Genomic DNA, 72,089 nt, shown 5'->3' on the forward strand with positions numbered 1-72,089 from the left:
GATCCAATCCGAATTAGGCTTCCAGCCTCTTAAGCGTGCGACCCTATGGGTTCACGCACACATAGACATGGCCCGAGTACTCCTACTCGGCCATTAGTTAATAGCGGCCTCTAGCAAGGCATGTCAACTTCTATGTGTACGCAAAGATCATATCAGACGAACCACCACAAAACCACATACTTGTTATTCCCTTGCCTCACGATATTTGGTCCAACTCATAGGTTAACACTTAACCCAAGCACGGCCATGCATTTCTTGATCTGATCATTAGAGTGATCCAGTGATATCTCTCTCATATAGAGAGGGGCAAATTTCATCTTGATTGTCTATGTCTCATAGCATGCTTTCCGACAAACCCGAAAACCACATTTATAACTACCCTGTTATGGAGTAGCGTTTGATAGTCCCTGAGTAGGTCATTTCATATCTTGAATATATACAACAATCTCAGGTCTAAGGACATAACGTACATGATGTGAATAGAGATAATAACGACATCTCACGTTGGGTCAGTCCAGCCCCATGTCATACATGTGCCCATATTATTAGTTTGACATCTCCGTGTCTATGACTTGTGAAACATAGTCATCAACTAATAATGTGCTGATCCATTATTCATGTGTGTCCTCACACGAGCTCTGACCAGGGACAATATTAGAATAACCATTCAAGTAAAAGAGTTTCACAAACAATTCACATAATTGCTAATTGATATAGGTTGTCTTTAATGGAAATTCAATGAACTCATAATATATCATGGATACAAGGCAATATAATCATCTCTATGATTATCTCTAGGGCATACTCCCAACAGAAATAATTACTCCCCCCCCCTATTAGAAATTAAAGTCATGTTAGACAGGGCTTAGTCAAATATCATGAATAACTTTTAAGTTGTTGAGTTTAGAAATATGAAAACCATATGAATAGATTTGTCTTGAAAAATACTTTCATAAAAATATGCATATATTACTTTTCAATAAATATTTTTATAAAAATAAGAAGTCGAAGTTATGCTTCGGAGACCGTATCGTTGTCAAAACAACTTCTTTAAGCAACTTGGAGGAAGTATATTTTTTTGGACTAAGGGACGAAAAGTGTTCTGCCCAAGCTCACGAGTGAATGGGTATAGCCCAACAAATAGACAAAGGTCCTTGTGACCAAGCACCGCATATTCAAGCTCACGCCCACATTACATCAAAAGCATGGAACACTCAAATATAGAGAAAGGCACCCCATCTAGTTCTCTAGGCTCATCTGATCGCTCCAACCCCATCTTCCAAAGATTTCTAGCACCATGACTTCTAACTGCTTGCAACCGCTTTCCTCTTTAGAAACCACATTACCCGCGTCTCCAAATTCCAAACTAACATGTCTTCCAAAGATTTCTAGCACCACCATGGTTTTAAAAGTTTAGGAAGGTGATTTATCCGGTTTTGGAGTTTAGGGAGTAAAAACAGACTTTTGCAAAAATTAAGAGAGGTAATATGTGAAAAGGCGTGGCAACCCATTAGCCCACCCTGACGGTAATACAGCCCAGAAACATTGAACCCTAGCCCTGGCCGGAGGAAGCCCGCAGCCCAACTCGGCTCTCTGCCTCTGTGCTCCCTGCCCCCACCTCCCCGACTCCAACTCGTGACTCTAGCCTCCACGCCTCTGCCCCCGCTTCTCCCCACCGGCCGCCACGGTCCCGCCTACCGGTCGTGCCGCTACACCTATCGGCCGCCGCCCCGCCTGCCACCACTGGTGACCCCATTCCCCCACTCGACCACTCTAGGCTCCACTCTGCAACTGTGCGGCAGCCTAGCAAGCAGCAGCTAGCTGGTGAGAAGTTAGCCCAGGGCAGAGCCTGTTTCTAGATCCGCCACTGCCTGCGAGTGCTGGCGTGACCACACCGATGACCTCCGGCAGGTCTGCTCCTGCTTCTTCCTTCGTTCCCCAATTATTAACCGCTATAAGCGTTCCGCTCGTTCTCACCATTTTCTTGACCGACAGCGACCCCCCATTTGTTCATAGGAATGCCTCCGCGGAAAAGGGGAATGGTGGATGGTGCGGCGTCGCTGGATCCTGGTGGCGATTGCATCAGCGCGCTCCCAGATGACATCCTCCATCATGTCCTCTCATTCTTGCCTGCGAAAGACGCCATGCGGACATGCGTGCTCGCCCGGTGCTGGTGCCATCTCTAGAAGTCCGCCACAGGTCTGCGCATCTGGTTTGGCCATGGGAATGAACCGCCGTCCATGGAGAAGTTCCGATAGTTCGTCATCTATCTGCTGCTAATCCGCAAACGTGATTCTTCTCTCCACACTGTTGGAAAACTAGGGGTTTCCAGCAGGTAGGATACGAAAGGCCTTCGCCCAGTAGGGTGCTCTGGGCGAAGGTATATGAAGTGGAAGGTGGGCCCAAGCTCAATTAGGGTTTCATTAATGTATTCACCCACCACCCTTTACATAGCATCCAGCTCCCCTTTTATAGGGCACTGTTCGCACTACTTCATGGTACAAATTTGCCCCTTGATAGCTAAGGTACATTCCTAGAATATCCTAACACTAGTACAAATCTTTAGGGGCATCCCTGGTCTTGTCCACCTGCATTGCCTTTGCCTCTTGGGCTTTAGCCTCAGGCCCATGGGAGGCTCGTCTCTGATCTTGGGCCATGGTGCTGTGAGGGCCCTTTTTTCTTGGGAGAAGACAACATAGCCTTCGCTCGAGCCACTGGAGTATCCGCCTTTGCTCCTGAGTATCCACCTGTGGACTCCTCTAGACATCTTCAGGGTCATGCTCGGGCCTCTGTCCTACCGACGGCCAGTGGCGGAGGCCTTCTTGCTGCTGGCGGAGGCCTCCTAGTTTTCTTCCCGAAATGTGTGCAGCCTCCACTTGAATCGCTGGGGTCTTCACTCCATCGCAGGGCCCCACACAAAGGTTTCGCCTAGCATCCCTGCAAAACACTTACACAAATATTCCAATGGTATTAGCTTATGTTTGCACTAGCCTCCGCTACTTGTGTATTGGTGTTCCAACATTTCCCCCCTTGAGGGTGCGGTCGGATGCGAGCGGGCCATGAGTCTCAAGCGTGACACTAATACCGAGTGGTGGAGGCTTGCCCCTTTCCCCCCTGGGTTGCCCGTATCGGACCGTTGGAAGGGCGACGTGTCACCGTTTGACTCATTGTGGTGGCCTGGTGCCTGATGCGCTCACAAACAGTCATGATCGTTGGTGTTTGGAATTCGAAGCATCCCCTCGTGGCCTATATAAAGGGAAAGTTGGTGGGAAGGCCCTCCCGTGCCGCCCGAGACACCACTTTCTCTCCTATAGCTTTCCAAGCTCCGCCTGTGCTGCTCTACTGTCCTGTCTTGGTGCCTTAGAATTTTCCTTGCACTGCTGCTCCTTTTAGTTCTGTGCTGACTTCGGAAGTGGCTTCGCCTACTAGCTCTAATCTTTGCTGGCCTAGCTTTAGCGGTCCTTATTCCCGCTTGCTTGGTGTGAGGTTAGAGGGTTAGTCAAAGAGGTACGAAGAGTGTATGTCTGCGTCTGCGGAGGCTCAAGATGATTTAGAGAATATTAAAGCTTCTATCGGAGACCTGATTCCTGTTTCCCTGGTTAAGAATGCGAAGGTTCAAATGGCCAAATCTTGGGATTTTGGGCCTTCGCTCATGACGGAAGAGGCGATAAAGGCTCTAGAGGATCAGGGTTGCTTCCTAGTAGGGAAGGGTCATCCTCTGTGCGGTGAGACTGTGCCTCAGCCAGAGGTTCATGAAGCTATTGTCTTCAAGGATTTTTTTGCTTGTGGCCTTCGCATACCTCCGGTATATTTCCTCCGCTTGGTTCTCGAGACTTTTAAGGTATAGCTCCATCATCTTACTCCCACCGACGTTCTTATGATGAGTAAGTGTCGATAGAATATTGTCGACAGTCCTCCGAGGGGTATCCCACGAAGGTGGATTGATCGGTAGAGGAGCGTGAGATCAAGAACAAGAAGGCAACAGAGACACACGAGTTAGACAGGTTCAGGCCATCAGTATGACGTAATACCCTACTCCTGTGGTCTGTTGGTTTGTATTAGCTATCGTATGATATTGCGTGAGTTTGGAGGGGGTCCCTGCCCGCCTTATATAGTCCGAGGAGCAGGGTTACAAGTCGGTTAGATCTGAGAGATAACCGAAAAGTAATAACTAATTATAGGAATCTTGGGATCATACATATCCTTATAGATCTTGTAGTATCTTCAGGATATCCTCTAGATATCTTGCGAAAGGTGCCGACCAGAGTTGTGCCCTACAAGGCTTTGTCTTGTAGGCTGGGCCGCCCCTAAGGGCACAGCCCATGTGGTCTACTGTGGGTATTCGGGGTCATACCCCCATAGCTAGTCCCCGAGCGCCTTGTACCCATAGTGCAACGCCGTCTTGAGCTTGTCCGGGCAGGTGCGAATGAAGTCGAGGAGTCGAACTCATGGTTCGATCACCATGATGAGTTGCCAAGCAGTTGTGAGCAGTTGCTGAGCAGCGTGTACTGTCACCAAGCAGCTCGAACCATAGTTGAGTAGCATAACCCAAACATAGCTTGCCATAAGGGTGTAAGGAGCTCAAGTTCAGAATCAAAAATTTCTTCGCAGTGAAACAAGTGTGCCCATTTAGAGTCTGACCACGAGAAAAGGAGATAGTCTTCTTCAACTTCAAGAGGCGTGGAGTCTTCCGAAAAATAAAGCAAGCACATTCACCGTGAGGTGAAGTGTGCCCACTTAGTCCCTGAGCCTGACAGTAAATGACATAGTCATGTGGTGCCAGGGTCCAAAGTAGAAGAATAGTAAAAGACCAGCCGATCAGACAGCTAGTCCTCGAGCAAAACCCTAAAATGATAGAGAGCACATTCACCGCAAGGTGAAGTGTGCCCACTTAGTCCTTGAGCCTAACAGTAGGTGACGTAGTCACGTGGTGCCAGGGTCAGAAACATGGAAATAATAAAAGACTAGCTGAGTAGGCAGCCAGTCCCTGAGCCATTTACAGAGATATCTAAAAGACCCAACCGTGGAGAGAAAACCAGAGTAACGGCTGTACAGTAACTATTACCGAGCCTCAATAAATGGCGGAGAAGTCAGCGATTATTTGGCGAGTGATAACCAATGGTAGCGATAAATAAGCGACGTGAGCTGTGGTTGCGTGAAAGCCCAGGTTATGGCCCATTAAGCCATGTCGGAGACTTTAGAGCGGCATAAATCATGAGAACGGTTCCCCAAAAACCCTTGAATGCAAAAGGGTGGGGAAAGTGCTTTATAACTGTGCCACCGCATCCTTCGCTCCCACCTTTGCCACTTTGCCATTCCGTTTACATCCTCAATCCTCGCATTTCTAGATTCGCATCCACATTTGCTTCCGCCGCCAAACCCCAATCACATCTGAGAGATGGCACCGAGGAAGGGAGCTGCCAAATCAAAGAAAACAAGCCCCAAGAAGGCGAGCGCCGGCGCCCGGCGTGACAAAGAGTGGGTGCCGTCGTGAACGGGAGAGGCGGAGCTTAACAGATTGGTGGAGGCTAGCGTTCTTCCTGACCGTGCTACCGCTGGATGGCGGCCGGCCCTCGGTGAGTCCTTCCCAATGCCTCATACCGATGAAGTGGTGGTATTCGAGGATTATTTCTAGCGCAGGTTAGGATTTCCTGTTCATCCGTTCTTGAGGGATCTGTTGGAGCTCTGGGTGGTTAGTCTATGCAACCTCCATCCCAATACCATTCTACACATCTCAATCTTCATCCATTTCTGTGAGGCATATCTCAGAATCCTCCCCCACTTCAACCTCTTCCATCACCTGTTCTGGCTAAAGAAGAGAGGCGACGGTGGTTCCAAGGTGGTCGGCGGGGTGTACCTTTAGCTGTGCGATGGGATGGCGGGTGAGTACCTTACTGTGTCGCTGAACACATCATTGAAGGGGTGGAACGCTAGGTGGTTCTACATGAAATAGAGCCACCCAGCCATCCACTGCGACGCCGACCACATCCCAGAGAGCCAGAGGAGCTGGTCGGAGACGCCGAACAACGCTGACATGGAGCAAGTGAGGGAGCTTCTTGCCATAATAAAAGGCATGAGGACCATCAGCGGATTGGCAGTGGTGAGCTTTATAGTATGCCACATGCAGCCCTATAAGGAGAGGGTGACCTAGCCTTCAAGTTCAAGGGGGAGATCGACGGTACCCGAGAGAGGCCAGAGATGCTATCGACGAACATTGTTGAAGAGCAGACTATAGAGCTATTCACTCCGTTTGCCTCATTCAACATGTCAGGGTATACAAAGCCCTTCAACTACAAAAATCTGCCTCCTTAGGTAAACATCTCAGTTGTGCATTCCTAATACTTTTTATCCTTTGTCATTGTCGACCAGTGGACTGATTCACTTATGCGAAGATCCACTCGTAGGATAGGGCGGTGTACTTTTCTGGTGTGCCAAAAGGCGATTGGCTGCCAGCGGTGGATGCATGACCATTGGCTCAACCTGAAGAAATATCTATCAGCATTTCTTCAGAGTCTAGAGGTATGGATGCTGGTCGGACAGAGAGTCCTCCCCCGTTGTCGGAGAAAGCTTAGGGGAAGAGGGTAGCAGCAGATGAGCTAGCCCAGAAGAAGAGGAAGACGATGGCTGCTGCTCCCTTCAAACCAGGTGGCATCTCGCTTGGCGATGATTAGACCACTCGAACGCGAAGGACCATGGTGTTTGATTGGTCTGATGACGACGAAGTTCCAATGGCTCCTCCATCAAGCATGAAGGAGCCTCTGCGCAGCATGCGCGTGGAGGATCAATCAAGGGGAGGCGAAGAAGTCCCTGAGCAGCAAATGAGGGAAGTCCCTGCACAACAGACGACAGGAGTCCCTACGGGGCGAGCGACGGGAGTCCTCGAGCAACAGGTAGAGGTTAACCCAACACGGTAGGCGGAGAGGGTCCTAGAGTGGTAGGCAAAATAGAGGTTGACTATGGAGGAAGCAGGACCTCCCCCCCAAAGCACGGGAGTCAACCCCACGGCTACGCCTAGTGGCTCAGGCAGGCACCACCGGTTCAAGAACTTGAACCGGCAGACCAAACTATAAGTACCCTTGTCTTGGAGTTACTTTGCTATAGTTTCTTAAATTTTCTAGTGACTGACGAGCTGATCTGATGTAGTGCAAAGCGTACGGAGGATCTAACCCTTCCAGTCCAGACTGTCGAACAGCCGGGGGCTAAACCTAGGGTGGAAGCAATGCCGGTAGAGGAGTCAACCGCCGCCACTGGTGGACTTGGCAGCGGCAAACAATTGACGCCAGCAGTAAACGAGTCAGCGACAATACCTAAGGCAGCGGTGGGAACCATCGGGTCTTTGGGAGCAGAAGCTAGAGCTATCGGCGATGCACCAGAGTCTAGGGCAACGAAGCTGGTGGTGACCGAGGAGCAAACGGTGCCCCCTGAGGCATCACCGGGGATGGTTGGACCCGCTGTCCAACCAAAGAGCCCCCAATGGTGCCTCAAGCTATGGCGGAAGAGGATGAGGTGGAAGAGATCGAGCGCGCTGAACCTTGACTCCAATCCATCCGAATCCTCTACAAGCGTGGCAATGAGATGGTGGTTGTCAAGGAGGAAGACACCACCAAGGAGATGAAGAGACTGAAATCCACCGTCGCCAAAGTAATGAAATAAATCGAGGTTAGTACTACTTTTGGAATGCTCGACTATGATGTTGGAGATCAGACTTTGTCATTAGCATTGTACATTTATAGGGGATAACTCGGACTATCGAGTAGCGGCACTGTAACAGAACCGACCAATTATATGAAATTAAGTAAGAAAATCATCCACTAGAGCAGACGATTTAGCAAACTTAAGCCCGTATAACCCGGTAGTTCGTGAAATCACGAAGGATTTCAAACCAACTCACATCCCAGCCAAGATCATAATAAGTTTAGCGGTCACCATCACATATTACATAAAAGTTCGCATCTTAGATACATCAGAGTTTAAGCATAGTTATTACAAAACGAGTTCGAATAAAAGTAGCGGAAGCCATTTGTTCAAAACCACACACACTCACACGGAGTTCAAATACAGTGCCAGCTAATGATCATCTCCAACAAAAGCATCAGACGAGACATAAGGAATGACCATGCCCATGGTCCTAAGCATCACCCATCGTAGGATAAAGACAGTTGATACAGTAGCCGTAATACATTTGCCCATCTACAACAAGTGGGAATAAAACCCCGAGTACGAGAAGGTACTCAGCTAGACTTACCCGACATAACCAAAAATAAGTGACACCAAGGATTATGAAGGGCTTTATAGTAGGGTAGCTAACTCATTTGCAAAAAGAAGTGTTTTTAGCATTTCCAGAACCTTTCTAAAAACATTATTGCCAAGTTAATTACTTATAACCTGTCGACTAGATTTGCACCTATACTAGAGCGAACATGTGATTAAGCAGGTAATGATAACCAATGATCATTAATCAACTTCCATAATGTCATATTCATTATAACTGTCCCAATGTTCCATCAACCTTACTATGATGAAGTCACTCAAGTCAAGTGCTCACTATCCAGGAGCGATGGCGATTCGAATCGATTCCTAACCAGCTGGTGATTTATTCCTTACACAAACCTCACTCACCCGCTAAAGTGAGATATTGATCACCGAGTCAACTATCCAGGAATCTCGAGTTTGCTAGGAACCACATGTACCCGGGGGCCGACCGACTGCACTTTGGTCTTATCATCTCGCCCCCGTGTCCTACCACACCTGCTCCAGCATAGTGCGCTGTGGGCATTCTACTCGGCCCGAATAATCTCCTAGCTTCGCGGTCGGAAGGTACTTTATCCGGCCAGCTAAATGTAAGGCATGCGTTCAACATGACTCGAGGCCCAACAACGGTCGGTCCTTAATCGACACAGACGGAAAGCACTACAGTTCAAAACTCTGTAAGTCTCCGTCTGGTCTCAACTTCATTTAACACTTAGTTATACCATGACTTCATAGTCATCCAAGTAGATCTAGGTAACCACCTATAGCTCGCAGGTGACAGGAAATCACCCGACTTCTACCGGTCTAAGCCAGTTAAGCATTGACTCGACTACAGATACCAGGGTAACAAGGATATAGTATAACAAAGGTAGACAAGGTATAATGCAGCAACGGTTGCAAACAACTCCTGAACGTAATGCATCAATTAAAGTAAAGCATTGAATTAATAATTGCAAACCGGGAGAAAATGCTCCGGGGCTTGCCTCTCTCGAAGGAGCTCGGGCGGTGATCGGGGCACTCTGGAAGTTCCTCAACGTCCTCCTCGTCGGCTTCGGGCACTTCCTATGGCTGCACCTCGAGCTGCTCCTCGGGCTCCTCGGGTATGACAACTGGGTTCTCGGTTTGCGATCCTGTATGATGCAATGTGCGTAAGTGCTTATGCCATCGGTGCATTGGATGAGATGAATACAATGGATATGCTTGAATGCAAGGTAGTCAACATCATCCAAGAACATATACTACAAGCACATGTCATCTACTGCATTCTCTTCTACTACTAATATGCTAAGTCAACACATCTCATTAAATGCTTCAAAGATACACCAAAGCTTCACAAATTTCTTAATCACACATAAAGCAACACTTGATTAAACCCTAATTAATAATAGGTTTGAATAGTAACATCTATTTTTATTGCTTATAAAAATCTTAGAAAATTACCATAGCACAGTACTACCCTAAGTAGTCTACCATCAGATTTTCATGGTATTTGAATGAGTGGATTAGCCTACACAAAAATAACAAGCTATGACATGATTATGAACATGAAAATACTTTGTACTGTGAAAAGTGTCAAACAATAGAGGAAATATTTTTCTTATGTTCTACCCAGCAAATAATCACTGTACAAAAATAATCACATGCATGTTTTATACAAATTTTGCTCTCTAGCAAAAATAACAAAAATCAGCCATTAAAGGCACTTGAACTACACCTCATAATTTTTCTATAGCACATGCATTACACATATTTTTCCTAGGAAGTACATTACATAAGAAGATTAACAAACTTGGAATCATATTTTTCTGAAGCCTATAGGTTTTTCTACACATTTTTCAAGTTATCAGCAATATCAAGGATTAAATAAAGCTCTACAGAAAAGTATCTCAAAAATGTCATGCAATATTTTTATCATGTAGATCTGGTGACAAGGAACCTAGCAAAATTTTTTCAATAGATTTGGAGCAAATTTGAATATACAAACATTTTCCAATTCATTTAAATAGAAATATGAAAAATCATTTCTGAAATCCTTTTAAACTTCATGCTCAAATCTGCTAGATCCACCCAGTTCTTCACCCAAATCCCGCTCCAGATAGACAGACAGGCGGGACCTAGCGGTTCAACCGGCCCCACTGGCCAGTCACCCGAAGGCAGGGGATGGCCTTGACCGGCCGGATCTCACCGGCAATGAGGTTTCCGGCGGCGTGGTTGGCACCGTCGGACTCCACACAGCGACGCGCACCTGTTGGTACAACTTGCAAGGCCAAAGGACCACCGGAGCAAGGGGGCCGGCGGTCATGGCACGCGGTGGTGCTGCAGAGCGGCGGCACGGGCTCGTTCTGGCGCAAGGGTGGCCAGAGCGGCGTCGTTGACTCGCAACCGAGCTCCGCCATTGCGAGGCGAGCATGGTGCACGCGAAAAGAGGAAGAGAGGGAGGCGGAGCAGGGCTAGCCACGGCGGCGTGAGCTGCGGTCGAGCTCCGATGAGCGACAGCGCAGAGGAAAAACGCGCGATTGGGCCTCACCTCCGGTCGAATCGCGTGGCGAGCTGGTCGGCAGCGTGGTGCGCGAGGTGGCGGTGCTGCGGGCGAGGTGGAGGGTTCAACGGTGAGTCGTGGTGGCCGGGCGAGCTGGTCGGCAAGGCGTAGCATGCGGTGGCGATGGCGGGCACGCGCGTTGCTGTCGCTGCTGCTGAGTGAGTGAGTGAGGGAGTGGAGAGCGCAGCGCTGCTCGGCTGGTGTAGGCGCGCGCGTGGAGGGCGAGGTAGACCGGCTGTGACGAGCGGCGGGCGTCACTGGCGCATGGCCACCACGCGGCGGTCGTGCTCTGGCGCTAGTCGGAACGGCGAGCGGGAACGGGCGTGGTGCAGTGCGGAGCAGGCCGGACGCGGCGCTGGGCTGGGCCGAGGCGAGCGCAACACAGGAGGCAGGCGCTGATGCAGGCCGGGCCGGCTTCGGCCGTGGGCCGAGAAGCGAGGCGACAGCCCATGAAATGAGAAAACCCTTTTTTTCAAATTATATTTTCTAGAAATTTTCAATTACTAGTTTTCAATTATCATTTTGAGCAAGAAAATGACATCTTTTGAAAATGTCCCAAAACTGAAAGTTGCTTAGAATTTAATCCTCTACATCTTTTCTTTTATGACCAAAGTCCAATTCTATCTAGATTTTGAATTATAAAATTAAAGTCAATTTTAACTCAAAACCCTAATTTTGGAGAATTATTTTTAAAGCAAAATTTGGCACTAATTTGAATACAAACTTTGCTCCAAAAATTGTGCTAAATAATTCTAGATGATTTACAATCATTGCCAAACAAGTTCTACTAACCTAGCAAGCATAATTAGGGCAAAAACAACTCTAAACAAGTGTATGCAATATTTACGTTTCACGAGCATGTTTCGTATGTTTCAAAGCAGGGTTTCAGTTATTATTTACATGATTAGGCATGTATGATTAGGATGCTTGATGATGCATGATATGCATGATTTGCAGTGCCTAAATGCTGGCATAACACCAGGGTGTTACAGCCCTCCCCCCTTATAAAAATCTCATCCCGAGATTTAGGTTACGAACCATTTGTTATAAAAATCTTCATAAGCTTTTTGTAGATATTCTCCCGTTTCCCAAGTTGCATCTCCCTCATCATGATGATCCCACTGCATCTTGTATGTTTTCACCACACTATTCCGAGTAGCACGTTCTTTAGTGTCTAACACACAGACCGGTTGTTCATGGTACACCAAATCTAATTTGAGTTGGATGCCTCGAGGTTCTATTCTTTCCTCCGGAACACGCAAACACTTCTTGAGATGTGATACATGGAAAACTGGGAAGACGGTACTCATTGTCTCAGGTAACTCTAACTTATAAGCTACTGGACCTTCTTTTTTCCAAGATCTTGTATGGTCCTACGAATCTCGCGGCAAGCTTTCTTCGGACTCCAAACCTTTCCTTCTTCATTGGCGTGACCTTCAGATAAACATAGTCACCAACTTCAAACACAAGGGGTCTCCTTCTTCTGTCTGCATAACTTTTCTGACGCGATTGAGCCGCCTTCATATTTTACTGAATAATATGAACTTTCTTCTCGGCTTCTTCTACAAAGTCAATGCCATAATACTTTCTATCTCCAGGCTCGACCCAATTCAATGGTGTTCTACATTTTCTGCCATACAAAGCTTCGAATGGAGCCATCTTGATGCTTTCTTGATAACTATTATTATAAGAAAACTTAGCTAATGGTAACCATGACTCCCATGATCCCTTAGAAGACAATACACAGGATCTTAACATATCCTCCAAAACAGCATTCACTCGTTCAGTCTGACCATCTGTCTGAGGATGATAAGCGGTACTACGAATCAAACTAGTTCCTAAGCCTTTGTGTAAAATGTTCCCAAAAGTGAGCCGTGAACTGTGACCCTCTATCAGATACTATAGTCCTTGGTATACCATGCAACCTCACAATTTCTGCAATATACTTCTTGGCATATTGAGGTGGTCGATAAGTTGTCTTGACAGGTAGGAAATGAGCGGTCTTAGTAAGACGATCCACAATCACCCAAATCGAATCATGTCCCTTTTGAGTAGTGGGCAAACCCGAGATAAAATCCATACTTATATCATCCCACTTCCAACTAGGGACTGACAAGGGTTGCAACATATCGGCAGGTTTCATATGAATGGCTTTCACTCTACAACATGTGTCACATCTAGCAACATATGCTGTAATTTCTTTCTTCATTTTGGTCCACCAATAACGAGGTCTTAGTTCTTGATACATCTTACTACTTCCCGAATGGATAGATAGCTTAGAAAGGTGAGCTTCATCTATGAGTTTATTCCTAAGCTCTCGATCCTTGGGAACCACAAGACGATCGTCAAACCACAACACGCCCTGTTCATCCACTTTAAAATGCTGAGACGGCTTTTCTTTGATTTTCTCTTTGATGTGGAATATTCCCTTGTCGGTTTTCTGGCCTTCTATTATCTTACTCTCTAAAGAGCAACTAATCTGAATACTATGTAGCATAGCAGGATGCATCAGATCAAACCCATCTTCAAGTAATGGCTGCACATTCAAGTAATGCGACTTTCTGCTCAAAGCATCTGTCACTACATTGGCTTTTCTAGGATGATATTGCACATTCAAGTTGTAATCTTTGATCAATTCCAACCATCTACGCTGTCTCATGTTTAGCTCGGGTTGGGTGATGATGTACTTGAGACTCTTGTGATCCATGAAAATGTTGCACACATTACCAAGTAGATAATGTCTCCAAATTTTTAGGGCATGCACAACTGCAGCAAGTTCAAGATCATGTGTTGGATAGTTGACCTCGTGCTTTCTCAATTGACATGAGGCATAAGCAATGACTCTCCTTTCGCATAAGAACACAGCCCAATCCAGTTTTTGATGTGTCACAAAACACATCAAATAGTTTCTCGATATCTGGTTGTGCTAGAACAGGAGTAGTGGTCAACAGTTTCCGCAAAGTGTGGAAAGCTGCTTCACACTCCTCTGTCCACACAAACTTGTGATCCTTCTGTAGCAGACTTGTCATTGGTTTGACAATCTTTGAGAAGTCTGGTATAAAGCGACGGTAATAACCGGCTAGTCCTAAGAAACTTCTAATCTCAGAAACTGTGGTCGGTGCTTTCCAATCCATAACCTCTTCACTTTACTTGGATCGACTGAAACTCCATTTTCTGACAGAATGTGACCAAGGAAAGGAACTTTCTTCAACCAGAATTCGCATTTGCTAAACTTAGCATACAGTTGATGATCTCTAAGTCTGGTCAAGATAATTCTCAGATGCTCTTCATGATCCTTCTCATTCTCGGAGTACACTAGAATGTCATCAATGAACACGACCACGAACTTATCCAATTCTAGCATGAAAACTATATTCATCAAAAACATAAAGTATGCAGGAGCATTTGTCAAGCCGAAGGACATGACAAGATACTCATGCAACCCATATTTGGTGGAAAATGCAGTTTTTGGTATATCTTATGGCCTAATCTTGATCTGATGATAACTGAATCTTAAATCTATTTTTGAGAACACCTTAGCCTTGGCTAACTGGTCAAACAAAACATCAATATGAGGTAAGGGATACTTCTTCTTGATGTTTATAGCGTTAAGTGGCCTATAATCTACGCACATTCTCAATGTGCCCTCTTTCTTCTTTCTCACAAACAAGGCAGGACATCCCCATTCAGACTTGCTTAGCCGGATAAACCCCTTTTTCGATAACTCTTCTAGTTGCTTCTTCAGCTCAACTAATTCATCTGGAGGCATCTGATAGGGTCGCCTTGAAATCAGAGCTGTTCCAGGGATTAACTCAATTCCAAACTCAATATCCCTATCCGGCGGAAGACCAGGTAGCTCATACGGGAATACATCCGGAAATTTACACACTACCAGAATCTGATGAATAGGAATGACTGCCGTAGAACATGTCACACTTATAAGGTCTGTTCTCCAAGGCAATGGTACTTGGAAAGTACCCTCACCCAGGGGATCCTTAAGGGTAAGTACTCGACTTCCAGTATCTATGACTACTCCCCAATCCTTCATCCAATTCATCCCTATAATGACATCCAAAACTAGTCCAGGCATAACTATCAAGTTCACTCGAAACTTCCTGCTACCTAATTCAAGGGTTGCCCCTTGAACCATCCGGTTGGTCAAAACATCAGCCCCTACTAAACTTATACGGTAACCATAACCCAATTCTATGCATAGTTGTTCATGTTTCTGTGCAAATGCTTGACTCATAAAAGAACGCGATGATCCAGAATCAAATAGAACAACTGCAGGGTTTTCGTTGATAGGAAACTTACCAGCGGTTACGGGCTCTCCCTCAGGAATTTCATCCATAGTCGTACTATGCACCCTAGCATTATAAGTCTGCTACTTCTTCTTGGGCGGATAAGGACAAAACCTCGAGAAGTGGTCGGGTTGATCATAGTTATAGCAGGGTCCCCGAACTGTCCTAGCAGATCCCACAGCTCCCTTGGAACTGCCTTGTACTGTGGTTGCGGCTGCCTTGTTAGACTGTACTACCATCTTGTAAGGCTTCTAGGGTCCACAGAAATTCTGACTTCTCTGCTGAGGTGGCTTGAACCTCATGCTAGGTGCTGATGGACGATAGGGAGGACAACCTCCCGCAGGTGCTCTTGCTTGGGAAGGACCACCCTCTAGTGCTCTCTTGCGAGTCTTGGCTGCGGTGCTGGCGTTGTTGTTCTTTTCCTGCTTCAGACAGTCACTGATGAAGTCATTGAATCTGACGTGGTTGTTGGTACCCACATGCTTCATCATTTTTGGATTGATTCCCCTCTTGAAACTGGCTATTCTCTTAGCATCGGTGTCAACCATGTCGGGAGCATAACGACACAAGTTGTTGAAGGCATGCAAATGTTGTGTCACGGTCTTGGTGCCCTGATTCAACGCCAAGAACTCTCCCAACTTCATCTCGGTCAGCCCAGGTGGAATATAAACTCCACGGAAGGCCTCAGCGAACTCTCTTCACGAAATCTGAGCATTTGGAGGGAAGGTGGTGCGATGGTGCTTCCACCACATTCCCGCTAGTCCTTGCAACTGATGTGCAGCATACTCCGTTTTCAATACCTCAGTCATCCTCAACACACGGAATTTGTCTTCCATAGTGTTGATCCATTCCTCAGCACCGAGTGGCTCTATTGCTTCCTTGAATATTGGCGGCCTGGTGTCCATAAAATCTTTGAAGCTGCTATATTGGTTCACTCCAATGCCACCACCCTGATTGTTACCGCGTTGAACGTTGTTGGCGATGGTGCGCAGAAAATTCTCCATGTTCTTCTGGGATTGTTCCGCGTTGCGCTGACTCCCGAGCAACTGTGCGAGGAACCTTTCTGGGGTAAATGGGGGAGGAGGTGGCAAATGCGGTTCATGGGAGGCTCATTGTTGTTGCCGTGGTTTCCACCACCACCGGTCCCCGCACCGTTAGCACCGGTCTCAGCGGCCTCATACGTGGTTCGGTGAGTGTTTGTCATCTGTATATTTTAGCAACAAGTAATGATTGAGTGAAGCTGTAATAATTGTGAGTGAAGGAAAAATTATGCCATACTGAATTTACTGGAGAGAATAAATTCATACAATAAAATAGAGGCACAACAATCGCATCCCAATTAAAACAACATCACTTAATCAAATTACTTCAACAGCAAACATCGCGTCCATACAACCAAATTGCCAGCATACATACACTGGACTTTTATGTGTTCAGATATCGCATTCTTAATCAAGTTCCAACCACATGCCAAGTCTCATAAGTTCGAAGCAAAATACATTAGGTTACATGCCAACAAAAGAAAGGTCATCGCGACAGGACCTAGATACTAGCGCAAGGCAACTAGCCTACTCCTCGGGGCCATCGTCGGGATCGGAGACGTCACCATCGCACCTAGGTGAAACTACAGGCTCATCCTCATTGTCGTCGATGTCCAAGCCAGCGGCGTCTGGTGGAGCATATGGGCCAACCCCATTGTAGAGCGCGTGAAACTCCTCGTGCAGGTTTCCATTGTACTCCTCTAGCTCATTGACCCTCTGCAGCAGAAGGTCCCTCTCGTCCTAGGCTTCATTTCTTTCCTAAACCAACTGTCCAATCATGCGGTCTGCATTGTTATTGGCTTGAGTCAACGTATGCACCCGCTGCATAGCTCTATCACCTCTCTCAACCGCCTGGTCTCGCTATAAGTTCATATCAGCCAACTGCTCCTGCAAACTAGCTATAGCACGTGCCTATCTCTTCTTCTGCTTTCTCCCCTTGAGCTTATCCTGACCACATAAGCCAGTCAAAGTCCAGTAGGTACTCTCAAGACCCTCATACGCTCTGATGGCGGTGAACATAGCACTCATAGCCTGATTATCGCTAGCCTGTCCCTCAGCTAGACCTCTGACCAAGGCACTTCCCTAAGGCTGAACCCAAATAGCATCACGAGGATCATCCCTAGGAAAAGTTCCAGCTAGAGCTGCTGCAAGCTCACTGGGAAATCTGCTCACGATATCCCCGATGACACGGAAAGCTACTCCCTCTGCACCCTCAGTAGGAGTGCGACCCTCAAACTCCAAGTGCTAACCATCCCAATCTAGAGCATCACCGAGAGCAGGAACCGTGATCTCTACCACTGTAAGTCCATCCTCTGCTAACTGGCTCCCATTCCAAGAGTACACCGACTCTTGACCCTCTGGGTACCCCACATCATGGAGCACTCTCCAAAGCAAGGTCGGCATGACAAACTCGCTCAAGAAGGTGTCCGTGGTGCAGTGCTCCCTCAGGGCCAACGGACATCGAGGTGCTCTTCCTCTGGTGGACTTACGGGCGGTCTGCTTTGTGCGGGCCATCTGTAGCAAAAGTTCTTTTATTACCCCATGGAAACATTTTTTTAGGTGATACAACTTTTATCAAAATGAGATAATCAATTTATAAGGGAAGGAATGCATGACAAGAATGAAAGGCACAAGTAATATGATGTATGTACGTGCCGTACGTTCTCACAAACTTATGAAATAATTAATTTCTAGCGACGAATTCGGTGGCATACAAACAATCTCTCAAATATGTAGCTAATATGTTCTACACTATAGCATTGTTATGTACCTACAGAAGATTCATTTCAGCCCAATTCCCAATGAATGCATAAAAGTAGTAAAATTTTATCTACACACTCTACACGAATCCCTAGATACGTGTACAACGGTAGTAACTACCCGAATCATCGCCCTATTGACGGCATCGCCTCAACAGACGGAAGACCCACACATGAGGTACCTTTGTAAAACATGCGTAGAACATGTAATTACTCCAGCATCATATAAACATTCACCCTAGATCGGCGGTGTATCCGATCATGCTCTCACAACTCACACTTACCGAGGCGTTGAGGCAATTGATCCATACATTACCACTCAAACAAGTGGCACTCATACAATAGCACGCCATATGAGCAACGAAAGAGAAATATGATGCAAGAACCTCAAGTCAGTACTTAATTAAGCCACCTAAAGTCCTTAACTGGGCATAAAGGATATGACCACTGGCACACTTTATAGTTTGGAAATCATATTTTTCAAATGCCTTTTTGTTTTAAATACACTTGTGAACAGTAACACGCTAAACCATGCTCTGATGCTAGCTGTAACAGAACCGACCAATTATACGAAATTAAGTAAGAAAATCATCCACCAGAGCAGACGATTTAGCAAACTTAAGCCCGTATAACCCAGTAGTCCGTGAAATCACGAAGGATTTCAAACCAACTCACATCCCAGCCAAGATCGTAATAAGTTTAGTGGTCACCATCACATATTACAGAAAAGTTCGCATCTCAGATACATCAGAGTTTAAGCATAGTTATTACAAAACGAGTTCGAATAAAAGTAGCGGAAGCCATTTGTTCAAAACCACACACACTCACACGGAGTTCAAATACAGTGCCAGCTAATGATCATCTCCAACAAAAGCATCAGACGAGACATAAGGAATGACCATGCCCATGGTCCTAAGCATCACCCATCACAGGATAAAGGCAGTTGATACAGTAGCCGTAATACATCTGCCCATCTGCAACAAGTGGGAATAAAACCCTGAGTACGAGAAGGTACTCAGCTAGACTTACCCGACATAACCAAAAATAAGTGACACCAAGGATTATGAAGGGCTTTATAGTAGGGTAGCTGACTCATTTGCAAAAAGAAGTGTTTTTAGCATTTCCAGAACCTTTCTAAAAACATTATTGCCAAGTTAATTACTTATAACCTGTCGACTAGATTTGCACCTATACTAGAGCGAACATGTGATTAAGCAGGTAATGATAACCAATGATCATTAATAAACTTCCATAATGTTATATTCATTATAACTATCCCAGTGTTCCATCAACCTTACTACGATGAAGTCACTCAAGTCAAGTGCTCACTATCCAGGAGTGATGGCAATTCGAATCGATTCCTAACTAGCTAGTGATTTATTCCTTACACAAACCTCACTCACCCGCTAAAGTGAGATATTGATCACCGAGTCAACTATCTAGCAATCTTGAGTTTGCTAGGAACCACATGTACCCAGGGGCCGATCGACTACACTTTGGTCTTATCATCTCGCCCCCGTGTCCTACCACACCTGCTCCAGCACAGTGCGCTGCAGGCATTCTACTCGGCCCGAATAATCTCCCAGCTTCGCGGTCGGAAGGTACTTTATCCGGCCAGCTAAATGTAAGGCATGCGTTCAACATGACTCGAGGCCCAACAATGGTCGGTCCTTAATCGACACAGACGGAAAGCACTATAGTTCAAAACTCTATAAGTCTTCGTCTGGTCTCAACTTCATTTAACACTTAGTTATACCATGACTTCATAGTCATCCAAGCAGATCCAGGTAACCACCTATAGCTCGCAGGTGACAGGAAATCACCCGACTTCTACCGGTCTAAGCCAACTAAGCATTGACTCGACTACGGATACCAGGGTAACAAGGATATAGTATAACAAAGGTAGACAAGGTATAACGCAGCAACGGTTGCAAACAACTCCTGAACGTAATGCATCAATTAAAGTAAAGCATTGAATTAATAATTGCAAATTGGGAGAAAATGCTCCGGGGCTTGCCTCTCTCGAAGGAGCTCGGGCGGTGATCGGGGCACTCTGGAAGTTCCTCAACGTCCTCCTCGTCGGCTTTGGGCACTTCCTGCGGCTGCACCTCGAGCTGCTCCTCGGGCTCCTCGGGTATGACGACTGGGTTCTCGGTTTGTGATCTTGTATGATGCAATGTGCGTAAGTGCTTATGCCATCGATGCATTGGATGAGATGAATACAATGGATATGCTTGAATCCAAGGTAGTCAACATCATCCAAGAACATATACTACAAGCACATGTCATCTACTGCATTCTCTTCTACTACTAATATGCTAAGTCAACACATCTCATTAAATGCTTCAAAGATACACCAAAGCTTCACAAATTTCTTAATCACACATAAGGCAACACTTGATTAAACCCTAATTAATAATAGGTTTGAATAGTAACATCTATTTTTATTGCTTAGAAAAATCTTAGAAAATTACCATAGCACAGTACTACCCTAAGTAGTCTACCATCAGATTTTCATGGTATTTGAATGAGTGGATTAGCCTACACAAAAATAACAAGCTATGGCATGATTATGAACATGAAAATACTTTGTACTGTGAAAAGTGTCAAACAACAGAAGAAATATTTTTCCTATGTTCTACCCAGCAAATAATCACTGTACAAAAATTATCACATGCATGTTTTATACAAATTTTGCTCTCTAGCAAAAATAACAAAAATCAGCCATTAAAGGCACTTGAACTACACCTCATAATTTTTCTATAGCACATGCATGACACATATTTTTCCTAGGAAGTATATTACATAAGAAGATTAACAAACTTGGAATCATATTTTTCTGAAGCCTATAGGATTTTCTACACATTTTTCAAGTTATTAGCAATATCAAGGATTAAATAAAGCTCAACAGAAAAGTATCTCAAAAATGTCATGCAATTTTTTTATCATGTAGATCTGGTGACAAGGAACCTAGCAAAATTTGTTTCAACAGATTTGGAGCAAATTTGAGTATACAAACATTTTCCAATTCATTTAAATAGAAATACAAAAAATCATTTCCGAAATCCTTTTAAACTTCATGCTCAAATCTGCTAGATCCACCCGGTTCTTCACCCAAAACCCGCTCCAGATAGACAGACAGGCGGGACCCAGTGGTTCAATTGGCCCCACTGGCCAGTCACCCGAAGGCAGGGGATGGCCTTGACCGGCCGGATCTCACCGGCGGTGAAGTTGCCGATGGCGTGGTTGGCACCGTCGGACTCCACACAGCGACATGCACCCATTGGTACAACTTGCAAGGCCAGAGGACCACCGGAGCAAGGTGGCCAGCGGTCATGGCACGCGGCAGCGCTGCAGAGCGGCGGCACGGGCTCGTTCCGGTGCAAGGGTGGCCGGAGCGGCATCGTTGACTCGCAACCGGGCTCCACCATTGCGAGGTGGGCACGGTGCGCGTGAAAAGAGGAAGAGAGGGAGGCGGAGCAGGGCTAGCCATGGTGGCGTGAGCTGCGGCTGAGCTCCGATGAGCGACAGCGTGGAGGAAAAACGCGCGATTGGGCCTTACCTCCGGTCGAATCACGTGGCGAGCTAGTCGGTAGCGTGGTGCACGAGGTGGTGGTGCTGCGGGCGAGGTGGAGGGTTCAACGGCGAGTCGTGGTGGCCGGGCGAGCTGGTCAGCAAGGCGCGGCGTGCGGTGGCGATGGCGGGCACGCGCGCTGCTGTCGCTGCTGCTGAGTGAGTGAGTGAGGGAGTGGAGAGCGCAGCGCTGCTCGGCAGGTGTAGGCGCGCGCGTGGAGGGCGAGGCAGACTGGCTGCGACACGCGGTGGGCATCGCCGGCGCATGGCCGCCACACGGCGGTCGTGCTCTGCCGCTGGTTGGAACGGCGAGCGGGAACGGGCACGGCGCAGCGCGAAGCAGGCCGGATGTGGCGCTGGGCTGGGCCGAGGCGAGCGCAGCGCGGGAGGCAGGCGCTGATGCAGGCCGGGCCGGCTTCGGCCATGGGCCGAGAAGTGAGGCGACGGCCCGCAAAATGAGAAAACCCTTTTTTCAAATTATATTTTCAAGAAATTTTCAATTACCAGTTTTCAATTATCATTTTGAGCAAGAAAATGACATCTTTTGAAAATGTCCCAAAAATGAAAGTTGCTTAGAATTTAATACTCTACATCTTTTCTTTTATGACCAAAGTCCAATTCTGTCTAGATTTTGAATTATAAAATTAAAGTCAATTTTAACTCAAAACCCTAATTTTGGAGAATTATTTTTAAAGCAAAATTTGGCAATAATTTGAATACAAACTTTGCTCCAAAAATTGTGCTAAATAATTCTAGATGATTTACAATCATTGCCAAACAAGTTCTACTAACCTAGCAAGCATAATTAGGGCAAAAACAACTCTAAACAAGTGTATGCAACATTTATGTTTCACGAGCATGTTTCGTATGTTTTGAAGCAGGGTTTCAGTTATTATTTACATGATTAGGCATGTATGATTAGGATGCTTGATGATGCATGATATGCATGATTTGCAGTGCCTAAATGCTGGCATAACACCGGGGTGTTACAGGCACCAACTGATAAAAGGATAGAACCCCTCACCGAGGAAAACAAGAAACTCAGGGAGGCGATGAACCTCTCGGAGAGAAACATCCAGATGGCCCGGTGCGAGCGAGACCTTACAGAGTCCAACGCGCGGGACCTAGAATATCATAGTGGGGTCCTATCTAGGCAGCTGGTGGCTGCATCTAAGCAGCTACGGAGCAAGTCTAAATAGCTGACCACTATCTTCGAACAACTGAGGGATGCCTCTGAACAGTTGGAACAGAAATCTGAACAGCTCAGAAGTGTATTTGAGCAGAAAATAGGTACGGTATATTGGCGAATGTACTTTGTATTGCTGAACAACCATATTTTTGGTGATAACTGTTGTGCTTATAGAGCAAGACATGGAGCTTAGCCAACTACGTCAAGCCATCGAACAACTCCGATAGGAGAAGGTGAAGGAGTCAGACCTAGCAGATAAACTGGCCGAGGAGCTAAAAGGTGAATACCTCCTGGTCAGAGTTACTATTGAAGTAATTTCCTTGTATGATGGAACATTATAATGCTTGCAGGCTATTGTCAAAAAGCCAAGGCATAGTTTGATGTGCTGGTGCAAGAGGCCAGGACCCAAACGGATAACTTCAACGCTGTAGTCGTCGCAATTAAACCGGTGCTCGACTGCGTCGACCTAGAACCGGCTCCTTCACCCATCGATAGGCGGCAACGTTTGGACACCATCATCTAGAGGTGCAAAGCAGCATGGGAGAACTTCAAGATCTTCAACCGCGATGCCATTATGACCATTGCTACTCATGCCCTTGCGGTGATTCGGTCCCACTACCTAGCCATCGACCTTCAAGCAATAGGAGGTGGGTTTGCCGAAGGGCTGAGCGAGGTAGAAACCCAGCAGCTGGAGGATGAGGTGGAGGACGCAGCAAAGAAGCTTGCCGATGATATAGACTTCTTTGGTGAGATAGACGGTGATGGCGGAGCACAATGATCTGCTCAGAGGGTATTGTCTGTAATTTCTAGACAGTGTAGTTAGAACATGTGAAAGCGCAAAAAACACTTATGTATATGATAAATGTTATAAGGTGCATGTGTATGTAGTTAGCTTGTATTTCGGCAAAAAAAATCTTCGTAGTTTTAACCATAATGCAATTATACGTAGTACAAGTAGCGTTCAAGCAGTTGGTTTGCTACTAAACCTCATGGCCTCGGCTAGCCCATAGTCCATAATGTCAAGCGCGGAGCTCGTGCACATGTAGGAGGAACATGCATGACCAAGGAACCACAGTCGATCACCCATAACGCAGAGCGCGAAGCCCGTGGCACGTGTAGGGAGAGATCGAAGACTGGGTCTTCTCCATAGAGAACAGAGCAGAACATGTGCTGCTCGGCAGTTATCGAAATAACTTGGAGATATAGGTAGTATAAGCGGTGTTTGAGCAATTAGTTCTGTGTTGAGCTCTCGACCTTGGCTAGCCCATAGTCCATAACGTCGAGCGCGGAGCCCATGGATGTGTAGGAGGAACAGGTGTGACCAAGGAACCACAGCCGACCACCCATAACGCAGAGCACGGAGCCCATGCCACGTGTAGGGAGAGATCGGGGACTGGGTCTTCTTCAAAGAGAATAGAAAAGAAAGTATGCTGCTCGCTGATCGGCGAAATATCTTGGAGATTTGGAGCAAAGTGTTCGGCGATTTGGAGAAAACTTATTCGGCGATTTTTGGAGAAGACGTGTTCGGCGATTTGGAGAAATCATTCGGCGATTTTGGCGAAAACGTGTTCGGCGATAACGTTGGAGATTTGGAGAAACATGGTCGGTGCAGTTATGGCAATTTCGAATTGGAGTTCGCTATGGAGTAGCATAGAGCTCGGCGACCGTAAGTGGGGGTTAAACCAAAATGGAGAAAAAGTGGAGACAAGTTATGGAGACGAAAACTTTATTCAAGATAAAGTGGATAGTACATATCTGGCGCGTTTCAAGGATAGAAACATATAAGGTGCTTGATGTGCCATGAGTTGGGAACATCGATTCCGTCTAAGTCACATAGGCAATAAGACCCTGGTCAGGTGACCTCTTTGACGATGTAAGGCCCTTCCCAAGGGGAGAAGAGCTTGAGCATCCCTTCGGTTTTTTGTTTTCTACGGAGAACAAGGTTGCCGACAGCAAATGAATGACCTTTGACGTTGTGATTGTAGTACCTCCGCAAGCCTTCTAGATATTTAGCTATGCGGACGCAGGTGATTAGGAGTTCTTCCTTGGCCCTATCGACATCCTCTGTCTGAATAGATGTGGCCTGCTCTTCATCATAATTTTCCACCCTAGGTACTCAGAAGGCAATATCCGTTGGTAGTATGGCTTCTGAGCCATAGACCAAGAAGTTTGGAGACACACTGGTGCCGTGACTAGCTTGAGTACGTAGTCCCCAGACTACAGCTGGTAGCTCCTTGAGCCATGTACCCGGGTGCTTTTCTTCTTTCTAATATAGTCTCTTTTTGAGGGCATCAAGGATCATGTCGTTCGCCCGTTCGACCTAGTCGTTGGCTCTAGGATGAGCAACAGAGACGTATTTGAGAGATGCAATGGTCTTTGCAGAAGTCCCAAAAGTGATGGCCAGTAAATGTAGTTCCGAGGTCGGTGATGATGCTGTTCGGGAGACCGAATCTGTGGATGATGTCTTTGAAGAGCTCAACTGCTTTCTTTGTAGTAGCCAAGACGAGCGGTTTATACTCAATCCACTTGGAGAACTTATTAATGGCAATGTATACATACTAGAAGCCACCTGGCGCTGGCTTAAAAGGGGCAATCATGTCTAGTCCCCAGCATGTAAAGGGCTAGGAAGCTAGAATGGTCTATAGTTCTTGTGTCGGCACGTGTATTTGCTTGGCAAAAAATTGGCATCCTTTACAATGTTGGATGAGGTCTTCTACATCGGAGATGGCCGTGGGCCAGTAAAAACTAGCTCAGAAAGCTTTGCCGACCAGTGTTCTCGAAGCCGCGTGGCTGCGGTAGGAACCAGACTGAATTTCGAGAAGTAACTTCACTCTGTCTTCTTGGATGATGCATTTTTGCTGAATCCCTTCCTTGGCACTTTTCCTCATCAAGTTGCCATCCACCAACACATAATGTTTGCTTCAATGTATTAGGCATTCGGTTTTAGTCTTATCGGTGGGTACTTTGGCGCTGGTAAGGTACTTGATGAATTGTTCCCTCCAATCGGTGGCCAGCGAAGGTACCGCCAGTACCAGCTGCTCGGCGGGGGAAACTTCCTAAACTTCCTTATCTTCTTTAATGGATGGCGCCAGGAGATCTTGAACGAAGACCCCTGGTGGAATCGCGGTGCGAGAAGAGCCCAACTTGGATAAATGGTCGGCGAGCTGATTCTGGTCGCGTACCACGTGGTGGTACTTGATGCCATAGAATTTTCCTTCAAGCTTCCTAATTTCAGCGCAATATGCATCCATCTTCTTGCTAGAGCAAGACCAGTCTTTGTTAAGCTGGTTGATGACTAGCGTGGAGTCCCCGTATACCATGAGGCATTTGATGCCGAGCTCAACGGCTATATGAAGTCCGTGGAGACATGCTTCATATTCGGCGGCGTTGTTGGAGGCCGGAAAGTGTATCTAGAGAACGTATCGGAGTTTATCCTTGGTCAGTGTAATGAACAGAATGCTCGCACCAGCACCATTGATGTTAAGGGCGTTGTCGAAGTACATCACCTAGTGCTCAGGGTAGGTGGCGGTGATGGGCTCTTGGATCTCGGTCCACTCAGCGACGAAATCAGCAAACACCTGAGACTTGATCATAGGCCTGCTTCTAAATTCAATGGAGTAAGTGTCGAGCTCAATAGCCCATTTGATGATACGACCGTTGGCCTCTTTGTTACGGAGGATGTCTCCCAGAGGGAACTCGGTGACCATGGCGATCTTGTAATACTCAAAGTAGTGACGGAGCTTACGCAACGTGATCAGGACGGCGTACAGCAGCTTCTGGACCTGAGGATAACGAGTCTTGGGCTCATTAAGAACCTCACTGATGAAATATACTGGACGTTGCACCTTATAGGTGTGCCTAGCCTCCTCATGTTTGACCACAATTGTTGTGCTGACGACATGAGAAGTAGCGGTGATATAGATCAGCGGAGTTTCATCTAGCCATGGCGCCGTCATGATTGAAGTCTTTGTTAGGAACAACTCAAGCTGCTTGAAAGCTGTGTCTGCCTCTTCTGACCAGGAAAAGTGCTTGGAGGCCATGAGGAGTTTGAAGAAAGGTAGCCCTTTTTTGCCGAGGCATGATATGAAGTGACTTAAAGCAACCATGCAGCCTATAAGTTTCTGTATATCCTTGACACATGTTGGCTGTTTCATGTTGGTGATGGCAGAGACCTTGTCAGGGTTGGGTTCGATGCCACGAGCGCTGACGATGCAACCCAGCAGTATACCGGATGGAACTCCAAAGATGCACTTTGAAGGGTTCAACTTCCATCGATACTTTTTTAGGTTGGCGAATGTTTCTTCAAGGTCGGCAATAAGATTGTCGGTGGTCCTAGACTTGACAACCACATCATCGATGTAAGCATCGACATTGCAGTTGATCTGTTGATCGAGGCACATCTGGATGGCCCTTTGATAGGTCACCCCAGCATTCTTGAGTCTGAAGGACATGGTGGTGCAGCAGTATGCACCAAAGGGCGTGATGAACGACGTATTGATCTGGTCTTCTTCCTTGAGGGATATCTGGTGATAGCCGAAGTAATAGTCAAGGAAGGAGAGCAGTTCGCAGCCAGCGGTGGAGTCTACAACCTTGTCTATCTAAGGCAAACCGAAGGGGTCCTTAGGGCAGTGTTTGTTAAGATCAGTGTAATCAACGCACATTCTCTGTTCTTTATTCTTTTTTTCAAACAAGAACAGGGTTTGCCAACCACTTAGGATGATACACTTCTTTTATAAATCCGACAGCTAAGAGCCATTTTATTTCTAGCCTAATAGCCTCCTTCTTGTCTGGCGTGAATCGATGGAGTTTCTGCTTGATCAGTTTGGCGGTCGGCGAGACATTCAAGGAGTGCTCGATCTTCTCCCATGGTACCCCTAGCATGTCTGCAGGTTTCCAAGCAAACATGTCAGCGTTGGCACATAGGAAGGAGATGAGTGCGCTTTCCTATTTGGGATCAAGGTGAGCCCCAATCTTCATGGTCTTGGAGGGGTCGTCGAGGCCGAGGCTGACCTCCTTTATTTCCTTCGACTTGGCAGAGGCACGGGGAGGCTCTAGCTCTAGGATCTCCATGTTGCCGATGGGCAATGTCTTGGCTTCGGTGACCACGCTGGCCATCTGGATGGAGAGGTCGGTGGCTTCAGCGAGAGCGAGACTCTCTGTCTCGCAAGCATAGGCGATGGAGAGGTTGGCCCGCAGGGCCAGAACTCCTATAGGTGAAGGCATCTTCAGCACCAGATACACGTAATGCGGTATAGCCATGAACTTAGCCAGAGCTAGCCGACCAAGTATGGCGTGGTAGGCGGTGTTGAAGTCAGCGACGTAGAAGTTGATGTGTTCGACGTAGTAGTTGCTTGTCGTGCCAAACTGTACTGGTAGGGTGATCTCTCCTAGTGGTTTAGAGGCCCTACCAGGTACCACACCCCAAAAGGAGTTAGAGGGTGTGAGATCTGATGACCCGAGGCCTAGCTCCTTTAGGGCTCCAGCGAAGAGGAGATTCAGAGCGCTCCCACCATCAATGAGCACCTTTCTGAAAAGCACCTTCTGGACGGTTGCGTCAAGGACAAGGAGGAAATGCCCTGTGTAGGGGATGTCTACCCACTGGTTGGCCCTATTGAAGGTGATGGGTACCTCAGACCATGGGCGATAACTGGGGTTGGCGGTGGCGTCTTTCGTAGTGACGGAGAGCACCTGCCGTGTGGCGAGCTTATGTTCTCTTTTGCTTTTGATGGAGGCAAGGCCCCCGAAGATGGTGGTGACCACCTTGTCATGGTCCTAGAAGGCATTGTTGTTGCCCCCAGGTGGTCGGCGGCCTCTGACTTCATCGTTGGCGTTGTCTTCTAGCTTTTTGTCCTGAAACTCCTTATCCAAGCCGAGGCAGTTCTTCATCTTGTGTTTGGTGTTCTTGTGAAGAGGGCACAGGCCATCGAGGATCTTTTGGTACTGCTTGTCATAGTTACACTTGGTGCGAGGTTGACTGACGGTGGTGATGATGTGGTATGGCCAACGGTGGTGATTTTGGCTAGACTTGGGTCCTTCTATTCAATCACAGTTGTTGTCACAATGGTAACTGCGGTTGTCAAAGCGGTGATCATTGTGGCGTCAGTCGTTGGGGCGGTCGTCGTAGCAGTGAGGTGGGCGATGAGTGCCCGCATCCTCGTTGAAGCACACCTCAGCTTCCTCGACGTTGGCATACTGGTTGGCAATAGTGATCATCTCCCCAATGCCTATGGGTGCCTTATGGTTGAACTTGGAGTGAAGCTCGCGATGGTGGAGTCCTCAGATGAAGGTGGTGATAACTTCAGCTTCCATGATGTTGGGAATAGAATTCCTCATCTTGGAAAAGCATCGGATGTAACTACAGAGGAGCTCGGATGGCTTCTGATTGATATGGTTGAGATCATGCTTGGTGCCCGGCCGAGTACACGTAGCCATATAATTGTCAGTGAAGACTTTTTTTAGCTCTTCCTAGGATCCGATGGAGTCCAGGGCTAGGCTGGTAAACCAGCTTACGGCGGCTGGCATGAGCATGATGGGGAGATAGTTCACCATAACACTGGTGTCTCTTCCGGCGACGTGGACAATAGTGGTGTAAGCCTGTAGCCACTATGTTGGATTCATCCTTCCCTCATAGGGCTCGACCCCAGTGATTTTGAAACCACGGGGCCAATGAAGTGTTTAGAGCGCCCTCATAAATGCTGGGGCCCTTCGGGGTTGTGGTCGGCGTCAGCCGCAGTGTTGCCGGCGTCGATCGGCTCGAGAGCTGAGTCTAGGTCTCTATACTCCTGCTCGTACTCCTGGTGGCGGCATACTTTGTCTTCATGGCGACCGAAGCGGCATTGCTCGATATGCTGTCGTGCATCCTAAAGGTTGCTGAGGTGCACTCGAGCGTCCTGTTCGACCTCCTGGTCATGTTGGCGATGGTGTTCAACATGGTGGCCCCCGGCTCCCCCCTAGAGAGGCAGTGACTAGTTAGTGAAACAGCTTTGATTAGGGCAGTGATTGGATCTCGGCATAGCTGATCAACGAATCGTGCTCATAGAGCATGAAGGTCTCTGATCCTCGTGGATTTCATTAACCTAACAGTGTGCTGTTTTAAGCAAGGAGGCAACCTTGGCAAGCTTAGGTGTCTGCGGGAGGCGGGCGAGCTCATTGGCGGCCACTGCCAAATTGGCGCTTGGAGTCTTGAAGATGTCATGGCCGTCAACGCGGAGAAACTCTTCGTTGAGGTCGCGGTGGAGCGGGAGTGACCTTCCTTGTGAGTCGAGCCGATTATTTTGAGCAGTCTTGGCCCTCACAATGGCTGCCTCATTTTCTCGGCGCTGCATGCGGTTGACGTCCCAGTTCTCATGAGTGACATGTTCCTCCTTGGTTTTGCCATTTCAAGGAGGGATGTCGACGCTGACATTGAAGATCGCGCCATCTCGGAAGGGTGGGAGGAGTTGCTCGGTGAAGGTTTCGGCTAGGGTCTCCGTAGAGCCCTAAGACTCAGAGGCTGGATTTTCCTCCGAGATGGTCTGGAGGGACACTCTAGGGCACCGGCCTATGTGTAGCATGTTGATGGCTGGCGGAGGCTAGATGGCAAGCTGGTCGGCGAGTGGGTGGGCGTCTCCCACCTAGTTGGCAAATTTTCCCCTCAGGGCATCTTGGTAAGTAGTGGAGACGTTGGTGAGACCGAAGGGTAGAGCCGCAACTCCTAGAGTTTTTCGAGCAGCCTCCGATAGATTTGGATCAGAGGGTGGTCGGCGCTGAACCAAAGTGTCTAGGGTTGATTCAGTGATGGAGAGGCAATCAACAAGCTTCAGACCAACCTGATCGATGGACTCAATTAGATCATCGTTGTTGATCTGCCTCCTCTGGTAGCGAGGAAGCGGGTAGTGAGTTGCTGATGAAGGCAACATTGGAGGTGGTTCCATGATCGGATCTACAGTTGCAGGTGTGAGGATGATCGGTGAAGAAACGATCTGCGCTGGCTCGAGGAGCTCTCTGACTCCATCAGCGTTGATGATCCAGGAGATTGATCTGACTGTGAAGATTTGGTCGGGATGCGGGAGGGATGAAGAGCTTGCAGAAAAAACCATCTTATTCGATAAGGAAACAGCACGCAGTCCTCTACCTGGCGCGCTAACTATCAACAGAATATCATCGGCAGTCCTCCGAGGGATATCCCACAAAGGTAGATTGATAGGCAGAGGAGCGTGAGATCAAGAACAAGAAGGCAATAGAGACACACGAGTTAGACAGGTTTAGGTCGTCAGTATGACGTAATACCCTACTCCTGTGGTCTGTTGGTTTGTATTAGCTATCGTATGATATTGCATGAGTTTGGAGGGGGTCCCTACCCGCCTTATATAGTCTGAGGAGTAGGGTTACAAGTCAATTAGATCTGAGAGATAACCGGAAAGTAATAACTAATTATAGGAATCTTGGGATCATACATATCCTTACAGATCTCATTGTATCTTTAGGATATCCTCTAGATGTCTTGTGGAAGGCGCCGACTAGAGTCATGCCCCACAAGGCTTCATCTTGTGGGCTGGGCCGCCCCTAAGGGCGCAGCCCATGTGGTCTGTCGTGGGTATTCAGGGTCATACCCCCCATAGTAAGTTTTGTTATGCCTATGAGACATATGGCACACCCCTAGATTTGGATACATTTTGTGTGTATTATGAACTTTAGCATCAGCCGAAGAAGGTGAAGGTTGACAGCGTGGAAGTTGAGTATCAGTTTGCCAGTTGCACCTTTATAGAGAAGAGGGCTTAGAAGGATGGTGGTTTGGAGATTTCCTTCACGCAGAAGAATAAGTGGGAGAAGGACTGGTGTCGCTACTGGTTCTATGTGAAAACTCCTGGGGTTTTTCCCAAGACGGGGCTGAGGGTCAAGAAGTATCCTTTTGCTTCTACAATGGGTGACATGAAGCCTTTGACTCAAGTGAGGCCTCTTGCGGAGGTTGATGCAGAGCAGCGGCGTGTGACGCAGCCTTTGGCAAGGCCTGCTGCTTCTCTGGGGGTCATGACCTTGTTGAAGAGATGGTGGTATCTAATTTCTGGCCTTTGGGGAAACCTAGGCCATGGATGACCTTAGTGAGGATGAAGCTCCCTGTCTTTGGCAGCACGAAGGGAGAGTTATGTCTGTGTTTCTATCTTACCCGCGTGGAAGACAAGAATGATAAGGAATTCGTTAGTGAACTGGAGCAGTCCGCCTCCAAGATCCTTAGAGAGATTTCCAAAATGGAATATTTGTCTCGTCGTGTAATTGGTTGTATCATGCCTCGATTAAACTAGGTATTTGAAGAGATGAAGGTGAAGTACAAGGATCATAGGGTTCCTAAGAAGGTTTTGAAGTCGATCAAGGATAAGGCAGCGAATGCCTCTAAGTCTGCTATGTCCCCTGTTGCTATGGCCTGAGCAGAGTGTAAGAAGAGGAAGAACACTGACGCTCTAAAGGCTATCGCGGAGAAGAGGAAGATGGCAAAAAACATCATGGATGCTGCTACAGAGGTGGCACAGAGTGCCCATGATGAGTCAAAAGCTATGCGTCCCATTATTGATGCTGGTCAGCTGAAGGCTTCCATTGCTCGCTCGGATGAAGACCTGATGGCTTCATCCATTAAGGCGGCGGCTATTGTTCGTGGGGCGGGAGCCTCCAATGTGGTGTCGTTGCCCTGTATCCTTGGTGACAACTCATCTGAGTCCAAGGGTGACACTGTGGGGGCTGGTTCTGCCTCTGCTTCTGCCAGTGAGGAAACCACTTCTATCAAAGCTGGTCACTTTGCGAAGGCCCAACATTTGGACGTGTTGGAGGCTGAGTCCGATGAGCGGCCATCTTCGGTTTTGCCCCAAGGTCTGGAGGCTACGCCGACCTCGCCCCATGCTATGGGTGATGGAGCATCAAGTTTTATTGTTAAAACCTTGCACCTAGGTAAATCTATCTTAAGTGCTTTTTGTATTTTACTTGTTTTCGTAGCTCCTCTAATATGTTCTTTCATTTCTTAGTTGACTTGACCAAGGCAATGGAGACGCCAATTCCTGGGGAACAACCTACTCCCGCTGGCTTGGATCTTACTCGAGTGGGGTTGCGTGCTCCTTCGACGGCCTCACTACAACTTGGAGCTAGTCCTTCAGAGCATGCGCCCCCTGGCGGTGGAGGTTTGATTGGCTTAGCTCTTGTATTTTTCTTTGAACTTGCCGTTGTTTAGTTCTTATTGTTCGCTTTTGCTTTAGGCGAAGGTTCTGCTGATACACTAAGTGGGTGGGCAGAAACCCTGCATGCTCTTTATAGCGAGATAGGAGATTGCATTTCATATTTTTCTGTTGGTTTTGCCTTACCTTTTCTTATATTTTGTCTTTTTGCAAGATTATTCCTGTCATCATTTTAAGAAGGTGGATTTCAACAAGCTGTTGCGTTACAATCTTGAGCATAACTGTGCGGTTAGTGCGTAGGCTTTGTATTCTCACCTTATCAGTCTTGGTTTTCTCTATTTTTGTTAACGTTTGTTGTTTTTAGGGACACCATATGTTGGAAATCCATGAGGAGCGTGCGTCCAAAGAAGTTATCAAGCAGGATGAGGCTATTGAGGTCCTTCAGAAAGAGCTGGACATGGTTGAGGATGAAAAGAAATGGCTTGCTATAGAAGTGGTTGACCTTCGTGTTGCTTGTCAGACTGTGAAGGATTTGAAGATCTAGGTGGTGGCCCTGGAGAAGGATGTTGCTGGCTCGAAGGCCACTGAGGAACTTGCCCTTGCCCAATTGTAGAAAGCGATCGATGCAAATTAGGGCCTTCGAAAGGAGATTGATGTAGAGAAGTCTTCGAGCCAGACGCTGAGTGTGCAAGTTGATCTACTACAGAAGCATTTAGAAGAGCCGTGTGTTGCTGGTGTCTCGACCGCTGAGTTGTATCAGGTGGCTTTGGCAGGTTTTGGAGGTGCAACTTCACCTTTGCCGGCTGACGCCTCCGCCTATGGTATACTTGGTAGGTCTAAGGAAAATGTTGCAAAACTGCCAGAGTTTGTCGGAGGCGCTATGGATTTTGGTGCGCTTTTGTGTGCCACAAATCTCTACAAGACCCTTGGGAAGCTAGGTTGCATGCATTTTGTTGGGCTCAAAGGGCAGAGGGAGTTTGAAGGGCCTTCAGAACTTGGTGAAACTTCGGGGGAAATCCTCTGCTATTGCTTTTGATGCCCAAAAGCCCAAGGAAGTTGCCTCCATACCTACAGCACCGGAGGTGTAATTTCTATGTTTTTAGATATCACTTTAGGCTTAGTGGATGGAGGTCTTCGCATGCTACCATGCATACTTGTAAGCTTAATGTATATTTGATCTATGCAGGTTACCCCTTAGGGGCCTGCACGAGACGTTGTTCCTTTAACTATGATGCAAGATGGTATTTATGTCAGTGGAGAGTTGTGGGAGTATTGGCATGACACTTTCCCCCATCCTTCGGTTCGTGATATATTTAGTTTCATTGTGCATGATATAGATGATGAACGTGCAGAATTTACTTGGTCATTAGCTTGGTAAGGGCCTTGGCCACCAGTTTAGCTTTAAACCTGTGACAAATTGTTTGGTTAGCCTTCGCGGCTTTGTAATGTATGCTTTGGAAAGCCTCAACGCTTTTTGCATTTGTGTTGTCACTGTCTTCGGGCTCTTTGTTCTCTCTTTCTTTTCTTTTTTTTTGTAAGGCTATGTGTGTGTTTGTGTCATCTACGCTTGTAATGCGCTCTGTTATAATATGTTTGCTTTCTTTGAATAAAGTTAGTTTGAAATAATTGGTTGGGTACTTGTTTCATTGAAGAATCTGGTTACAATTGCTACCTGTGCCGAAGGGCTCTAGCGGACAGCACTTATTTTCTTGCTCTTGCCTCTGCTTCTTTCTTCTCTGGTCGGTGTTGAGTACAAGTCTGCATGTCGCAGTGGAGAAGCTGAGGTGCTCGTATTTGATCTTGCTGATGTTGTGAAGGCTTTGGCACAATTTGAGCATTCATCGGAGGCGCTAATCTTTATTCTTGATGTTTCTCCAGAGGCCACAGAGCAATTTGAGCAAGCAACGGAGGTCGAAGAAGTATTTCTTGGACATTGTCTCCGCTTGCGCCTAGATCATTTTGTTTTTGCCTTTGGCTATGCTAGAGTAGCTGTGCTCCCGTCGAACATGGTTGATGCCGGGTTACGCCAGATGGTGTCTTCAGTTGCGGGGGATGTTACTAGCCTTTGTGTGATACCCTCCCGCAACCTCTGACGCTGACTACTTGTTGCTGGACTGTGGTCATACAACGCCCCATGGAGGCTATATGACACCAAGTGGAAGATGCGTACAACCTCAACATGGCCTTCGTCGGGCTGCGCGCTGGATTTACGAGTCTTTACACGATACCTTCTGGTCTCTCTTTTCTAAAGAAACTTTGGCTTCCATTTTCTCTTGCTTTGCTCTATAGTACACCGGTTCTTTGTTGGTTTTGCTTCCCCCCTAGCGCTCTTCTAGAGGTAGGGGGTATGAAAATGTCCTGACTAGGGCTAGTGCTGGGGTAAGGCTCTAGATTTTATAGTCTACTACTTGTACGATTTATTAAATCTTGTTGGTTGGCCGATGTTTATTTCTTAGGTATGTTTTGAAATCGTAATAAGGCCGACTAATTTCTTTGTACCTGGCATATCTTTGGTCTTTATTGTGGTTGTACTTTGGCTATTAATCGCTAATAGTCATCTGGTGCCTAATAAGGGTAGGTCTTCACCATGTGTTTTCTTGCCCGATGCCTATGGCAACGATAGGTCTTTTTCGGGTTTTTGGCCATTTTGATCAATCCTTGATGCCTGAATGTGGATAAGGCTTTGTCAAGGTTACAATCTAATTTAGCTGTGGAGGTCGTTCCTTGCTTTTGAGCCTTCGGCTAAAGCAAAGGAAGGTCCTCTTTGTTGTGTCGTCGAATGTTGTGGCTCTATTGCTAGCCACTTTCGACCTTCACTTTTCATGGTATTCTTGGGGGAATTCCTCTTTATATTTTTAGAGGTTTTTACATGGGTCTTGCCTCGTTAAAAATGTTACCTCTATTAGAAGCCCCCTTTGTGAGGAAAAGAGTACAGACCCTTTTCCATGAAATGTAAAGAAAATATGAAAATTGGGAGAGGTGCGGTGACCTTCACTTATAGTTCCGCGGAGGCCACCTCTTTACATTTTTAGATATAGAACCTACGCAAACTATCGATGCTCCATGTATGAGTGGTTGTTTTACCTTTGCTGCCTGTCAAGAAGAACGACCCTGGTCTCCCGGCGGCCTTCGCCGTGTACAGACCTTCCCATTTTGGTTGGACTTTCTCGCATTGGCCGCATTGGGCTTCCTTCTTAAGACTAGGTCTCCGTCTCGTACGAGCTTTCGGACTACCTAGTTGTCTCTCCACTTTTTGGTTTGCTCTTGGTATTTTGTGACATTTTCAACTCCTTCTAGTCTTGTGCCTTCGATTGTCTCCTTGGAGTACTCTTCGTCTTTCTACCAGGGCTTGTTTTATGATGCGGAGGCTCTGATGCTTGGCTTCCTCGGGCAACATTGCTTCTTCACCATATAAGTGTTTGAATGGTGTAAATCCTGTTGTTCTAGAGGTTGTGGTGTTATGGGACCACACAACCTTCGGTAATTCCTCTACCCATTTGCTCTTGCGGAGGTTGAATAGAGTCTTCGATATTGCTGAGAATATTACTCTATTGGCTCTTTCAACCGCTCCTTTTGACTCTGGGTGGTAGACTGAAGCGAAGGCTATCTTGGTGCCTATGCTTCTAAAAATTCCTTGAATTTGTCTAAGTCAAATTGTTTTCCATTGTCAACTATTAAGGTTCTTGGCACTCCAAACCTACAAATTATGTTTTGCCAGTAGAACTTTTTTACTATCTCTGATGTGATTGTTACAAGCGGATTGGCCTCAATCCATCTTATGAAATATTCTATGGCTACTATTGCAAACTTATTCCCCTCTTGCGATGGTGTTAACGGCCCAACAAGGTCCATGCCCCATCTTTGCAGGGGCCAAGTGGGTGGGATGAGTTGTACAGTAGCCAAAGGTTTTGACTGGTGTGGGGAGGTGCTCTAGCATGCCTGACATGTCTTGACAATCTCTTCTACGTCTTTGATGTGCATAGGCTAATAGAATCCTTACCTAATGGCCTTCGCGGATAGTGCCCTCGGAATATTGTGTGAGCCGCATATCCCTGAGTGGATTTCTTGTAGAAGGTTTTTGCCTTCGCTCTGAGGTATGCACTTGAGCAGCGGTTGGACAACCCCTTTCTTGTACAATATTCCATCTCTTAGTGTATAGCTTCTTGCTCTTGCTGTCATTCTTGCTGAGCTTGCCTCATCTTCTATGTGATGCACGTTGTTCAGGTAGTCTATGATCAGCTGCCTCCAGTCTTCAGACTCAGTAACTAAGACTATTTTGAATGCCTTTGCTGTTACCTGCGTTGCTGGTGCTTGTAATACTTGGTAAAAGGCTCCATTTAGTATGGGTAAGTTGTTTGTTGTTGCCTCCGCCAATTTGTCCGCTTCTGTATTTTCTGCTCGTGGTATATACTGTAGGGTGAATCCCTAGAACCTTCGCTCAAGAGCCCTTACTGTGGCCAGGTATTTGACTAATTCTGGTTCCTGTGCCATGTATTCTTTTTTGACTTGTCCTGCTATGACTTGGGAGTCTATTTTTGCCAGTAATATTTTTGCTCCGAGTGCCTTTGCCATGTTGAGGCCTAGTATGAGACCTTCGTATTCTGCTATATTATTTGTTGCCTTGAATTCTAACCTTGCTGCATACTTTGTATGGAGGCCAGATGGTGCTATCAAAACAGCAAAGGCCCTAGCGCCTAGATGTCCCCAAGCTTCGTCTGTGTAGTGTCTAGATTTGAGGCTGAGGCTGTGGGGTTTGGTGTGCCAAAGGTTTCCAATCTGCCATAAAATCTGCTAGTGCTTGTGATTTGATTGCTGTTCTTGATACATAGTTGTGCTCGAACTGGGATAGTTCTGTTGCCCATTTTCCTATTCTTTTGGAGGCTTCTTTGTTGCTGAGTATGTCTCCAAGTGGTTGCGAAGAGGGTACTATGATTTCATGTGCCTGGAAGTTATGCTTCAATTTTCTTGAGGAGATCAACACTGTATATGCTATTTTTTGTATCTCTGTATAGTTCAATTTTGCTCCTGATAGGGCTTCTGAAATGTAATAGACGGGCTGTTGAATGACCTTCGACTTTTCTTCTTTCTCTTAAACACACTGTTTGCCTAAACGGCCGTTTAGCTCATTTACACACCATTTAAACGCTATACGGTGGTACACCATTTCCGTTTAATCGGTTGTTTTGACCGTTCAAACGGTCGTTTTCCCGTTTAAACACCCGTTTTGCCCGAATAATGGGCTAAATGGTAGGTGACCGACTGTTTACCATTTAGCGTTTAGGATAACACTGCTTAAACAAGCACCCCACCGACCGCATGGTTGGGGGCTACAACATATAACAGCAATGGAGCCTCCAGATCCAGCACTGTCACCAAGAGTCTAGTAGCCAAATAATTTTTGAGCTATTGGAAGGCCTTCGACTGATCTGCCATCTTGTCTTGGCTTGGGCCAAGCATTGGAAATTGTTCGTTCATAAGCAGATCTCTTCCTGGGTTTTTCTCCGCTTTTCTTGGGCTCGGCCCACCCTAGAATATGCTATTTTGAGTCCTCCGGTACCATGAGATCTAACATAATAATCAAAGCTAGGGCGACGAAGCCCAAAGTTAGGTAGAGCGGTTCGCTTGAGTTGCTCAACCGTCCCTTTGCCTGGTGCTTCGTCAAAGGGGATAGGAATGTGCACTTTTGTTCATGTGCACATCAACACAATCCTACTACGGAGCCCAAAAAGGGGTTGTAGATCCTGTTGTACGAACATCGAATGCTAGCTATCTTACAGAAATACAATAGATTCCTCCATTTAAGTGGTTCTCGCTTCTCCTTGGGATAATTGATTCTTTTATAGAATTCGCATGGGATCGCCCCCATTCCACCTTGTCTCTGCCTCTCAAAGCTTTGAAGAATGGGAGGCTGCATTCTGCTGACTTTGAAATGAATCTGTTTAGCGTTGCTATTCTTCCAGTGAGTTTTGGACTTTCTTTTTGGTTGATGGTTTCACCATTGAGATTATGGCCTTCGTTTTGTCTGGTTTGGCCCTTATACCTTCGGGTCCTATGATGTACCCGAGCATTTTACCTATGCTTACACCAAAGACACTTTTCTGGGTTGAGTTTTAGCCCGGCTTCTCTTAGATTGGCGAAGGTTTCCTTTAAATCTGCTATGTGATCTCCTTCATTCTTGCTCATTACCACAATATCATCAACATAGGCTATAATGTTTTTCTACAACCATGGGTCAAGGACCGCCTTTGTCATTCTAGCGAAGGTTGATCCTATGCTCTTTAGTCCTTCGGGCATTCTGATGTAACAATAAGTTCCGAAGGGGGTAGTGAAACTTGTCTTCTCCTCATCTTCTTTGTTGAGCCAGATTTGGTGATATCCTAAAAAGCAGCCCAGGAGCGAAAAGCGTTTGCATTTTGCCACCTTGTCGACGGAGACATCTATCCTTGGTAATGGAAATAGGTCTTTCTTGCATGCTTTGTTCAGATCTGTGAAGTCTATGCACATTCTCATCTTTCCATTTTTCTTCGGTACTAGTACTACATTTGCCAGCCATTCTGAGTACTTGACTTTGCTAATGACGTATGCGTCTAATAGCCTCTGTGCTTCAGCCTTTGCTGCTAAGATTCTATCCTCCAACATTTTCCTTTGTCGCTGCTTCCTTGGTTTTATTCTGGGGTTGATGTTAAGGGAGTGTTGTATAATATCCCTGCTGACCCGTTTCAAGTCAGAGGCTGACCAGGCAAAGACGTCTTTGTTCTTGGCTAAAGTTTCTATGAGTTCTGCTTCTTCTTCTTTCGATAGGTAGTCTCCAATAGTGACCTTTCTGTCTGGGACCGCATCTTCTAATGAGACTAACTTTGTTTCTTCTTGATCTTTGAGATCTGTTTTGCCCTTCGGCATGTCCGGAGGCTCCGGTAAGATGCGTTTGGCTACTTCAACAGAATTGATATTGCGTTGAGATTTGTAGATGGCTCTTTCTATGTTTCTTGCCTCCTTTTGACTACCATGGACTGTGATGGTTCCGTGCAAGGCTGGCAGCATTAAACTTATTTGCAAACCCTCTTCTAAAGATGGCATTATAGGGGTAGTAGAGATCTACTACGTCGAAGGTCACATATTTTGTTCTTGTGTTTTGCTGACCTCCGAAGGAGACTGGTAGGGATATTTTTCCTAATGCATCGATCCTCTTTCTTCTAAAACCAATTAATGGTGAGTCCGAAGGCTGCAACTGACTCTTGGTTAGCTTCATCTGGTCGAAGGCATTGATAAAGATAATATCTGCGGAGCTTCTGAAATTTATGAGAACCCTATTGATTTCTCATCCTACAATGTTAGCCTTGATCACCATGGTGTCGGTGTGAGGGTAGCTTTCCAACTGCAGATCTTGTTCTGAGAAGGTGATTGGCGTCTTTGACCAATTTGTGTAGCGCACTAGGCCTTGAACTACTATGTTGTTGATCAACCTGAGGTGATCTTTCTTCTGCTTCTTTGTCTAGAACTCCATCGAGGAGCCTCTAGCTATAGGCAATATCATGCTGATGGTGGGTAGGGGTGTGTGAGGGTTGAGTTGGTTTTTTGGGTTAGGTTCATTTTTGGGTGTTCTGGCTATGTTGGTGGGGGTGGAGGCAATGCCTCTAGCTGCCTATTGTGTACTTGAGATGGCTGGTTGGTCTCGATGAATGTTATGTGCGGAGGCCTCGGGTTTATGCAGGTGAGGTTGGCTTCTGCCCCTACTGCTGAGTACTTGGTCGCCATGCGGGTAGGAAATTTAGATAGTAGGCGGCAGCTAAAGTGGATGGTGAATTTGGGTGGAGTTTAGGCTTGGGTATATTAGGCAATATTGCTGCTGAGGAGATGCAGTGGAGGTCTGGTTTACCTCTCTTGCGGGTTGTTGTGGCAGAGATTGTGGATTTGCTCTACTTTTGATCCTTTCTTGGGTCTCCTTAGCATCCGGGCAATCCCTGGTGATGTGCCCCTTGTTCTCTCCATAAAAGAAGCAATATTGCCTTCGCTGCCTTTGGTTTTGGTTTCTATTCTAGTTCCTTCCTTGGCCATTTCTCTTGCCTTCGACTTGTTTCTGAGGCGCACTATTTGGGCCTGCCTTCGCCGGTTGCTGCCCTTGTAGGCTGCTTTGCCCTTGCGGTGGTTGTGTCTGGCATTGGCTTCTGTTGCCCCTCTGGGCATTCCTGTTGTTGCCCTGGAACTGCTTGCTCTAATTTTGCTCATCTAGCCTTCTGCAGAGGTCATTGTCAGATCTGCAATATTTCTCAAATTCGCTGTAAAGGTCTTCGATGGTCCTTGACATTTCCCTAGCTAGATGAGTTGTGAAGGGTCCTATGCGAAGGCCCTTGATTGTTGCTTTGATAGCAATGTCTTCTGGAACATTGGGTGCTTTTGCCTTCATTTGCACAAATTTTTGAAAGTAGTCTTTTAAGGCTTCTCCTTGATTTTGCTTGCATTGAAACAGATCCATGGAAGTCAAGGATTCACTTGTGAATCCTTTGAAATTTGCTAAAATCTTGTCGTGAAGGTCTTCCCATGAATACACAGAACTTGGCTTTAGCATCGAATACTAGGCTAGCGCGTCGCCTTCGGCTGCGATAACGAAAGATTTGGCTAGCACCATTTCATTTCCACGAGCGGAGACTACTGCCACCTCAAAGCTCATGATGAATTGGCGTGGGTCTGATCTTCCGTTGAATTTGGGCAAAGTGATGGGTTTCTAGGAGGGAGGCCAGGGTGAGCTCTAGATACCTTTGGATAGTGGTGATTTGGAATCAATAGTTTTGTGGGTTTGTGGCAAAGTGTAAGGCATGCCGAAGGTTGGTTGAGCTATTGTACATGGAGGGGGTTGGGCTGGCTTTGATTTGCTGAGTGGAATTGGTTGGATGTGTTGAAGCTAGATTGCGAAGGCTGCATACTTTGTATCTTGGCCTATAGGACGGCTAGCAGTTGCTTGATCTCTGCTGCCTGAGATGATGTTTGGGCTGCCCATTGATTTGCGGCGAAGGTTGTTGTGACCCTATCTCTTCCTTGCTGCATGCTCTACAACTGAGCCTGTAATTGTTGAAGCTCTTGCTCCGAGGTGGGGTTTGGGGCTTGCTGCTCCTCGGAAGCCGGAGGCTGGTCTTCGACGGCCGGCTATAGCCTGGTCTTCTAGGGCGGTGGCGTAGTTTCTTTGGGTGCTACGCCTGGGTCTTCCCCTTGGTATGGGATCCGTAGGTGCCCTTGCCGAGGCTGATTTTAATTGCCATTTTGGGTTTTGCTTGGCCAACACGCGGTGGGCGCCAATGTTGGAAAACTAGGGGTTTCCATCTGGTAGGATACGGAAGGCCTTCGCCCAGTCGGGAGCTCTGGGCGAAGGTATGTGAAGTGGAAGATGGGACCAAGCTCAGTTAGGGTTTCATTAATGTATTCACCCACCACCCTTTCATAGCATCCGACTTTCCCTTTTATAGAGCAATGTTCGCTACTACTTTATGGTACAAATTTACCCTTTGACAGCTAAGGTACATTCCTAGAATATCCTAACACCAGTACAAATCTTCAGGGGCATCCCGGGTCTTGTCCACCTGCACCGCCTTTGCTTCTTGGGCTTTAGCCTCAGGCCCATGGGAGGCCCATCTCCGATCTTGGGCCGCGGTGCTGTGAGGACCTCTTTCTCTTGGGCGAAGACAGCATAGCCTCCGTCCGAGCCGCTGGAGCCTCCGCCTTCGCAACTGAGTCTTCGCCTGTGGACTCGTCCGGACATCTTCAGGGTCGTGCTCGGGCTTCCATCCTACCGATAGCCAGTAGCGGAGGCCTTCTTGCTGCTGGCGGAGGCCTCCTAGGTTTCTTCCTGAAACGTGTGCGGCCTCCGCTTGAATCGCTGGGGTCTTCGCTCCATCGCAGGCCCCACGCAAAGGCTTCACCTAGCATCCTGTAAAACACTTACACAAATGTTCCAATGGTATTAGCTTATGTTTGCACTAGCCTCCGCTACTCGTATATTGGTGTTCCAACACACACATGTGAGCTCAGGCTACGGGACCAGACCTACCCGCGCTAGCCACTCGTGGGGTGATGATAAAATCGGTCTGAATCTCTGGATCCGCCATATTAGCCTGTTCGTTTGGCTGTGGCTTGTCGTAAACGATCGTAAATTTTTAGCCAGAACAGTATTTTTCTCTCACATAAACCAGCTAGCAGTACTTCTTCACGAACCAGCAACGATACGAACCAGCCAACCGAACAGGCTATGTGAAGTTCGGGTACTCAGGCTCCAAATCCAGGACATTCGTTTCAAATTTGGCATGCCTCTTGTCTCTCAGCACTTGACAACGCTAGCACTTGTCGGTGTAGTGTTGACCGACAATCTCTGCAACTTCTCGAATTGTCCGAATCTGGAACATCTAGAGTTCGCTGACTACATATTTTATGGGGTGCAGCAGATCTCTTAAAAATCCCTGAAATACATGAGTTTCAGCAATTACTGTTATTTTGATACGGGATTGCACTCGCACACTCTTATTTGTACACCAAGCCTTGTTTCGCTTAGGCTAGATATGCATTTCTTCTCGCCTCCTGTTCTGGATAGCATGCCATCATTAAAGGAGGCTTTTTTGAGAGATCCTTTCGAGGGTTGTGATGATCAGGATTGTTACACTTGTATCGACGACAAGGTACTGTTCAGATACGAATACAAAGTGTATTCTTCTGCAAGCATTGTCGGAAGCTGAGAATTTGACATTGATGTTTGACTACAAAGGGGTACACTTACATTTTTTGCACATAACACCTTTATTATGTTGTTTGATTATTATTATTTCCATTGTTGTGCTCTTTGATTATTATTTTTTCCATTGCTATTTTGTCTGCTTATGCTGTCCGATTATTATTTTTTCCAATGTTATGTTGTCTGATTAACCTGACTGTTTTTATTTCTGTTGCGGTATCTATATCAAGTTCCATATATTCTTAAAAACTAAAGCTGGGTCTGTTTTCACACTGAATAATAGTTGATTTTTTCCTGTCTGCATTTTGTCCAGGCATATCTTTGCAGGGATTTGGAATGGTGCCCAACTTTTAACAACTTGAGGACACTACTGCTAAATGAATGGTGTGTGGATCCTGACTTTTATGTGTTAAATTGCGTTCTCAAACATTCACCGGTTTTGGAGAAGCTCACCCTTCATCTTTTTACAAAGGTATATATTCTGAATAATTAACTACTGCTTTGTTGAACTAGTTATACGTAATTGGTTGATACTGATAGAATATTGTGGTTTATCTCAGGGACCTCAACATAAACTGGAAATGATAGGGAGGTACAATCAAATGGAGAGATCAGCTACTATATCAAAAGAACTGAAGGAAATCAGAGTCAAATGTGAAGTAGTTAACAAGTTTACAAAGTTTTGAAGTTTCTAGGTACATTTGGCATACGTAAGTGAACTAGCAAAATACATGGTTCTCTCTATAATTTATTTAAATTTTCCTTCATGTGTGCAAATGAAAATAAGTAAGCTCCTTACTTTCTTGGCAAGCATTCAATTAACTTAACAATGAGGGTGACATATTTGAATCTTTTATTTTGGCAATTGTGCAGAGAGCTAAGAGATATACAGAGAGAAGTCAAAATTAAATTGCTCTGCATAAACTGTATCACATTATCTTCTGTTAGTTTTTAATATTTTAATTAACTGTCAACATAAACACAAATATCATAACTGGATTATTCCATGATATTTTTACATTATTCTAAGCTTCTAAAGCTCTGAGCGCTACCTTCATAAATGAGTATCTCACACTAGATCTGTGAGATGTTACATTCCCTTGTTATAATATCAATCTTATTTTTCTTTGTAGAAACCAAGTGCATGTACTTGATTAGGCATCAAATCCATTCCTTTGGAAATATAATGGTTTGTGGTTTCTCAAATACTTGTAGCTGCATAAATAGTAGTGTGGTATCCTTACACCAAATCTTAGTTTCTGAATGCTCTCTTTTTTCTTCAGGAGTTTGCATATACTTATGTCCCATTGTCTTCCATAATTTCCTTTTAATTTTCTTCCTGTAGGAAATTGCTTAGGATTTGTTGCATTTTGTGCTTGCCTTTATTTTTATAGGGTTGGAAAGCTGTACTAATGTTTTTAGTCATTTTATTTGATTTTCCTTCTTTCTACCATTCTTTCTACAAATAATGTTAACAAAACACCAGTTTGGTTCTTGTTTGTTGAAACTAACAGCATGCATTTGATTAGGAACAAAAGCAATGCCATTCGGCATACATTATTTGTGGATTATGCATTCATTCGTCACCTTCTCAAATATTTGTAGTTGCGTAGCTAGTAGTATGGTATCCTTACACTATAAGTAGCTTAGTTTCTGAATATTCTCTTTGTTCTTGAGGATTCTGCATAACTTATGTACTAGTTTTTGCCATGAATTTTATCAGTTTTCCGTATGCAGGAAATTGCTTAGGTTTATCATATGATTTATTTTGTTTGATTTCCCTTCCTTCTGCTGTTGCACATTATACTTTTTTCAAAATAGTCATTTATGTGTTATGTGATATGCTGCAATACTATTCTCGTGGCACTAGCATGCAGCACTAAATCATCTGTGCTGTGTTTATGCAGATAGTCCTAACAAGGTCCTCTATATGTTATTTAGGTTTCTAGAGCCTCCTTTTTTGTTTCCATGGTGGAATTTATGGCACAAGGCCAAGGTACCAAAAGTAATGGGTGTTGTTGGGTTGAAGAACCTTAAGCCTGCTTGAGGCATCCTTTTTCCCAAGTAGTGTGTGTATGGTGCTCACCTCGGCTTGTGGCCTCGCACCCTACCATCTTGTCTATTGAAGAGACTGATTCTTAGTCTGTAGGGCTCTGTTACTTGCACTTTGCTTCAGGTGTTTCTACTATAGCAGAAACGATTACCAGATGGTGATAAAACCGTCTTCTTGATGATGTCCCCCCTCTCTGAACTCAACTACACCGCAACAACAACAGCACCTCCCTCTCTGTTGCACCCCAAGCTGATCCTTTGCGCCCTCCATTCTTCTGTGATCCCAACCACCACCTGCAACCAGGGTGGAGTCATGGCTGTGCAGAGCGTGCTGTGGGCGGCAGCGTGGATGGAGGTATCCTCTGTCGACACCTGCGCAGATCTCTGACGTTGGAGAGAGAATGGAGCCTTGAACTCGTCTGCACTACTGCAGTTGCCTCATTCCTCGCTGTGCATTCTTCAGGGAAGCTGAGGATGATGAGGAAGAATAAGGAGCTGAGTCCTGAACATAGACAAAGACAAAGAGATGAGGGGTGGCAGACGGTAGTGATTTCCATGGCAGAAAGCTGTCGGAGAGGAGATAGGATAGGTAATGATGGGAGGACAGATACACAGAGGTTTATCACGTCTATCTCGTGGTAAATATTTTTAGCTGCAGGTGACGCTGTTGATCGCACACCGTTTGCACGCATCTCAGAATGTGGGATTGATCATTCAGATAGCTAGTGAGGCGGGCAACAAATCCATTCTGAATTGTGGCACAAGGCCATGATACTAAATGTGGTTGGCTGGGGCTTGGGTTAAAGACCCTTTGACAACCTCGAGGTGTCCATGGACCCCTGTAACACAGTGGCGCCATTGACCTTCAAGTGCCCCACAAGAGCATTGGAGAAACTATTGTTTATTTCTTCTTTTGAAGTTGTAACTTGTGCACTTGGCCAGTAAAATAACAATTTTTTTCAATCATAACAAAGAGAATCTTACCAGCTAATAGCACCTTTCTTAACAAAGACATCTCATCTCCTTATGACTTTCTTCCCCTAATAGTTAAATTAGGCTCCAGCTTCGCTGCTTCTGCCGTCTTGCCACATTTATGCTCACAGGGGCTGATGCCTATAAGTGCTGGATAGCATATTAATGGTAACTACTCTGATTTGCACCGACGTTCACTAATATTGCCATGTCATTGTGCAGTTTACTTGTCTGTCTTTTGCTCACTTGCTGGCTTTGAAGCGAGTGAAAACATGTAACTGATGGTTTGTAAACATCAAACTCTGATGTGACGTTAATGTAGGGGTTCTTGTGAGCCAGTGCATTCTTGTCATGGCTTATGCGTGCAGAGAAAAGTTGATATATCATAACTTGGAAAACTATTTGACTTGAGCATTTTTGCTCAGCTTCATATCAGTATAGCGCATATTATAACCTGGGACAATCAGATTGAACCGCAAGCTGCATTTCCTATTTGCTGAATTATCGTTTGGCATTTTAAGTTTCATTCTCAAGTAATGGACTGTTTTTTTTTAATTTCTTCCTGCAAAACTTATTGTGCTTTTCCTGTACACATTTCCTTTTCAAGTAAGGACGAGAAAAATTGGGAGGCTGACAGATCTACCATCTCTTGGCTATCTGGAAATATAAGGCTTATTAAGCTGTGACATAGTACCATTTTTTTTGTCTATGCATGTTTTTTGTTCTATCAATTCTAGTTATCTGGATGGTCTTGAGATAGTTCTTTGTTTCATCAACGTTTCTGGGCAAGTTTCATCTGTAACGATTCACAACTTCCAGAGGAGTCGCACCATTTTGGAATATTTTCAGCATGTTTAAACCAACTACTTGGCACAGCTTGTTTGAACCAACTTGGCTCATCATGTTTTTAGTATTCACCCTTGAAAGACTACTAGGCTTCTGGGAGAGTAAACTCTCGATGCCTTAAAATAGCTGGGCAAAGCGCAGACATTGGGGCTAGAACCGAATTCACGAGCAGAGGACAAGACTTAGGCCCTGGTTTCTACAGCTCTCCTAAAATTTCTATCACATCAAATGTTTAGACACATGCATGGAGTATTAAATATAGATTAATTACGAAACTAATTACACAACTTACGACTAATTTACGAGACGAATCTTTTAAGCCTAATTAGTTCATGATTTGACAACTCAGTGCTACAGTAAACATGTGCTAATGATAGATTAATTAGGCTTAAAAAATCGTCTCGTAAATTAGCCTCCATCTATATAATTGGTTTTGTAATTAATCTATATTTAATGCTCTTTATTAATACCTAAACATTCAATGTGACATAAATTTTAGGAGCGACTAAAGAACCAAACACCCCTTAGGTAAAAAATATCAGCACATCTATGGCACCAGGTTCCAAAAAGACTAAGCATTAATTAATTGTATGTATGCAAAAGAAGACCAAGCGTGTATGTGAGCAAACAAGACCAAACACTAATACATAGATAATACCAGAAACAATGCTCATTGTCATAACTCACATCATAACACAAGTTCACAACATTGCGCAAATGATCCTTAATTTTCTCTTGGGTCATCTTAGCACAACATAGCGAAAACGATCCATAATTTTCTCTCGATATGGTCTTCCATTCTCCACCGTGACAGTTGGCTGTGAAGGAGGAGGGGGTTGTGCTGGTTTTGGGTCTGTGCCGAAGCCCATGAGGGCGTGGCCGTGGGTGAGCAGCATGGCGCCCCCGCGGCAGGCCTCCGCGAGTCGGCCCACCGTGTCCCTGTTCTTCAGAGGCCTCTTGTCCCACCTGCCCCATGCATCGTTGTACAGTACGTACACAGTATAGCATCATCGATCAGTTAGCAGATTCATTGCGTACAGTACGTGTATACATACAGATTATATATACAGTACGGTCTCGAGAAGCAGCAGGCCGGCAGCATGTATATATGTGTATACGATACGAATACGGAATACATACGGGCGACAGCGGACGAAGAAGACGAGGTCAGGTACGTACGTACCAGTCCTCGTGCTTGACCACCTTGCCGTCCTCCACCTGCACCTGCAGCCTGATGAGCGACGTCAGGTGTCCACCGACTTGCCCGGCACCTTGTAGTGCTGTTTGTTCTCGATCACCACCTGATCGATCATCATGCATGACGACGATGGCATTGATACAAAACATGCATCAAACATATCATGCATTATTATACGCATCTAATCTAAGTACGGTTTAGGATGCTGTTCAGTTCATGACTTTAAGAATTGGACATCACTGTCGGCCTCATCACTGTCGACCTACTACAGAATTGGACATCACTGCATGCATTACTACTATAGAATTGGACATCACTGTCGGCCTCATCACTGCCGGATTTTAAGAAATCGATAGTGATAGTCCATCACTGCTGGTTTTTAGCTAAAACCGGCACTAATAGAATCATCCGACACTGATATTCGGGTCTTCACTGTCGGTTCATATCATTGTCGGTTTTAGCCAAGAACGGACAGTGATATTAGGTCATCACTGCCGGTTTTAGCCAAGAACCGACACTGATACTATCATTGTCGGTTCGTGGCTTGAACCGACAGTGATATGCTGCAAGAAAATTTCATAAGTTTCTCATATGATGTTTGATTAAGACGAATTTTATATTAAAGTTGTAGTACTCGATGAGATCTACAACTTTGTAGTTTAAACTTTTTTAATTTAAACTTTTTAAATTTAAGATCGTTTGGATATCCAAATATTTTCATTTGAAATCATTTATCTAACAAAAATTACGTTCGATTTCTCAAATTTAAAATTTGAATTTTTCAAACAACCACGGATGGAGAAACACCTAAAACAAAAGTTGTAGATATCGAAAAGTTATGCAACTTTGTAGTTGATAGTTTTTTCATTTGAAATCATTTACTAGTTCAAAATACTATTTAAAATTAAATTTTAAAATTATTAAAGAACTTTGATTTCTCTTTTTAATCTATGGCTAAAACTTGTAACTAGTCTTTCTCCATCGTACTAACTTCAAATTTGATAATTTTTTTCCTAAAAAAATATAAAATCATGCTCTATCAATTTATTATGTTCTTACGACTATTATTTTATCCATCTTTTCATGTGATTGTATTTTATCTATTTAAATTTTGAATTTCAAAAAATGGCAACTTCAAACGTCATTTTAGAACAATAATTATTTCAGCTAAAAAAGTCATGAACATAGAAGTTGTAGAACTTATCAAGATCTACAACTTTTATTTTAATCATGTTTTCATCCAATAAAGTGGTGGTAATATTGTTCACAAAATTTACGTCTCTCTCATCTCTATAAGAGGGATATTTTATATTTGTGGATAATGTTACTATCACTATGTCGGATGAATAAATGATCAGTTGATCAAAATAAAAGTTGTAGATATCGGAAAGTTATGAAACTCTGTAGTTGACAACATTTTAATTTAAAATTATCTTGTCAAGAAAAACTACGTTTGAATTTCTAAAATTTGAATTTTGAATTTTTAAAATGATCTTGGATGGACAAACAACAAAAACTAAAGCTGTAGATCTCAAAAAGTTATGAAACTTTGTAGTTTATAACTTTTTGATTTGAAATCATCTTGTTATGGAAAACTAAGTTTGAATTTTTTAAATTTGAAATTCAAATTTTGGAAACGACCTCGGATGGAGAAACTACCAAAATAAAAGTTCTAGATCTCGAAAAGTTATAAAACTTTGTTGTTGACAACTTTTTCATTTGAATTCGTTTAGGGTCCTAAATACTTATTTTAAAATCAGATAAACATAAAATGGCTAGGACGAAAATCTTATTCGGACACAAACAACTTGCAGGTGAAGTGGTTAAGGGCTGAAGACACGAAACAGGAGCGCCGGTGGCCACGAAGCGTGTGTTTTTCGCGTGAAAAAATCTTGTGACTTGCGATGCTCAACCGTGTGGTTGTCAGGCCTCTCCCAAAATTTAAAAAAAAAATCCTTATTTTTTTTGGCCTGTTTTTTGGATTTCCTAAAAACCACATCAACATCGATTTATAAGAACCAACAGTGATGTTAACTCCATGTCACTATCGATATACCACTGCCGGTTCAAAATCCGAGAGTGAAGGTGGATTTTGAACCGACAGTGATGTCAAAAACTAGGGTAGTATCAGTTCAGTTAAGCAAAAAAAAAAACGCATGGACTGGACTGGACTGAACTGAACTGAGCCGAAGAGCATCCCAGCAGCTAGACGTGGACGGCAATGAGCAAGGGGCGCGGTTGACCGGCTCCTTCCCTAGTTCCCTTCCCTTCCGATTCCAATCCACAGCTTACGTACCTCGGTTTTGCCCGGGCCCATGGGATTCTCATGTACTAGGGTGTACTCCGTGATCTTGGATTCCCCAAACACCTGCTCATGATGCATCGCATGCTTGTTTCAGTTTCAAAATTAACAACCGTCGTCAGTCAGAAACAAGGGCGGGCGACACAGGGCATTCCCACTCGTTAATTAGGAGTGAGTATCATTAGCTGTTGTTTACCTTTGGCAGCGTGTAGAATGCTGCTTTGATCTGCTTAATTGCACTCGGCAAAGAACACGGCAAAGAACACGGGCGTGCACTTTTCACAACTGATTCAGGTTCTTTGTCGAGTGCCAGAGGCACTCGGCAAAGGCTAAATTGCACTCGGCAAAGAACACGGCAAAAAATTGATTGGCAAAACTCTCTTTGCCGAGTGTCTTTTATCGAACACTCGGCAAAGGCTTTGCCGATAGCCCTGGGGGCACTCGGCAAAGAAAAGTGACCGTCACGGCGTCAGCCCCGTTGACGGTCGCTTTGCCGAGTGCCAACCCTGCAGGCACTCGGCAAAGATTTTTTTTTAAAAAAAAAAATTCTTTACCGAGTGTCCTCTATCTGGCCCTCGACAAAAATGTTTTATTTTTTTTTCTAAAAATTCTTTGCCGAGTGCCCCCTGCCGGCGCTCGGCAAAGTTTGAATTTTTTTTTAAAAAAAAATCTTTGCCGAGTGCCCTCTGGCCGGCACTCAGCAAAGTTTGAATTTTTTTTAAAAAAAAAATCTTTGCCGAGTGCCACGGTTTTTCGAGCGCCCATTTTTTCAGCTTTGCCGAGTGCTGTGACTATGGCACTCCGAAACGGGGTCCTTTGCCGAGTGCAACACTCGGCAAAGTGTCCCAAAACGGCACTTTTTAATTTTTTTTACATTCCATCTTGATAAATCAATTCATACAAACATATATCTCATTCATCACATATATATCTCATCCATCACATATATATCTTATCCATCCGCACATATCACATCCATCACAATATATATCACATATATAATAATAAGTGCTCAAGTCCATCCAAATAAATCCACAAGTCCATCACAAGTCCATTAAAGTCCACAAGTGCATCACAAGTATATCACAAGTCCATCACCAAGTGAACAACAAATGAAAAAAATACAACGTGCACTCATCTCGGCCACTGCGACTGTAGTGAAGGCCCAACTCCATCATTCGGAGGTGCATGGGATGGATTATTCGAACCACCGTCAGATGGAGACTGCACAAAGAAGAAAAGATTGCATGTGAGACACGATTATTTGGATAGCTAATCTAGGAAGGTAGATGCCATACAAGCAAAGCACAAACGAAAGTAAAAAACTTTCATACTCACAGGAGTAGCTGCAGTTGCAGGACGCGGAGGCGAAGGTAGAACCAACAGCCCAGCTGGCAGAGAGAAGCCCACACGTTGCCCAAGCCCTTGTAGGAACTCCGTAATATCCGTCAGCCTCTGCGCCTGGGCCTGCCGCTCGGCCCGCTCGGCCTCCAATTGGGCCGCCATCCTCTGCTGCCCGGCCTCCAGCTCCTAACGTTGCCACATTTCTTGTTCCAGCCGGGCCTGCAATATTTCACTCCAATGTTTCTGTAATGCAAAGCTAATTAAGGTGTGTAAAGATCAATGTATGACGAGTAAAATAGGAATAACCTCGAGTGCGTCGATCCGGTGCTGTGCAGCGGTCGACCGTGTGCGAATGGCCGGGATCTCGCTTGTGCTCCGTGCTCGGATCTGGGAGAGAGAGGGAGTAGAGGCCGTGTCGATGACGCCGTCGCCAAGCCAGAACTGCCCATGCTTCTTGCCTTGCCCCGCCCTCATCACGGCCTCTCCATTGAAGTCCTGGGTGCTCGGATCGTGGTCTGACCCATGGAGCGACCTCGCCACCTCTGTGTACTCACTGATACGGGAGTGGACACTCGGGTTCATGTATGCCTCGGGCGGGTCCTCCAGGTTGAAGGAGACGTCGGACGTCGCCTTGCCCTTGTGGGCCATACACCATGCCTGGAAGTCCGAGCAAGCCTGGCCACTATGTGACGCCGACTGCAAGAAAGACAGCACGATGATTAGAAATCAGGCAGAACTGAGCGTCACAATAGATAAATAAATTCACGTACCCATGCTTGTTTGTATCCGGCGAGGTTGCAGCTGCCTTGATGGTGTGCTGGACCTTGCATCTGCAAACGACGGTCCCGAGCATCCCTGTGCATCTTGAGGTACTCCTCCGTGAACCACCTCTCCACCATCATCGCCCAGCACTCGGGATACGCTTGGCACCATCAGGGAATCATCTACACGTCATCAAGTATTGGACATATAAGAAGATCAAATTCAACCAACTTAATCTCAAAATGAATCAATATTGATGTTCTTCATTTACCACAAGGTACTGCTCCCAGGTCAGCTGCATCTCTCTTGCGTCTTTCTTGGTTTTCCTGTCTCCAAGCTTCGACCCATAGTAGGTTACGATGGCCTGGATGCGCACCTCGTGATGTATGTCGGTGACGAGTTTTTTACATGCTTTGGTAGTCACCTGCTCCGCCCTGGCCTCAAATCCCTCCTCGCATCTGTAATAAGTCTGCATACAAAAGCGATGTATCCATTCATTATTTCAAGAAAAGTCTAATGAATGCGACGTATTGAGCAATGTTGTGCGAGGGAGACTTACCCAAAACTCTTCCTTCACCCATGCCGCCTTGTTGGGATACTCTACATCGAGGGCGACGGCATAGTGGTCAAACGAGTAGGCCAGCTCCATCTTCGATGCGTATGTGACAATGCCGGGGAAGTGTTGCCTGCATAGAAAATCCAGGATGCCGTTGACCCGACACAACCACCTAGTTCCTGCACAAGTGATTAAAAAAATTATTAGTTTTTTTCATCATATCATATGAAGTAGTGGTGATAACATATAAAGTTACTTACTTTTGCCATTCGGGGCGAATCACTGGGTGTTGGTGAGGAAGCGGAACCTGTGGGAGGCTCGCAGGACCTCGCAAGTAGACACTCAAAGAGGAATCGGAGGAAGCGGAACCCGTGCCTGCCGCCTCCCACTCGTCATCCTCGTGCGGCCCCTCCTCCTTGTCCATCTGCCGAACTAGCTCCTCGTCCAACTCATCCACGGACGCCATCTCCTCCTCTAGCTCCTCCTCATGCGGCGTGGGAGGAGACGACCCCCTCCTGCGGCTGGCGGTCCTCCTCCTCCTCCTCCTCCTGTCTGATCCCTCCGCTGCCCCCTCCGCCTCCTCCTGCAGACGGCGTGGTCTTTGGTAAATCGAGTTCACAGACCTATGACGGTCGCCCGGCATCTTTGTTCAATCACCTGCAATAAAAAAGAAAAACAAGACGTAATTAGAAATAGGTGCAAAAATGAACAAAACATAATTACAAAAAATATAGTAATACATGTATTAGAAATATATGCAAAAATGAATAAAACATAATTACAAAAAATATAGTATTACATGTATTAGAAATAATCTTCATGATTGAGATTAGCTGAATCATAGATCTCGTCATCACTATCAACATTGTCCAACTCATCAACACTATCCGAAGGAGGAATGTTGTCTTCATTGTCATTGCCTAAATGTAATCGCTCAAGCATTTGTATGTCCTTCAGATTTCGCACCTCGTCTCTAGCGTCCTCGTCATCATCCATTTCATTGTCTACTTCCATTCCTATCTCTTCGGTTAAGTCTATGTCAAACCTCCCTTGTAGCCCCTCTTCTTGATAGAACTCTCTATCATATGTGTTTGGGTTGAAGTTGTAATCTTCATCGTTTGGGACAGGTAGTTTACCGTGTGGTGATACCTTATGCACAATAGACCAACCCTTAAGATGCTCGGTGTCTTTGCACGCGTATGACATATAATAAACCTGGACGGCCTGTTGAGCCACAATGTAGACATCTTTTCCTAGATAGACGGAATCCTATTGAATCTCGACTAGCCCAAGCTTAGGGGTCCGTCTCGTTACTCCAGGATGAAACCAGTGGCATTTGAATATGATAGGAGTAAGAGGTTTGGAATCATAGAATGATAGTTCGTAGATTTCTTCAATTCTTCCATAATAGTCGAGTCCATTAGTGTCGGGCGTAACAACTCCGTTGTTTGTGGTTTTTCGATTGGGCCGACTCTGCTCGTAGCTTGCTGTGTGAAAACGATATCCATTCATGTCATAAACAGTAAATGACTTGACCCTAATGGCACAGTCGTTTGCAACCTATCTTAGCTTGCCACTTATAGGCGCATCAGTTTGGGCTTTCTGTTTGAACCAACAAATGAAATCAGGGCTCTCTGGTCCCGCACCTTGTGAAAGAAGGGTATCATTTTCTTATGGGGTAGGTTGCCTTGATCCATGCCAGGATTGACGAAGAAATTCCTTGTACCAACGAGAAACAAGGGGGTTGGACGAAGAAACAAGGACATACCGTGAAATGAAACAAGTTCGTTTAGAACTTACCCAATGAATGGCTGCACCTCAACAAGGTTAGTCAACACATATAGCATGATACTGCGCCACTCTTTATTTTTCAATTGCTTAGTGGTCGATGCACTTGAGCTTCCGAGTTGCCCTTGGAAAAGGCTGAGGTTCGATTCATTTTCGCTAGCATTATAACGAGGGGGTGGATTATAAACGCTAGGAATGTTCTTAGGGTAGTATTTCTCTGTGAAGTTTGACACCTCCTCTAGAATGTATGCCTCTGCAATGGAAGCCTCAATTTTGGCTTTATTTCTATATTTTTTGCGAAGAGTCTTCAGACATCTCTTGATTGGATAGCACCAACGGTTCTGCATGGGCCCCCATCCATGCCTCATACAGGAGGTGTACAATCAAATACTGCATCGGCAAGAAGTAGCCGGGTGGAAAGATCTTCTCCAACTTATAGAGCAACACGAGTGCCGCTTTTTCCAAGTCATCAATGACGGTCCGAGAGAGCTCCTTGGCACAAAGCTGGCGGAATAAGTAGCTCAACTCTGCCAGCACTTGCCAGACATGCTCCGGGACATAGCCTCGAACCATCGCTGGAAGAAGCCGCTCAATCCATATGTGGTAGTCATGACTCTTCATCCCGTTGACTCGCAGAGTGCCTAAGTTCACTCCCCTCTTTAGATTCGCTGCATACCCATCAGGGAATATTAGTGTCTTGATCCATTCAAGTACTTCCCTCCTTTGGTCTTTTTTCAAGATGAAATTGGCCTTAGGCCTTCTCTAGGTCTTGCCACGACTAGGAGGCTGCATCTCTTGATTTGGTCTATCACACAACATTGCTAGGTCCACTCTAGCCTTAGAGTTTTCCTTAGACTTTTCAGTGTCCATGAGTGTTGCCCAAAGTGCCTCGGTGACATTCTTTTCAGTGTGCATTACATCAATGTTATGTGGAAGAAGAAGGTCATTGAAATAGGGGAGCCTTGTCATGCCTGAGATATGAGTCCACATATGTTGCTCACCATATCCCACAAAACCACGTTCTTCATTGGGCATGAGAGCATCTATCTGAGCATGAACCTCGGCACCAGTCATCATCCGTGGTGCAGGGTTTGTCACTTTGACACCTTTCATAAAATTCTTGATGTCTTGTCTGAATGGATGGTCAAGAGGTAGGAATTGATGATGTCTGCCGAACGATGAATACTTGCCACCCTTCTGCAACCAAATGAAACTCACACCTTCCTTGTATATTGGGCATGGGAACTTCTCGTGAACACACCAAGTGCAGAATATCCCATACGCCAGGAAGTCATGCAGGGAGTAGTGGTACCAAACGTGCATTTTGAAGGTTGTCTTTGTAGCTCGATCGTATGTCCATACCTCTTCATCCCAAGCACGGACCAATTCATCAAACACGGGCTCCATGAACACACCCATATTACTCCCTAGGTGTCCAGGAATTATCAACGACAAGAATACGTTATGTCATTGAAAGGAGACACCGGGGGGGAGATTAAGGGGGATAACGAAGACGGTCCAACATGTGTATGGGGCAGCCATCATTCCATAAGGATTGAACCCATCTATTGCCAGCGCGACACATACATTATGAGCCTCATTTGCTTTGTCATGATGTTTGTTATTAAAGCAGATCCAAACTTCACCATCGGATGGATGTACCATCTTGTTAGGATTGTACCGTTTACCATTTTTGCGCCATGTCATTTGTTTCATGGATTCCTCAGTCATGTATAGCCGTTGGATCCTCGGTAGGAATGAAAGGTACTATAGGATTTTCATGGGGATCGTAAGTTGCCTCTTCTGGCCATCATCAGAGTCTACCTCTAGGTACCTGGAGGATTTACACTTTGGACAGAACTTTGCATACTCGTGTTCTTTCCTAAATAGGACGCACCCCTTCGGACAAGCATGTATCTGCTCATACGGCATCTTAAGTGCACAAAGGAGTTTCTGTGACTCATACATGCTCTTTGGTAGAATGTGGCCCTCCAGAAGCAGGGTGCTAATCACGGCCAACATCTTATCGAAGCCTTCTTGACTCAAGTTTAACTCAGACTTCAACCCTATTAAGTGTCCAATGGCATCTAGTTGAGACAACGTTGACCGATCATGAAGGAGTTTCTGTGCCGAGTCCATCATGTCATAGAACGCCTGTGTGGCTGCCTCCATCTCCTCCTTCTCATGTCCCTCATCGAACTGTCCTTGGTGAAAGTCATCTAACATGTCTGCACCCTGGCATCAGCACCAAAAACCTCCACCTGTGGTCTCACCACCTCCTCTCTCATACGATGGGCTTCACCATGGTGGACCCACCGGGTGTAGTCCGGCGTAAATCCATTCTTCATAAAGATGTTTACCCATTTCCACCTTGTTTATCCTTCTCCTGTTTCCACATTTGCTGTAGGGACACAAAACTAGGCAATATCCTTTAGCAGCCTTGCCAAATGCACTGTTCAAGAAAGCATCGGTCTTGTTCATCCATTCCGTGGTGTAATCACTCTGACTTCTCCAACCCGTGTACATCCACTGACGGTCATCCATCCTCTAACATATGTATCAGCGAGTAATGTAACCATCAATTGCATCTACATGGTGTTCCTACTGTCTAATAGGTGACGATAGATCCTAATCCCATCCACGGATGCGTAGATTAGGTTAGTTTCCATGCTCTAATCCTATCTAAGACAGAATTTTGGCAGTACCTCCTCGCTGTTCTCTAGATACATGTCCTGCCAAAGAAGAGTGCGTATCCAGAGAACAATAGAGAGGTGATGCCAAAACTCTGTCTCAGACCAGAGCAGACCTTAGAAACTAACCCATCTATGCATCCACGGGCTATCCAAAAAACGTGGATAATCCAAAACAGATACGGTCATAGATATGCAAAGATCTGCATACCTTCAACCATATCTCTTTCGAACGGGAGACACCTAACTGGGTTACACGATCTACGACCATGATACGGAAAGAGGGGTTATACCTAGGGTGGCGACGAAGTCAGTCTAGTGGGGCTGTGGTGGGTTGGTGTAGTGGCGAGGCGACGTGGTGCAGGCAGACCGGCACGGCGATGGGAACTCCGACTCGGCTCCGACGGGCTTTTCTCTACAAAAATGGAACAAAAAACTATCATTTAAAAAAATCGGCAGAACCTCCCTTGCATGGTGAGGTTTCCAAAACCTTCAAAAAACAATGGCACGATGACCAACAAGCACATATGTCTCAAGAGAAGCCATGTAGTTTGGATATCAATCCATGCAGAAGAATATATCCAAGTAGTACCACTACTTCTACTACTACTTCCACTATTGCTACTACTACTACCACTAGCACTACTACTACAACTAATACTACAACTATCACTACCACGACAACAACAAGAGAGAGGGCATACCTGACGGGCGCCGGGGGTAGGGGCGGGCGGCGTCGGGGTCGGGGTCGGGGTCACCGGAGTCGCGAACGGGGTTGGGCATGGGCGGCGTTGGGGCGGGTGGTCCACGGTGCGCGGCTGGGGGCAGGGCTGGCTCCTACTCCTCCTCCTCTCCTCCCCCTCCTCCTCCTCCTCCTCGCCTCCTCCTCCCCCTCCTCCTCCTCCTCCTCCCCTCCTCCACCTATCGGCGTTGGCGGGACAGCGTGGGCAAGCTAGCCACGCTCGGCCACACGCAGGCGTAGGGGCGGGGGCTAGCGGGGGTGGGGGCAGGCGCCGGCGCGCGGCACGCGGCGGGCGGCGCGTGGCGTGGGGAAGGGCGGCGGCGCGTGGGCGGCCTGGCGTCACGGTGGCATGGGCGCGCGGGCGATGCGAGCGGTGGCGGCGCAGGCGGTGGCGTGTGCGTGTGTGCGTGTGTGTGGGGTGTGTGGGCTGGCCTAGCCGGCGGGGTTAAATCCCCCCTTTGTCGAGTGCCCCCGATCTAGCACTCGGCAAAGGTTTTTTTAATTTTTTTAACCACCTCTTTGCCGAGTGTCACCTGGCCTAGCACTCGGCAAAGAAGGTTTTTTTTAAAAAAAATTCTTTGCCAAGTGTCCCAGATCTGGCACTCGGCAAAGTATTTTTTTAAAAATACTTTGCCGAGTGCCCCTGACACGACGCTTGGCAAAGATTCAATATTTTTTTGAAATGTCTTTGCCGAGTGCTCACTAATTCGGCACTCGAGAAAGATAGAAATTTAAAAAATTACTTTTTTTTGAAATACCTTTGCCGAGTGCCCCTGTGAAGGCACTCGGCAAAGAGGAAATTTCTAAAAAAATCAAAATCCTCTTTGCCGAGCGCCTTATTCTTGGCACTCGGCAAAGACCCACTTTGCCGAGTGCCATGCCCCGGCGCTCGGCAAAGTTTTTTTTGTTTTTGGCGTCCAATTTTTTTGTGCAGCCCTTTTACAGTACCAGGAACTCCTCGTTAGAATTTGGGGATTTTTTGTGGCTTTTTGATATATTTAGTTACTTTATTTCGTTTACTTGAATTTTTTTGAAAAATATAAATTTGAACTGCACGTGGTACGAATAATGGAATTTAATGATTCAAAAAATGATAGTCATGTTACTGAGTGTAGTGTGAGACCGTATCCAGGAATGGACCTGAAATTTCAGACATCTTGTTCATGAAACATGACCGCGAACTTGCGTGCGAAGTGTTTTTAAATTCTATAAAAAGCAAACGAAGTCCGAAAATCATGAAACTTGTTGAGAGGTCGTGATATTGTATGTGGAGGCTATGATAAAAATTTTAGAAGATTTCGTGCACGTTGTCACGTATGATAAAGTATTTTCGAAAAAAAATCTTTGTTGAGTGCCTAACAGTAGGCACTCAGCAAAGAAGGACGTGGCCGAACACCGTTACGCGGGACAACCTATGCCGAGTGCCGCGCTTTTGCCGAGAGCCTGGCACTCAGCAAAGAAGTCCTTTGCCGAGTGCCCAGCACTCGACAAAGAACTCTTTGCCGAGTGCAATTCTTTGCTGAGTGCCCGATTTTTAACACTCGGCAAAGCAGTTTGCACTCAGCAAAGGCCCTATTTCCAGTAGTGTTTAACGCCCCGCACGCCCATGCGCCCGCGCCCTCTCTTTCTCTCTCCTGCAGCGACCTCCCCCTGGCTGTCCTGTGCCCCAACTCCGTCGGATCTTGGCGGTGGTCCTGCACCCACGCCCCACCGTGCCATGGATGACGCAGCGTCGAGGGATCTGGTGGCGGTGCCACGCGATGAGGTGCGTGGGTGCTCCTCCTCCTGGATCTATGAGTTATGGTTCCGGTGAGCTTCTCCTCTCTCTCTCTCTCTCTCTTTCTCTCATCTTTCCCAACTCCCCGCGCGAGCTTAGAAGGGGAGGTTTGGGGGAGGAAGGCCAGGTGGTGGGGATGGTTGGACGATTTAAGGGCCCTGGCAGCGGTAGAGGCGGCTGGGCCAGCAGGTGAGGGTGGGGCGTCACGACAGCAGAGCTATGGGAGAAGGAAGCCATGGTGAGGCTGTCTCGGGCGTGCTAAACTCCAGCCAAGCCCTAGCGTGTCGCAGCGAGGCGAGGGGAAGCGGTGGGGGCGAGGATGAGGAGCAGACGTGGCCACCGGCAAGGAGGGAGAAGGGAGAGGGGGGTGCTAGAGGGAGAAGGGGAAAGGAGGGCGTGGGAGGTTGCATTGAAGATGGCCGTGCATAGCCTAACGCACGCATGGCCATAATTTACCGCCTCCATAAACAAAAATTAAAGAGATCAAAAGAATTCTTTCCTAACTAGGAACAATTAAAGAGTAGATTTTTTCCAAGAACTCGCACTGCATGAATTTCATTAAGTAGATTAAAGAGCAGATCGAGTGAGCATGAGAAGAGAACCAAGCAAAGTTAATGATAAGCGATCGAGCTTACATGTTGAGGAGGTGAGGCATTATGAGGTCGGCGATGCTACCACGTACCACTGGGGGCTAGAATTGTGGCGCCGCCTGCTTCTCCTATGACCCCACCATGGCCGCCACCATTGCCGTGGCATTCGAACTCTGGCCTGTGCAGTGGCAGTTACGCGGTGGTGGTGCGGTGGATCCTCCAGAGGCGGTCGTGAAGTGAGGCAGAGGAGGTGGCATGCGAGCGATGGAGACGAGGCGAGACAAGAAGCGATGGGAGTTGTCGATAGAGTTGGAGGAGGCTGGGTGCTTGTCTCCTGGAGAGGAGAGGCATCTAGCAAAGGCTAGCTAAGTAGGCGGAAAACTAGAGTGGAGAACAAGAAAGAAGAGTCGTGGGTAGCATTTCATCTCCGGTTCTCCATCAAGGACCTGGAAGAGTAGGAGTTGGATGTCTCTATTATAAAACATGTTGCCCAAGTTAGGATCTTTCCCTCTCCATCTCTCATGATCAACAAGTAGATAAAAGTAGAAGAACAAATAGACACAAAGAGAGATTATTCTTTATTCCTCTGAATATTGATAATTACAACATAGAGCTCCCACGTATATATAGTCCTGCCAAGGCCTAAGAGTTTGGTAAGAGCCCACATGCAAACAGACTAGGATTAGGATTCCTTCTCCTCCTTTTCTTCTAGGATAGAGTCCTTATGTTTTATAACACTCCCCCTTGGGCGATTACCACGATATGCACATGCCTCATTAAAAGCTCTATCCAAAAATCCAGTGGGAAAAACGGTTCTTAGAGAAAAGAGTAGATCACATTAGTTAATTGCATTGCACATGTTATCTCGTTAAAAACCTTATATGAGAAACCTTCAAGTAAAAACTCACATAGGGAAAAAGAGTACAACATTTAACCTTCTTGGTCATGTATTCTTCAGGATATTCTATTCGTCATGAATAAATATTTATCTTCGTGATCTATGCATAAACTTCAGTGCTTTAGCAAATACGATCTACTTGATCTTTGTAATTCTAGTGGTTTACTTTCAAGGTAGATTTAATAAAATATGCTCCCCCTCATGAAGCCAAATTATGAACTTCATTGTTCAAACCACACTTTTCATAAATGTGTGTTTAATTAATGGTATGTAGTATCACAATACTATATCTTTCAAAAAGTTGGCTCATAATTCTTTTATAAATTATATGGGTATAAACAAGAGCAATATGCTTCATGCATAGATAACCATTTATTAGTTGTGCAAAAAAAATAAAATTTATCCTTAAGGATAATAAATCCTTTCAGAGGATTATGGGGGTAAATAAGTTACATTCAATATCTAGATAGTGTATCAAACTTATATTGGAGTTTGAATACTTATAATTCTTTCTTAGTGGATTTTTCAATTATATGTTCTACAAATCTTTAGGATTTTGATTGTACCACTAAATAATAAATCCAGTCTTGCATTTGGCATTTAGGAGATAATTCAATTGCCAAAGTCATCATTATTCTTATACCTTCTATTGTATTTTAGAGGATATCAACAATTTGTTGCTAGCTTTACAATATACAATTTCTGAGTGTTTGTATGACACCTTCATGGTATTTAGGATTTCTCATTTTCTTTCTCTTGGGTCTACATCCGCTTCAGGGATTAATGGTGTTTTTTCAAGAATTGACTGGTAAATCCTTCATGGATTAAATCCTTCAAGGATGTTTTCATTCTTAGTGAATAATATTTCTCTTCTATGAGATATATTCTCTACTACATGAGAGATTTATTATGTGATACATAATGTGATAGTGTTATTCACTTACAAAGTCACTCGATGACTATTCCTTCTAGGACATGCTCTTCTTGAGACTTTAATATTTATTCAGGAATCTATTATACCTTAGACTTCTTAATACTTGGTATGAGATTTAATTTCCATATGTTCCTATTTATATTCTTCAGGAACTATATGGATCTTCATAATCCACTTATTAACTACATATTTCATATTCATTTATTTCATTTGCCAGAGATATAGCAGGACATTTATTTCTTCTTAGTAGGAGATTCAACCTTAATTGCTTTCTTCATTGACCCGATATAATCGCTACAGGCGACTTTAACATGGACTTTGTTTTTTGGATCCGGGTTCTCATAAGAGAAACATTTGTAATTATAGAGGTAGCGTTGTCGACAACTATTATTTTCTCCCAACACTCTCACAGTGTGAGATTATTCTATCTCTTTGTCATTTCCTAAACAAGAGATAATTTATTGTGTTGCGTACCCAACACTATGATGCCCGCGCTTAGTGTGTTGGATTTCATCTTCATGATGATCCTTTTCATGAGGTGTTTAACCTTCTTCATGAGGTGTTCTCTTCATGAGAATGGAGGATTTTCATTTTATTTCTATTCAACAAGTATACACTAAACTAGAATCCACAGGCGTTCTCGTAGATTTTAGTTTGATAGTATACAACATTTAGTTTACTACTAGTAAATACAACTTCGGTTTTATAACTTCAAGTTACTCCTCTCATTTTTAAAAATATCTGGCATATGCTCGGCTTTATGCTTCACAAGAGCATTAGTCAAACTATCGTTTGATTTACTATGTGATACTATTCCTGCTTCAAGCTTCAAGGAATATTTTTCTCTTAAGACCATTTTCCTTCTATAGAAATAATATTTGGCATTCAACATAGGCTTTCTCTCCTCCTAATGCAATATTAAATCTTTAATAGCATACTTTAAAAGATATCCCATATCATGGGCTTAAAATAATTCAAATTCATGTATCTACAACTACAAGTGAAGACCCATTCATGTATGCTATGATGTAGTTTTATGAGAAATATTCACGCACATATTTTAACACAGGGGTTATTATTCGCTAAATGCAGCGAGCTAGAATACATAAAGTGTACTTAAGAATGTTCAACATTCCTATAAATTTAGGGATGTTCTCCCCCTAATTTGCACATATCATGGTTTCGAAAACTATTTCATTGTCTAGCTTCTTTATTGTTTAGCCAAAAAAAATCGATCCAATTACTCACACATAAAAAATAGACCATATACTTCCAATGTATAAAATACGCAACATTCAAAATCACATGTAATTTCTTCTAGAAATTTCTAATTGCCATTAATATAAAATTCCTGAAATGTCTTTTCTTCAAAAATTCCAAATCATCTAATTATTCATCCCATCAATTGGGTCACTCCTCCATTTAGCTAATTTCATATTAACCTACTCCCCCCCTGATCTTAGGCTAATTGGCCATAGACCAATGTATTGCTTATGCATGCAACGCATTGAAAGCAAAATATTTCTTAGTTCAACAAGAACTAGCGTGCTAGCTAGCTAATTTAATTATAACGGAAAAGGCAGTAGCTACAAGCTAAAAATATAGCTTCTATGCTAATATTCATGCAGGAGTGGAGATAGTTACGTTGCAGCTCAACAAGAGCACAACATAGTGATACACATTCATGTGTAATGTGGAATGTTGATATTCAATCCAATGCAATAGATAACAACAAAATGCAAAGCTACAAGATTACTGGCAATTAGTGCAATGTAGAGAAAGTTAACTCGGCCGAAAGGGACGCGGGCTAGGTCTTCAAGTCCTAATACATGCACTTAAAGATATATTTAGGAATGCTATGCCTATTAACTCGGTCGAAAGGGACGTGGGCTAGGCCTTCAAGTCCTGATACATGCACTTAAAGATAGATTTAGGAAGGCTATGCCTATTAAAAATATATTCTTATGCCTTTACCCAAAATTCCTCCTCCATTTCATGCCATAATTACTTTAAGTAGTAATAAGCTTCATGCATAAATGAATAATCATTTCAAATGTTTCATAGAATTCAATCATACTTCTAGTATTTAATGGTTCTGGCATAAAATTCACATATCTAGTATACTATTCAGTGTACAATAACAGATTTATGGTAGGATATAAACTTCTAGTTTCTAGGCTAAAGTATTAAATACTTAGTTTATGGATTATACTATTTTTGACTAAATTGATCCTTCTAAGATCAGTTTATATGCCAGTATAGTCCAATTGCTCATGTGCTTCTAGAAAATTCAATTTTCCTTCTACCTACATGGTAGTAGTGCACAAAGAACTATAATCTTCATGGTTAATTAAGGCTTCTTTATGGATAAATCATTGCAAACTTATTTAGATAGGCAAAAATAGACAATTGTTTATATGCGAAACATATAAAACTTATTTATTACATGCAAGATTGACACAAATTACTGCAAGTAAGAATTGCAACTAAGAATATATAAATACTTTGTATTAGTCTTCAAGCTAATAAAGTAACCATTAACTCTTCTATGAGTTTACATAATCCACTTAATTCAACGGGAACTAAAACTTATAGCACCATCACCACTACTACTAATACTTCAGGATAGTAAGTTTAAAGACATACAAGTTTATGAGCACGTGGCTAAGCTCTTCTTCAAGAAAACCTTTAAATATTTTAATTCTTATCCATTCTTACATGTCTTAGCTTCTATGCTTGATGCATGCTCTACTTCATAGTCATGATATGTAATCATGATCCTTCTAGGAGTACAACATATGCAAGTCATATATCCTGATTCATAATGCTGTCCAAAAATTCTAACTCAATTTCTACTTGATATTAAGTAATTATGGATGCTAAATTTGAATACTGCTAGTCTCTCGGTCTTTCTATTTCAAGAAACATTTCTTTTTGAATTAGACACAGTCTTATTTACCATCTCGTCTTCTATGACTTTTACTCACAAAGCTTTAAGCTTATTGTATTTGTTTATAGAGCAACATTATATCCCATATGGTCATACAGCTTGAAAATCCAATTTTCAATATTTCTAGCATTATGCAATCATAATGTATAATATCTTCTAGAATTTCTCATTCGTGAGTCCCATAAGACCTTCGGGATTTAGCTTGTCACGTACTCATTTTTTTAGAGTAATATAAGAAACTATAATGTTTAAGGTCCACTCCACTTAAGTGGCAGTAGAATATCCTACTAGGATTTAATAAATTATCATGCTATATAATTCTATCATTTAGGACAAATCCAGGATATTTCTTCTTCACGAAGGTATGCATATATTATTGTTACCGGAATTATCATGTGCGTATGAGTTTGCTGCATGTAAACAAGTGGCAAAGTGCAAAAAGATAGCGGATGGTTATACAAAATACTCTTAGAAGCATCCTAGCATTTTTCAGGATTATGGTATATGTAAATTTTTAGAATTAATAGTAACCATTTATTCATCCCAAAAATTCATTATGCTAGGAAAGACAAATATGAGCCTCTCAAAGGTGATAAGTCTAAAGTCTGCAGGATTTATAGAGATCTCATATACCTTATACAATGTTTCTAGTGTAATCATTCAAGATTTCATTCTTATAATTACATGATATATAATTCATAATGTGTGATAGATAAATGCATTCAAATGAGCATTAAAAAATACCAACACATGGTATATATACATGAACATAAATTAAATACTATAAATGTATACAAAAGGATTTTACTGTCACAATAATTTTCTTCTAGAAATTCGGATAACTTGTGGTACATGTAGCTGCAAGCTAGCTGGTTAGCCAAGGTGATGAGCTGCATGCTAGCATCAAGTTAACAATTCGTCATGCATATTGAAACTGCAGGTTACAAAATTTCCAAGGCCAAACAAAGACAAGAATACATAGTAGATTAGCATGCTGGAAACTACGGGTTTCTAAATCAATCAACCGTTTGTCCGATCTAACAACTGTATGATCAACGGGATCAATTTACTTGATAGTACTTACTACAACTTCATGCCAATGCTTTCTGTAATGCAAAGCCCTTCAAGGCTAGGAGGAGCAAACCATGGATATGGGTGGATGAGTAAGCGGCATTCAGGCCGGATTGTGCGATGCATGTGAGTCACGTCATGCGGGCCGTGGAGGATATGGCTGCGACAGAAGCGTGGCTTCGGTCTTATATATAATCTTATTAGATTCAGATGTGCTTGCATATATACTTCTAGTATACGGCCGGACTCCTGCAGTGTGGAGCTTGTACATCCGCACGTCCGAACCATACTATGGCTCGTCAGGAGTGGCAGTGTTTGCAGATCAAGAGTGCGAGCAGCTTCAGGCTAACACATGTGCGTGCTCATAACTTCAGGTGTTGTTAGAGGTTGCATCCATAACTTCAGGCTTTTGGCATGGTCGTAGACTTCTGCTTAACGGTGACGGTGCATATCGATGCAGTTAGAGGTTGTAGATCCGTTCCGCTAACAATGTCGGGGATGTCGACGTCGTTGAAGTAGTCGCAGCCGGGACGTCAGCATAAATGGCGAAGATCGGCGGCGGCTTCAACGATAATGTTTACGTAGAGGTTGTCATCCTGATAATATGTTATAAAACATGTTACCAGCGGTTAGAATCTTCCCCTCTCCATCTCTCATGATGAACAAGTAGAAGAACAAATAGACACAAGATAGAAAAACCATTCTATATTTATCTGAATATTGGTAATTACAACATAGAGCTCCTACATATATATAGTCCTACCAAAACCTAAGAATTTGATAAGAGCCTACATATAAATAGAAGAGGATTATGATTCCTCCTCCTTCTGTAGAGTCGTTTTACAACCGTCTCAGCAGACGGCAAGGCAGAGGCAGACACTCCAGAGTCCAAACTGCGTGCGCGGCAGAGGAAGGCGCTACGTCGTCGCCAATCTGGTGGCGCACGACTATACTGGGCTTTGGGCCAAGCAGGCCTGGTCTTGGCTGGGCTGGGCTAGCCTGGCGATAGACCCCCACGAGGGCCGAGGCCCCCACAACCGAAGCGGGCCACTGCCCACGTGAAGTGAATGAGGCAGTAGAAGACAGCTTTGCCCTCGGCCTCCTCTGCCTTTTATTATGTACGTCGAGAGAAACTTGTGATTTATGGCTAGAAATCTCCATTGAGTCATTAGCAGAGTTATAAATTAATCCTACTTCATTGGGGTTCTTTAAGTGCAGCAAATGCGAATCACTTGCACCTTCTACAACTTTTGTAGAAACTAATAGAGCTCTAGATGTTTCAGAAAAGAATATCCAGCATCTAATACACTCATTATCGCAATTATGAAAAACAATAATGAAATTTTCAGGACCACCAAGCCACAAACACGATAAACCAAAAGGAACCAGATTGATTTGATAAGTTTGCAACAGCTTTTAAGAGAATTACAGTAAGTACTATGATCCGATGCCCTCACCCTGCCTCATTTAAGCTCTACAAAACTGAACATAAGAAAAGGATTTAGAGCTGCCTGAAACAGATGAAAATAGCACTCTTCTCGATCATTCCTAAGCTTTCCTCCTCTTGGTCACCTGCTGATCAGGTGTTCGGACAGTTTGTCCCTCAACTTGATTCCATTCTCATCGGCTAATTGGCACACCTGCTGCGTATAATTAGTGTCATGGTCGTTCGGCCATGCCCGTGCCTCAGCCATGGTTGTTTCCTGAAGGTCTATGACTATGTTGTGCAGCAAGCAGCAGACATGGATTATCCGGGGCAGCTTGTGCTTGTCCGGACGCCACATCTCCCCCTGCAGGAACTTCCATGTGTCCTTGAACTTGGCCAGTGTCCTTGGAGCGACTGTTCTCGCTGCAGAGTGCCTGCTGTTGAACTCAGCCCTGGACTCTATGAGGTCCTTCTCATGGTATGGTGTGAGCAGCCAGGGAAGAAGGGGGTAGCCTGAGTCGCCGATCAAGTATTCCCCAATCTCTGATCCATCTGATACCTTCAGCTTGCTGCCATTCAGCCGCTCACCTTTCTCGCAGAGCTTGAAAAGGCCGGAGCTGTGCAAAATGCTCGACTCTTTCATGCTACCAGGCCACCCAGTCACTATGTCTGTGAACCTCGTATCCAGATCAAAAACAGCTTGCAAAACCATGCTGTAATTCTTCTCCTGGTCAAGCCAGACCTTGCAGTTCGGTTCAGCAGATGAAAGGCACATTGTGATGTGTGTTGTATCCACAACGCCGCAGCAGTTTGGCAGACCATGGATCTTTTCAAACTTGGACTTGATCTTCTCCATTTCACCAGAGTCTGGCCAGCGCAAGTGGTGACTCGCTCGCTCCTCCATAGCCTCAATGAATCGCCAAGTAATCAGCGACACGGTTGAGTGGTTCACTCCAACTGAGGATCCTACAGTCACCAGTGACCCACCAGAGTTCAGCCTCCGCAGAGCAATGGCCACTCGATCTTCTAAACACAGCATTGTGCCATCAAGAAAGGTATAGCTGCTGGACCTCACCATCATTTCATCTTTCACCAGGTTGCATACATAGTCGAAGGCTCTTCTTGGCATTTTGAATACAGACTCAAATCTCTGTGCATCCTCGATGCAAGATAAGGTTCCTATAAGAAGGAAACATAAGACTAGTTATAAATTTATAACTTCGATAACTGGTTAGTGGTAAGCAAGAGCTGTCATGCAATGAGTTAAAAAGAGACCACAGTAATCACAGATGCAAAACACTAGAGCGTTCTAGCTAGCTTTATTAAACTTGACAGCAAAGTATTTCTCTGGTACAGATCAAACTTCAATGTACATAATTTCCATCAATGATACGGTAACCTATGATCTTTTATGAACATGCCACAGTGCACCAATTAAGAAAGTAATAATAATCAACAAATTAGGCATAACCAACCCTACAAATCGTAACTGCTAAGTAAGTTCGATATCGAGTAGTCAAGCACCAAAAGGAAACAGTAATATTGAAACCGCATCTGTTATCTATGTGACATCTATAAATAAAAAAAATGTTTCTTTTAAGTACTTCTTTGAAGTTATGCTCGGTAAAATTGGGACAAACAAGGTTAGCTTATGAAAAATAGTTCAGAATAAGTTTGGTCTTGGTCGTGTTTAATTAGGGGGGTCATGTCCCTTCCTCAAAGATTCTGAGAAAGAGCATCTCTACCCTTTGCGTACAACTTCCATCATGCTATGTTTCTGCTTCAGCAAATTAGGATTTGAGAATTCCTTCAACTTCTGAGAAATTAATTGCAACAGAAATAAATGAATCCAATGTACTGTGCAAAAATAGAATGGTTGATATCAGTCCTATGGACTAATGAATCACATGGCAAACTCAATCAAAAAGCTAGTACCCCGTGCTTATAAAGCAAGAAAATAGCTATCATATCTGTAGGCCATAGCTATCAGTCCTATGGACTAATGAAGACCAATGTCATAGTCAAACCGGACCGAAGACCACCTGCAATTAGCCATTCAGCTGCACTGGCAATTCAGACCATCAAAACGAAAACTGAACTTTTTCGATCCTGCCAGCTGAATAATCAGAGCAGAGACAAAGAACTCAGTGCTCAGTTCTTGCAAACCTAGTCCAATTCGAGAATGCAATCACACCTAAAACTGGAATGTTCACTGTTCACACCTAAAACCGAACACATACAACGACAGACACTCCTCAATCCGGCCAGCGGCATTGCTCCAACTCCAGCATTACCACCACACTAATCACGCCTACTCCTCCCAACCACGATCGACAGACCCGCAAGATTACCGGCGTAATTCCTCCCTGACGCGACACAGTCTACCAATCGCCGCCCAACAGTCGGGAGCAACCAGAACCACCGCGCAATCCGCAACAAATCCTAACGGAGACAGACACGCACGGCCACCAGCCAGCGCCACGGGCAGCCAGAGGCAGACGGGGGAGGGAGACACACACGCACCTGACATACGCCTGCAGAAGGCGTCCCACCAGTCACCGGATGGGGCACCCGCAGCGGCGGCCGCCTTCTTCTCCGCCGCGGCCATCCGGCGGCGGCTGGCCCCGCGCCCGCGCACCGGCGGCATGGCGTGCGCGGAGAAGGAATAGGGAGGAGCGAGCCGGAGGCGTGCGTGCGCGGGACGAAAATCAAGAAGAAGCCCGGGCGGGCATGGACGGCTCGGCGCGCCCGCAGTGGCGTGGGGGACTCGGCGGCAGGCGGAGGATGCAGGGCATGGGGTGTGCCGCTGGGAGGATAGACGTCGGCACGCGTGCCTCCGCCGCGGCTCGGGATGTTTGAGGTGGAGAGGGGTGGGAAGAAGCGAGTAGCGACGGCGAAGTGGCGGAGCCGCGGAGGAGGAGCACGGCGAGGCGGAGAGGGAAAAGGGAGGAGCCTCTTTCTTGGGCACACGCACACCACAGCACGAGTATGTATTTGTGCCTGCTACACGTAGAAAGTGGTGTATGTGTGCCAAAGTGGAATAACAATGTGCGTGATACACATACTGAAGTGTCTTTTTATGCTACTGCTACAGTTCGACTGAGTAGAACTAGTTTCATATATTTATTTATTATTTATATACACGTGTAGATATAGGTATGGTTACATGTACATGTTCGTGTGTTTATTTGTCGAAAACGCTAAAACGAGCCAAAAGCACGAAATGAATCTATAATTCTAATACCCATTATATAAATCGGGAATGTTTCTCACTCACACGAGCTTTACATGACATGAGGTAGGTCGAAAAAACATTTTGTGGAAAATACAGAATGTAATTATTATGTAAGTGTGTTTATGCATCCAAGATGCCAAAAGGAGTGAAAAGGATAGAACGGTTTTATATGACTACTAGTAATTGTTATACATATCGAGAATGTTTTCTACTTTCGCGAGCACTACATGACATGAGGTAGGTTAAAAAAAAGTGGGTGGATCACATGACACAGTATTATGTATGTCTGTTTATTTGTTGAAGACGTCAAAAAAAAACACCAAAAGGCATGGAATGGTTATACATATGGAGTGAAAAAGTGGCTGCTCGGGAACCCACCAGCCAAATCCCATGAAGAAATACTGACGTTTTCTCCCCAATTTTGTTGGTATTTTTTGTTGATGGACAAGAA

General features: G+C 45.0%; 1 protein-coding gene and 1 pseudogene across 1 annotated transcript; one reads left to right on the forward strand and one right to left on the reverse strand.

Annotated features, from left to right (window-relative positions):
- The first annotated feature begins 2,018 nt into the window (after positions 1-2,018).
- LOC136480152 (F-box/FBD/LRR-repeat protein At5g22700-like) lies at positions 2,019-46,329 on the forward strand (annotated as a pseudogene).
- Positions 46,330-68,379: 22,050 nt separating this feature from the next.
- LOC136482247 (protein ALP1-like) lies at positions 68,380-71,349 on the reverse strand. Its single transcript, XM_066479471.1, has 2 exons — positions 70,927-71,349; positions 68,380-69,582 (listed from the first exon to the last, which is right to left on the reverse strand). The coding sequence occupies exons 1-2, from the start codon at positions 71,048-71,050 to the stop codon at positions 68,546-68,548; spliced, it is 1,161 nt and encodes a 386-aa protein (XP_066335568.1). The 5' UTR covers positions 71,051-71,349; the 3' UTR covers positions 68,380-68,545.
- Between the last annotated feature and the right edge of the window lie 740 nt (positions 71,350-72,089).

This window comes from Miscanthus floridulus, chromosome 9 (assembly GCF_019320115.1).
Source record: "Miscanthus floridulus cultivar M001 chromosome 9, ASM1932011v1, whole genome shotgun sequence".
Lineage (NCBI taxonomy): Eukaryota > Viridiplantae > Streptophyta > Magnoliopsida > Poales > Poaceae > Miscanthus > Miscanthus floridulus.

What these genes read in the sequence shown, in the direction of transcription:
- LOC136482247 (XM_066479471.1), bottom strand. Translation starts at nt 71,050, where the DNA reads ATGCCGCCGGTGCGCGGGCGCGGGGCCAGCCGCCGCCGGATGGCCGCG. An exon ending in CTTCTGCAGGCGTATGTCAG is followed by an intron (nt 69,583 to 70,926) that starts GTGCGTGTGTGT and finishes TCCTTCTTATAG; the next exon opens with GAACCTTATCTTGCATCGAG.